The 72,089-nt window shown below is 35.8% G+C and overlaps 1 protein-coding gene and 1 long non-coding RNA gene across 2 annotated transcripts in view; both read left to right on the plus strand.

Annotated features, from left to right (window-relative positions):
- Positions 1–28,682: 28,682 nt before the first annotated feature.
- Positions 28,683–47,012, plus strand: LOC138711593 (uncharacterized). The gene is made up of 3 exons (XR_011335404.1): positions 28,683–29,260; positions 43,550–43,738; positions 46,931–47,012. It is a non-coding gene; the product is annotated as an uncharacterized lncRNA (long non-coding RNA).
- A 23,512-nt stretch (positions 47,013–70,524) lies between these two features.
- The window catches only part of Tsp26A (Tetraspanin 26A), a 279,049-nt gene continuing 277,484 nt past the window's right edge, over positions 70,525–72,089 (plus strand). The window contains exon 1 of the mRNA XM_069842782.1: positions 70,525–70,668. Coding sequence (XP_069698883.1) covers positions 70,525–70,668 — 144 coding nt within the window. The remainder of the gene's footprint in view (positions 70,669–72,089) is intronic.

A 72,089-nucleotide genomic window follows, 5' to 3' on the forward strand; every position in this document is an offset into this window, starting at 1 on the left:
CCATCTCCACCAAATCATAAACTGCTAGAAATTGTCCTTGTCGTGTTGTCTAACTTAGGTACGTCACATATTATATGTAGGACGTAAGATATAAATTATAATTTATTGTTTTACTTAGCCTACTTTCACGTAAGGTAAGATTATTGCTAAACCTAGTATTATAGACATATTCAGCCTTGCATGAATTTGTCTAAATCGACTAAATGTGGTGCACACGACTAGGGAAAGTACGTTCATTTTCCACCTAATTTACCTTTGTTGTAGATTAGTTATGACACTTGACCTATAAACAGACGGAAAAGAAACAAACAAATCAAAGAAAAACATAGTGGAGTCGTACTTAAGAAATTCAATCACGTGTAAACCTAAGCTGGCACGAAATAAGCCGAATTCTTCGTAAGGGCCTTTGCTTATGACAGCCGGTCATTGCTAGTTTACAAACCCTCTATAAGATACATTTCTTCGGTTGAATTCTGAAGCGCTCTATATAAATAGCGTATGCGAGCGATTACGGATCGATAATAGAACAGTCTGTGTCTGCCATGCATGCATGTCTGGTGCGCGTTTTCCGATCGAGAACCGAACTGAGCGCTCTATAGTTAAGTAAGTAACTAACACTTTACGTACCTCACATATTGAATAAAATCCAAACCATACTGCATATACAAAGTGTTTTTGTTCTTCAGGGATTTTCGGCGCTTAATTTGTTTCAGACGGATTCATTATATTGAACTCTAGTAGAGCCAAAACGTTATACCTAACCAATTCTCTGTTGATTTCACTTACGTGCTTCTTATGTAACATAGCTTAATCAATTCCATTTCAGTTCAACCCAATGTTTTGCTTCTCTCCTATGGTTTTATTTCGCCTGTGTATGCAAGTGACAAACACAGCTAAAGGCTTTGTCGTACCACTCAAGAACAATTGTTTTTCATTGCATTGAATGAAGTTTATTTATTTTTCCAACTGTGTTCCTTGTTACAGCCCTTAACGCCAAAGTCCATGAATATTTTGTACTGGAGCAGCAGTTTTGGACACAACGATTTGAAAGAAGAATTCCGCTCGTACAAAAACTCGCACTGAATACAGTTCTGTACACAAAGGAATGCCTTTAAATGGAATTGCGTCCACATCAACAGAAGTCATTCATTTAACCGTACAGCCAGATAAATGAATCAATGCGATCAATCCATTGCTTGCTGAGTTTGATTGGGTAGGATTCGCCGTTAGTTCAAAGCTGTGCTTCCAACGACAGACGCATTAGTATTGCTGATTGCTTTTGCATGGATAGATGGAAAGGAAGTTCCTGTTGTCATCTTGTGGCTCTGTTCTCCTTTATCATCCTCTGACAGTTTCATGGTCAAGACATTGCGTTATAAATCTGTGCTCCTGCTTTGTGAAATGGAATTCGATCTTACTCAGAATAGCCTAAGGAAATAGACGAGGCGTCTCAAAATTGTCTTCAAATTAATTTTGTTGTTCTGGTAAGTCTTTTTAATGCTTTTAATAGCTATTTGTATTTTCAGTCAGTGAATTATTTACAATGGAACAAATATTATAGAATATAGGCTAATAATTTGTCAGTGTATTTTATTGTTGTTGAAAGCTAACGTTTTCGCTTTGTGGCATCATCAGGCTTGAATTTACAATTGAGGCGGTTAGAAGCAAAGAGGTGTAAGTGACATTTAAAAAAAAATTATGTAAGTGCATCAAGGATAAATTAAAGCTTTTAAAATTTCAGTGTTAAAGGAAATGTATCTTTCAACCGCATCACGTCCACCGTTGTGGCTGAGGGTTTAGCGAGTCTAACTCCGAACCCAACGGTCTCGGGTTCGATTCGCGGCTAGGACGAGTTGCCTGGGTGAGGTTTTTTCGGGATTTTCCCTTACTCCTATGGATGAATATCAGGTAACTTTATCAGGCAATTAGAATCCCACTCATCTTCACCACTTCCTTTCCTCCCCCATCATCCTTTCCTCATCATCCCGTTTCTGGTTTCTCACATTACTCTACCGGCGGCCTCCCGAAGCTGCTGACTCTCTCGACCGGCCTCCGTGGAATGTAGTTCAGCGATAATGGATGGCTTCTGCAATGACACCCGAGGCGGACCTACTCGGGGAAGGAGTTTCGCCTCAGGCCGACAGGGGGCCTTGGGGGAATTTTCCGAAGCAGGAATGGTACATGGATTCTGTTGGCTGTAGAGACCGCTCGTTAAGGGAGTCAAGTAGTTAGGGCGGTGCGCGTAGGGGATCTGTGGCACGCAACTCATTCCATATTGATGGTTAGCGCAATAGATCTACCTTATATTCTACCTTACGTATTCCTTATTAACCATTTGTACTGAGTTGCTTTTACTATATTACAATGCATTTTACTTTCTTTTTTCTATTATTATATTATTTTCATGTTGTTTAGTGTCGATTTTATTATGCTATTTTTTTTGTAATATGTTAGTATTCTGTTCTTCAACTTTTTGTTAAATTTTAACTGCTTGTATACTTTGTGACCTGGTAGAGTGTAAGAGAAGGCCCTATGGCCTTAACTCTGCCAGTATAAATAAAGAATTATTATTATTATTATTATTATTATTATTATTATTATATCTCAATAGGCCATCCGTGTCCCCCTGAGTTAAATTCCATTCAATTCATCATAACCACATCACACATTAACATTTGAAATTAAAACTTTTAACCACGTTTTATGGAAAATAACGTTAGTTTCAATTCTGAACTCTGTTGGATCTTTACCAAGACAATTTACAGGACTGAGTTCTGTTGGATCCGTTACCAAAACGCACTTTCTGGCACTGAACTCTTTTGGATCCGTTACCAAGAGAGATTTCACAGGACTGAACACTGTTGCATCCGCTACCTAGACGTATATTCCATGACTGAATTTTTTTTTTTTTTTTTTGTAGATTTTCCCAAGGACTAACGCGTACAACAAGCTTGGCTGGATAAAAAGGCGTTAGTCCAAAATAAAGAACTGTTGACGCACAGATTTATGAAGATATTAATTTTGTATGCAGGTATATGTGACCATATGCGTCTGTTGGAGGACACACAATCCTTTAATGGGATCTCGAGCCAGGTTTTCGCGCTTCTAAACCGATACATGTTACGAGGTACTGTTTTTGGGGTTTCTGTTTGCACATCGCCTAAAACTGCATTATTAATTATACGGTACTTTGACCGGACTGTTGAGTGCGACAATACAGCCAAGGCTGGAATTTGTTATCGCTTTAACCATGGACTGAGGTCGGTGCGCGTAGTTTGAAAAGCCCCTGTGTTTACCCGTATTACTCATCGCTGGATAATTCCGGTTCTTTGATTCCTTTCAGCGCATGGGTCACTGGCTCGTAATGTGCTTTCATATGCAGTCAGTGTCGCGGCATTGTATCGGAAACTGGCAAACAGGCAGATGCGCAATTTGCATCCGTCAGCCTAAAGCATGCGAACGGCATAAAAATAGAAAGAAATCCGCGTCAGTAGCGGAATTTTTAGGGGTGCATTGTGGTGAGGTATGAAACCAATTGGCCATATGTTGTCAGTTGTATCTATAAAGAGGGGATGTGCCCGTACTTTCAAAATCAAAATACTGCGTCCTAAGCAAATGAATATTGACCTTCGACCCAATCGTCAGTTTTTGTATTCGGACTGTGTTGAATTTTTTTTACAACTCTCAATGCTCCGTGTGTATTGGAAAATGTCCTACAGATGTGAAATCGATTCCGGGATATGAAATGCGCATATTTTAACGTGATTTACATTTTATGTGGCATCAAATCGTTAAAGTTACATTTCTGAACCTTGTTTTCGTCATTGCTCACAAGAGAAGATCAACTAGGTCATTTCGAAACAGTCTCCACAAACAATAGACTATGAATAGGCTACTATTTTCAGTTGTTTTAGTATTGTATTTTTAGTGGTATGTAGTAGTAGTAGTGGTGGTGGTGGTGGTGGTGGTGGTAGTAGTGGATTGGTGGTAGTAGTAGTAGTAGTAGTAGTAGTAGTAGTAGTAGTAGTAGTAGTAGTAGTGGATTGGTAGTAGTAGTAGTAGTGGATTGGTAGTAGTAGTAGTAGTGGATTGGTAGTAGTAGTAGTAGTGGATTGGTAGTAGTAGTAGTAGTGGTAGTAGTAGTAGTAGTAGTAGTAGTGGATTGGTAGTAGTGCTTGTAGTTGGAGTATTATCAATTATCATAATAATAATAATAATTCTTTATTTATACTGGCAGAGTTAGGGCCATAGGGCCTTCTCTTACACTCTACCAGGTCACAAAGTATACAAGCAGTTAAAATTTAACATAAAGTTAAAGAACAGAATACTAACATATTACAAAAAAAAAGAAAATAGTAATAACAATCATAATAATAATAGCATAATAAAATCGACACTGAACAACATGAAAATAATACCATAATAGAAAAAAAAAGTAAAATACATTGGAATATAGTGAAAGCAAATCATTTAGTACAAATGGTTAATATGGAAAAACGTAAGGAAGAATATATAAAAATGGAATGTAATAAAATAATAATAAAAAAAGAAAAGAAATACGAAAATTAAATAAAATTCACGGTAAAAAGGCTGTGATAATAAATTCATCGGCTGATAAAGAGAACAAAAAGGGAAAGGAAAGAAAAAGGAATATATAGCCTATATTTTTACAAAACTATGGCAGAGAAAAGGGCTTATAACTGAAAGAAATCTAATTCAAAAAGTGCACTTTTAATTTATTTTTGAAGCTAGACAATGTCCGACAGTCTCTGACATGTTGTGGTAGAGAGTTCCAGAGATGAGCTGCAGAGACGGTGAAAGATGAAGAGTAGAAGGATGTTCTGTGTTTAGGAATGGAGGTTGTGATATGGTGTTGTGAGCGAGTATCTATTTCGTGATATGAGGACAAATGTTGAAAACGAGAAGCTAGGTAGCTAGGGTTACAGGTTTGAAGAATATTGAAGAGTAAAGTCAGAGAGTGAATAGTTCTTCGCTCTTTGAGACATCATAGATATCATAGTTGTGGTATTAATATTCGTAGCAGTTGTAGTGGTAGATCGGTTCTTATCAAATGAGTACACATTTTGCTCGTTCGCAATAGTCAATGCCGCTATGTGATGCTGTTTTTCTACTACTACATAAATGAGAAACGACTCGTTTACTTCTGTGTTCACGATTTAATTTCTTATCTCTTTCCGCGAACAAGTAAAAATGGAAATCAGAATGTCACTGTCTTGTACAGGGACATCATTTTATTTTTACTTCAATTTTTATTGCACCTGAGCTTTTGAATGTACTTCACTCCCACCCCTTCTACTAATGAAGTTTCAACTCCACACAGAGCCAAGACAGCAGATAGTAAGCAGTACTGAGTTACTGAGTATAGTACGTTCCAGAAGTATGTTCGCGTTTTCCAGTGACGAAAGAACTTTCAATATTGAATCATTTTTCTCACAGGTACTGTCCGTTTGCCTACGTCGCATCACGATTTCCCCCATCTGCTTCTGCTCGCCCCTCTGTAAAAGCTGGGCTGTCTTAGCTCTTTTCTGAAAACATTAATTTCTTTTAGGAATTGGACGTTTACGTAATATTATACAGCTGTTTAATCTTAAATAAAAGGGCCTCGTTAAGTAATGAACTGTCACGTGATTTCCTCCCTTTCCACAATCATGCGGCATAACCACTTGGACGACAGTAGATAGCATGTCTTAGTAATTTTATATTTTCGGGTCGGGCAGAAGTGAAGATTGAATTAACAGTACGTAGAGTAGGTATAGAATTATTTCAACATGAGTTACTAGTACGAAGGACGAAACTGCAATTGGAATTAGATGCAATAGTCTATAGTGCGATAATATGCACAAAAGAACTGAAGCCTGTATCGAAATGAACGGCCACCATTTTCAAAATTGTGTTTAAATATTCATATTATGATTATTTTTCAATTTAACTTCTTTCTCTATATTGTACGCTAATGTGCTGTAGACAGTATAATATACACCGCATAATGAATACGTTCGCATGGATAACTCACTTCGTGAGTAAAAACGCTTATTCTTAATACAGTACTATAGTTTGATTAAAGAAAAACCTAATGAAAATGATCAAACTCAAAATCGCGATATTTCATAGTTTACGTAAATGGATGAACTACTTTTCTTCCTTCCTATACCTAGTAGAGTGATTTGTGTTTTACGCCAGTATCATCGAACTCCAGTCTTGGAGGGGGGAGCAAGCGGTGTTTCCGGTTCTCTAAAGGTATAGACAGGTTAATATTAAAAATGTTAGTAAAAATAAAATGATGTCCCTGTATAAAAGTGTTAACCTGAAACTCTATGTCACAAAATATACATGTCCGAAGCACATCCTTTTTGCTGTGTAGTTGTGTGCAGCATGGAAGACTGAAACATGCAGGATATATATCTCACCGCATTCCTTGACACGTAATTCACGTTTAGATTAATTCTTCTCACCTCAATGACAGACAGTCTTCAATATATAATTTATCATGCAATTATTTAGGGATTGAATAATGGATGAGGCTGTAATGTATAATACCTACACGAAAATGAATGCGGCGGTAAACAATTAACGCAATGCAATACGCAGTGACATATTCCCGTCAATAAAAATCCATCAGTCGATGACGTATGTCTTTAGTGACAGCATCAAATTGAAATCGAAGCAGCTTCAAATTTGATTTGCTTCGTTTAAACTCATAACTGCTGCTTCACACGTCTAAATAGGCTACAAAAATTATTAAAACTCGTCAAAATGAAAATACTGTAATAATTCATAGATATAAAATATGGTTGGTGGGGGAGAAACTCCTATAGTTCATTTTTGGGGAAGTTCCGAGTGGACAAAACTAGTTCAAGGTGGGAAACCTCCCATTCTTGTCCCCATACCATTGAAATTATAAGAATACTTGTAGATTTGTATTGGACAAGATAAATTTCCCTAACGAAAAATAATTCGTGATTCAAATTTATACTAAGACTTTCATACGATAATGAAGTAAGTATTAATGATATAATAACTTAGTGCATATAATTTAAGAAACTCTCAAAGTTTTTTAACCCCTTCTTACATGACATAGCCTACGTCAATACCATAGTAAAAATCTTGCCGTACTCCAACATATCTCTGTTTATGAATCCAATAGCAGTAATGATCCGATGTCTTATTTTTTCATGGTGGCGCGCAAACTTCCCCCTTCACATACGTTGAAACAATGAAGTTACATTATTCTAAGTCTGGTGACCGGGGAGGCTAAGGACGATAGGCCAGGTTGGGGGTGGTAGGATGACCACTCCAATGATGTGGTATATAATCAATTCTGAAAGTCTACAAAACAACCCTGTACCATTGTTACTAAATTTGATTTCGGAAGCTACAGAATGGAAAACTATTTATGTTGTGGAGTTGCGATTTTTTTTAGCAATGTCTCTTATAACATCAAAAATAGGGGAGAGTCGGGTAATATCGGACAGTGAATTTCTTTCATCCTCCACACGATGATAGTACCTGATTGACATGGTTACGTTTCTGTGATGTCGCATAGAGAAACGTAACCATGTCATTCAGGTACTACCATATGGTGGTCGCGTAGATGAAATAAACGCACTGTCCGATACTACCCGATGTCCGATACTGTCCGATTCTCCCCTAATGTTTTCCGACTTAGAAAGTTTGACTATTAAATAGCGTGTACCATATTAATTTTTATTAATACATACTATGCACAAGTGTAACAACACTTTCAGTCTATGTTTGTTTTTTACTTATACAACTGTAAAATGATGCCTGTTTTAAAACACTTAGGAAACGGGCGCAAATAACAGTCTGTTGATGCTGGCGCGCCCTTTTAAACATAACTATCACTATTGTTCATATTTACAAAGCCTACGGTACTTCGCAATATTCATATGAAAGTATTACCATTATTTCGAAAAATGCTGTATAAGCACTGATTCAAGTGACCACGCGATGATATGCTTACTGACAGAATAATTTTATCGTTGAAGGATAGTGTTAGAATCGAAGTTTCAAAACCATATAGAACAACCGATAACATAACTGTTTTATAAATTCTAAATTTCAGTTTTTTTATGACAAAATCTTCTCCATCGCATAATAGCAGGCATTTTCGAATTTATCCTGCGTTTAATGGTTTCTGCCTCCAATACGTAATTGAATAGAGGCGATCTGTCGATCTGTCAAGGTATTCACGGGTTCATCTTCTCCCACTTTCTTGTATTCGCTGCTGATTTTCCGTTTTATTTTGTTTTATTGCTGTCGTCACTTCACTTCTCAATATCGAGAGGAACTGCTCAGGTTTGTTCTATTACTTATCTGCGAACTTAATCCAATGTTTAAGTTTAGTAGTGTACTTCCATAAGAAATTTCCCAGGATATTATACAGTTGCTACGATGTCTTTCCTGGAAGTAACCTATCATTTTTCTCTCCGTTGGTTTCTGCTTTATCCAACTCTTGCCTTAATTTAGTTCTTGCTTTATTTTCTACAGAGATTTTGTTTTATTTCCTGTTCTACGACGTCCTCGTAAGTCTCGTCTTATTGCTCGTTCAGCAATCTTGTCGAGTTCCATGTAATTCATCTAAGGAGTTACATTTCCGTTCCTTGTTCCGTAGGATTCTGCTCTTCCCTTCTTTAGTTGTAATGTTTCTTCATTGAGTTCCGTGGTCCATTTATTTTATTTTACCCTTCACAGTAACATGAGTGACGGCGTCTTTTATGCTTCGTTCATTGACCGAGTAGATTTCCTGAATGCCTTTAGACGTACTTGGAGCTACCTTCTTTAGGACATGCTTTAATTCCTCTTTAAACTTACTGGATCTTATTGCTTCCGCTTTCTGTGAGTGGCGTTGGTACAGCTTGCTCCCGATTGCTTTCTTCATGGCATTCACTCTAGCCCGCATCGTCCCTTGATTGGTATCGAACTATTCCTTTTACCAGCTCTATATTACTTAAGAGATGCATGTTTCTTATCAATATAAAATCTATTTCATTTCACTATTTAGCCCTTTTCTGATTTAATTGTTCTTTGGTTTAGACGTAAGACTATATCAATGAACTCGGGTCAGTATAATGGCTACACTTCTGGCTATGCAGTAAAAGCAAAAAATGGTACAGCGAAAACCTTTATAATTCTTAAAGTACAGTACGATTAATTAGTCCTGACAGTCGCCGACAATGTGCGCCTGGGTCAGGCAAGTCTATTAAGTTACGCCAAGGGGTGTTCCGGTTAGTCAGTCGCTTGCATTCAGAGCGATCGGATGTCACGCATGCGGTAGAGCGATGTTTCCAGTACAGTTAAGCTGTACTGCATTTCTTTACTGACGGCACGCTCTTATCTCTACTTCGGAATTCTCACCACTACTCCTATTACTTGCCCTCATTCGCGTCGCTGAGCTGTCGGGACTAAATAATCGGTCTATTAAACGATAATATTATAGAGCAAGGAGTCCCATAGCGGTAATGCGCAACAAAATCTCGCGCACCTCCCCTCTCTTCTGGGCAGTGCCCGAAGTTGATGTCATTTTTCGGCCGCGCGGCAGCATTGTGCTCAATTTGTCTCGACATCCGGCTGACCTAACATATTCATGCTTGGTGCCTAAAGCGTTCAAATGGATCTACCTAATAAGACGTGAATTCACTTTTCTCAACGCGAAATTAATTGTACAGGATGAATCGTAAGTAATGTCTTTTATGCTCGACCATGCCGAAATGAAGTAATTATACGCCTGGTAGCAGTCCCTTAATGCATGTCATTAAAGTACACCTATTCATTAAAGTTCAGGTTTTCGATTATTCTCGGATATGCAATCGAAAGACAACGAGGGAAACGTCACGGAGGCTGGAAATCCAATACTGTCGCAGAAGGTTATGTTCTGTTCTATAATAATTAGCGTTAATTGTAAATAATATTCAATTAAATTCAATTTGTCATCTCGTTTTTCAATCCTAAATCAATTTCCAGGTTATATCAAAATTAGTTCATGTTATTCTCTAAATTATATCAAGGTCAATGACATTATTGTTCCTCGGAAAAAATCAATACTTTCGCGTCTGCGCACATCTTACAATTAACGAGCTATGCACAAGGTCACTTCCGATCTTCTGTCAGATGCGAATAAAATGAATACTTCTGAATAATTTCAAGGTAGAAATATGGTCGAGCGTAAAAAATCGTATGAAACTTGCCTATAATGGTAATTAAGACGCTCGTATGAAAATTATGAAACTCTTGCGCTAGTTTCATAAACAAACATACTCGCGTCTTAATTACTATCATTATAGGCTCGTTGCATAATGTGCTATTATTATGGTGGATGATTCCTCTAGCAAAAAGCAACAAAAGGTAAAATACCATTTTGCTGTTTTTTTATAATTTTCCAGAAAAACGTGCATTTTAAAAAACACGGATTGTGCGATCGTGCAACGGTGTAATCAGGAGTGACATTAAGTTGTATTGCTCTGAACAACCACTTCACCATGCTTGTTTTGAATAGGGAGTGGGAGGTCATTACCTTGCACATAATTTTTTAAATCTTAAGAAAGAATACAATCATACTCAGTTTAATTGTGTTTAAACTGTATTAGGAAACGGAGAATGAACAATGCTCATTTCACGTTGAATAAAATGACTTGGAAAATTTAAAATAAACTCTACCGCTCAATTTTAATTAAATGTTTAGAGAACACGGACAATAACATAAGCTTATTTAAAACTAAATTTAGAAGATTAAGAAATATTTCTACCTTCCATTTCAATTGAATATTAAAGAGAAGTAAACAATAATCATACTTATTTCGCGTTATGAAAACAAAATTTTAAAACATTTAAAATTCCATAGGAAAGAAATAGAAAATACGATTTGCTTATTTTTAGGGCTAGGATTTTGATGAAATTGCATCTTTTTTTTTTCTAGTAAGCCAGAAATATAGCTGCTTTAGTATTTATATGTTATGTGATAAACTGAGAGTTTTAAGACACATTTGTTAGGGCATTTTTTTTTGCATTTTTTGCCTGTTTCAACTCATCAGAGAATCTATTGTTTTATTCGGTTATTTTTTAGGCATTTTCATTTAATTTTGGTCATAAATCCCCATTATTAATGTATAATAATGTTTATTTCCTTTGATATTTTCTTTACATATTTTGTCTATTAATACCCATTATAATATTTTAATCGATTTTCTACACAAATATTGCCATATTAACGTAGTACACCCCATGTAATGGATCAGTCCAACCATCCCTTCAATATAGACTCCTCAATACCTGCTAATTCCGGATAAGACTGGTCTTTTGGTAGACTACATGGAAACTAAAAGTAAAGTAAATCCATGGCGCTACAGCCCATGAAGGGCCAAGACCGACCAGCTGACTGCTGACCTCACATCCACATGCCAACGCAGAGGTGAACGATCATACATGGAAACTACATCAGGTAAAATAATTAAAGTGTACTACTTATAAAAAATAATGCAAAATTTACTTTAATTACTACTCTAAATATTATTTATTTATTTATTTATTTATTTATTTATTTATTCTGGTGTAGTTAAGGCCATCAGGCCTTCTTTTCCACAACACGAGGAATACAAATACAATAACAGAAATAAAAAGGAAAAAAAAAAGTAAGTACCTAGTACAAAACTCTTTTCCTACTAAGCCAATTATGTGAGATCAATTTTTAGGACATTTTTAAGGGAATTTTTTTAAAGATTTTGAGGTCATAAATGCATTGTTTTAGGACATTTTTTCATGATTTATAGGTCATTAAAATCCTAGCCCTACTTACTTTACGTTAAAATTCTTCGATTTAATTATAATTAGATATTTGATGAACACAGCCAATAAGCAAAGCTCATTTTACGTTATACAAATCTACTTCATGATTGAAAGAAACTCCGTTTGTCGTACTGCAAGAACTTCCTTCAGCCAGTTACGAATATTTCCCTCTCACTTTAATTTTTAAAGTAGTAACATGCAAGAAATCAAATCTTCAAAGCTGTCTTTAAACTTAATTGTTTGTGTTATGTTTAGTCTATATTTCTCGCTGTCTCCTCTATCCCCCTCACAAACGCACACGCGAGCTGTTCAGGGTACCTACGCCTACGTATCTGCCACCCTCCAGGCAGTAACATTTACAGCGTTGTCAGAGTGGATTGCGTTTTAAAATTACTTTGCAGGATGAAAAGTTACATTTGTTCAGATAAAATTTCTGCATTTTTCATGCATAAAACTAAAATTATTTCACTCTTTTATTACTATAATACACTGCTCTCTTAAATTGAATGAGCATATTGGGTAATTTATTCAGTAGCTTTCCCTATGAAATGTTTCATATAAAACTTATTTTTCTCGAAAAGGAAGCAAAATCGAGCTAAACTGTTTCAAACTTTATTGTTTGTAATAAGTCAAAGCATGTTCTCCTGAAGTTAATGGCAATAATTACAATTCACTCATATATATATATATATATATATATATATATATATATATATATATATATATATAATTTATTTACTTATTTACTCATTTATTTATTTATTCATTCATTTATTTTCATTAATAATTATACATTTTGAAAATGCCATGCAATATTGCTTATGAACGTAAAAATAAGTAGTGAAGATCTCAACAAAAGACAAGAGTAGGTCAAAAGCAATCAAACAAATCCAAATCCCCAGCACCGAGCAAGTGAAACGGCTTAAACATTGCTGGAAAGAAGCCGCTGCTTGAGCCACCGAGCAATCTCCGGACTCAGCTATCGAATTTGTACCTGCGGCGTTCGGAATCTCAATTCACTTTTTTCAAAACAATTTTCTTAATTATAATCCAACATATGATACATCCCTACGCAAAACCCTGCGCCTGATTCAGACTTGAGCCTATCCGACGGGGATGACTGGGATAACGGGGATAGAACCCCGTAAAAAGTGCTGGAAACTGTATGTATACTACTCAGAAGTAGACCCAGCTGTAACTGGCCATTAGGCGGTTTCTCACCAAAGCAATGTATGCTCGCAAAATTCTAAAAAACCTCATTCATTTATCCACCACGACTTTTAAACATGCTGAATATTTCACAAATGCGATCGAGAATTTAGTCCGCTGGACTTCAATTTGTAATCGAGATTCCGAACATGACAGCAATGGCTATCGAATATTGCCCTCAAATTACTACATCCCTTCAAAATATGCAAATTATGATGAATTCGCAGAATAACTCACGAAAGGATTTCAAGACCACCGGCGTAGCCTGCCGATTCGGAATTGCGCTCGGGCGCGGGTTCGATTCCCGCTTGGGCTGATTAACTGATCGAGTTTTTCCGAGAATATTCCCAACCATAAGGCGAATTTCAGGTATTTTACGGCGAATCCTCGGCCTCATCTCGCCAAATAGCATTTCGATATCACCAATCCTATCGACGCTAAATAACCTAGTAGTTCATACAGTGTCGTGAAATAACTACTAAAAATGACTTGAAATCGACGAACCAGCTTGTAGAATAGTCGTAAAAGTGACCTCTGCTCATTGTATTTGTGATATAAACTAATGGCCTAAGGCCAAGTCCACAGCTACATACAAATGTCCGCAAACAAACACACAAAAGTTTTCAAACTGTTGCCCAGAACTGCTCTCTACACTATTTCGAGCTAACAAATGCACTGTTTGTTTCTATAAAGTTTGTGGTGCCTCACAAACATTTGCACAAATCTTGAAAGCGTATCCATACCTACAAAAATTCATTTACAAACATGTCCGTGAGTGAAATAATAGCGTGCATCAGGACGTTTTATACCGGTGTAGTTTTGAAGTTCACGAAAAGTAAAGTACGTTGAAGGACACTTGAATTTCTACGAACTGTTACAGATTAGCCTATGCCGAAAATATTCTAAAATATTATTAATTTTTATTAAAACAATTATACATTATATGCATTTTTTTCGGTTAAACTCGTACATATTGAGCGTGAGCAAAACACGTCCAGTAGTTTAGGAGAAACGGTTGTACAAAAACAGTCAATCAGATCAATATTCCTCGTAGAGAAACTAAAAATGACGAAAGAGATTTCTTCTAACATACAAGATGACTCTCAATTAATGGTGCCCTGGCGCTGAGATTTCAGTAGTACCGATAGTAGTAAGTTGTCTTCGTCGTCGTCATCGTCGTCCTCATCATCATCATCATTATTTCTGCAGGAATACTTATGGAATGTCAGACGAAAATACGTGAATTCGAATTTAGATATTAAGTTCTTAGGTCTGAGGTGTAGACCTCATTATGAAATTGTTGAAATATGAATAAAATATGACTTATAAATGCAAAACTTGACTATAGTAATGCAATTTGAGTACCAATTAATAGGCTTAATAATCATAATGTTGAGATTATCCTGTAGTATCTAATAATTTTAACAATACATTTCCGACTATTATATTGACTGTGTTAGTACACAAAAAAATATATGCTAGGTACCTGTAACTCGTGTACAAAGTTCCATAAAAATTTGTTAAGTAGGGGAGAAGTTAATTTTGTGTAAATGCGCCCCTATAAAGGGTTTAGGTTGTTCAGAAATATTTTAAATGCAAAAAATTAGTTTTTTTAGGTATAATTTTTATTTATTATTATTATTATTATTATTATTTTACACAGTCATAACTTTATTTTTCCATTAACACTTATATCTAGTTAAGTGTCATTGTCTCAATGTAACACGTGCTGTGCTGATCATACTAATTCTACTATCCTTTAGTTGTGAGATTATATTCATATGTATTAATTCTTTTTTTAAGTTAATACTGTATACTAGAATGTATTTTTCTGTTTGTGATTATGTATTCAGTCTCTTTTTTATTATTGTTATTTTAAAGTTAATACTGATTGTGTATATGTATTCAATCTCTCTTTTTTACTTAATTATGTTTATTATTATTTTTAAGTTAATATTTGTATACCGGTATGTATGAAACCATTTATTTTGGCCCAGAAGTACAACTAAAAGAACCAAGTAAACTTGAAGTTTTTAACGTAATTAAGAAAATGAAGAATAACAGAGCTCCTGGTGAGGATCTGATAACAGCAGAGCTGATACAGAAAGGTGGAAAGCGTCTCTGGACCTACATATATGAATTAATATTAGCGATTTGGAACAAAGAAGAAATTCCTGATGAATGGAGAACAGCCCTGATATGCCCCATACACAAAAAGGGCAGCAAGCTGGACTGTAACAATTTCCGAGGAGTCTCGCTGCTGAATGTTACATATAAGATTTTTACAAATATAGTATCTAATTATATTAAAGCATATGCAGATGAATTCCTGGGTGAATATCAGTGTGGTTTTAGGCAAGGACGAAGTACAACCGATCACATATTCACAATCAAACAGTGTTTAGAGAAGACAAGTGAATATAATATCCCCATACATATGCTTTTTATAGACTTTAAGCAGGCATTTGATAACATGAATCGATTTAAAATTCTGGAGGCTATGAGAGAATTTGGTATCCTTACCAAATTGGTAAATTTAACAAAAATAACCCTCTCCAAAACATATAATAAGGTAAAGATACAAACAAAACTATCTGATAAATTCTTAACAGTAAATGGGGTGAGGCAAGGAGACTCCTTATCTACAATTCTGTTTAATATTGGCCTTGAAAAAGTCATTAGAAACATTGATATAAATTTTAATGGTACCATATTTAATAGGACCAGACAGTGCATGGCCTATGCGGATGATATTGTGGTCATGAGTAGATCTCTTGGAGTGCTAAATGAAATAGTAACCCAAATTCAAACAGAAGCAGAGCACATGGGGTTAAAAATTAATAAAGAGAAAACTAAATATATGAGAAACATAAGACCAAGTGGCATTTGTAATAAAGATATTATAATAAATGGACAGAAATATGAGGAAGTAGATTCTTTTAAATATCTAGGAGTTCTAATTACCCAAGAAAACACTGCAGATGCGGATATGAGGCAAAAAATTGCTGGGGGAAATAGATGCCTGAGAGCCCTTAACAAAACTTTGAGAGCAAGATGCATAAGTAAAAAAGCAAAACTTACATTATATAAAACAGTCGTAAGACCAATTGTGCTTTATGGCAGTGAAACTTGGACTCTGTTGAAGAAAATGGAACAACAACTGATGACATGGGAAAGGAAAATTCTAAGGAAAATCTATGGTCCTAAATATGAGAATGGGCACTGGAGGATTAGATATAATACAGAACTGAAAACTCAATATAAATCTCCAGATATTGTTGCTGAAATCAAAGCCCGTAGGTTGGAATGGTTAGGACATGTAATTAGGATGAATGATCAGAGAATACCAAAAAAAGATTCTAAACACAAAACCAGAAGGCAGGCGCAATATTGGCAGACAGAAACTAAGATGGTTGGATGGAGTGGAGGAAGATTTAAGGACTCTAGGCATGAGAAGATGGAGGCAGAAGGCTCTGGTTGGACAGGAATGGACCAAGATCCTAAGGGAGGCCAAGGCTAGACTACAAGGGCCGTAGTGCCAAAGAAGAAGAAGAAGAAGATGTATTTTTCTGTATGTGATTTGATCCTGATTGAGTGGAAGAGAAGGCCTGCTGGCCTTAACTCTGCCAGGGAAAATAAAACTATTATTATTATTATTATTATTATTATTATTATTATTATTATTATTATTATTATTATTATTATTATTATTATTATTATTAAAGGATAGTTAGTCTTATGGAACCGTAAATATAGTTTGTACACAAAAAAATATGCTACCTGTAATTTCCGTACGTTTCATGAAAATCTGTTAGATAAGAGAGAAGTTATTAATTTTGTCTAAAATCACCCTCTATAAAGGGGTAGTTCCTCTTAATAAAGCGTAATCAGAGATTGTACATAAAAAACATGTGCTACCTATAAGATGTGTACAGTGTTAAATAAGAACACGTTGAAATCCTTGCAAGTTATTAATTTTGTACATCTAGATTTGCGTTTTTGTACACTGTGCGATGGCGGACTTGTATGTAAGGACGGCAGTGAAACTCTGGGTTCCTTAAAAGCCTCGAAAACTAGTACCCTGGCGCTGCCAGGCCCGCCAGGCCTGAAATAAATCCCTGCTCTCAATAAGCTGATGTAGAAACCTCTCCTCTACCTCCACGTAATGTTAGATTTAACAAAAGGAGTTGGCTCAGATAGTAACGTTTGAGACTCGCATTCGGGAGGTTCCGGGTTCAATCGCAGTAGCCGACAAATCCAAATGGGGGTTTTCATGGTTTCTCTTAGTCACACAGGCAAATGCCGGATTGGAAATTTACATACCGCGATTCATCATCGCCATAGTTATCATATTATAAACTTTAATTCAAAATTTAAATCAGGTACATGGACACAAGTCATCTATTATTATTATTATTATTATTATTATTATTATTATTATTATTATTATTATTAACTTCAATTTTCATCAGTTCAGCTTAATATAATAATGACTTCTTATAATTTGAAAATGTCAACTGAAAAATCAAAAGTCATGGCATTTCTGGAAAATGTCATAAGATGTCAAAAATACTAATTAATAATAGTGTAATAGAACAGGTTAGGCATTTTAATTATCTGAGATGCGATGTATCTTATGAATATGATAACGACTCGAAACATAAAGTCTATGAATTCCAGAATATTTGTGGTACCATAAAACGTAGCCTACATTGATAAACAAAACAACAAAAGACATGATTTTAAAATTTTGTGAGACAGTGGCGGTTTCAACTTATGGGCCGTATTCATAGACATTTTTAGCGCGGGCTTTCGGTGGATGATCAGCGTTTTTCGTATTCATAAACCAGTGTTAGCGATAGGATATGATTTCAATTCTGTACTAGTAACCAGTGGATAGCCGGGGCTAGCTTAGTACGCTCGTAGCGCGTGCTGCGAAATGTCTATGAATAGCACCCTAAGGAGTTAAGTACAGCTGAGTACTGTAAAAAAAATATTTTTGCGATTTAAAAAAATATTTGCATCCCCCCCTCCAAATGTCAGTTCACTGTGCAATAATGAAGCTTTTCCCACTTAACTAAAAAACTATCCAACATTTTGTGATGAAATTTTTTGTGCATATTAATGCATGTCATATCTATAATATGATGCGAGATCATTTCTCTACCTTTGATAGATTGTCTGATAAAGAATAAATTAATTTTAAAAATGGCCAGATATCATTATTTTCTTCTAACATAAAATAAAAAAAATATATGTTTTTTTTTTATTAAGGAATGTAGTTGAAAGAGCATGATATTGTAAACATGAGTTTCAGCAATAAAATAAAAGACAGAGAACATAAAAAAGTTAGCAAGTTTATGAGTTATGAGTAAAACGCTTCATAACTGCACAGTGAACTGTCATCATTTTGAATTTTGAAAAAAAAAAAATATGTATATATATATATATATATAATTTTTTCTAAATAGTAAAAATATATTTTTCATACAGCAGAAGGACAGTGTTTTACATATACCAATTTTCATTATTGTACAAGATACAGTAATGAAGGAAAAAAACGTTTACTACTGTAAGCTATATCTAGTCCCTTAATGTACGGATCAGAAAATTGGGCAGTGAACAGGAGTGACAAAAGAATAATTGAAACAGTTGAAATGCAATGCAGCTGGTTGTACACTAATTAAAGATTACATTAGAAGTGGGACTATAAGATAAAAACTCAGTATTTTTAATTTAAACAATATAAATATAACAAAATAAACAAACTTGGATGGATCATATTATATCAAGGATGTCCGATGAAATACTAGTAAAACAGGCCTTTGAGTATCGCCCGAAAGGTAGACGAGATACAGGAAGACCTATGCTTTGTTCGGTTAACTACTTCTGAGGCGAAACAGATCAATATAGTCTACCCTGACGGATTATTATTATTATTATTATTATTATTATTATTATTATTATTATTATTATTATTATTATTATTATTATTATTATCATTATCATTATTATTATTATCATCATCATCATCACCATCATCATCATCATCCATCTGACCTGCTATGGACTACGTTATTTCAACTGATTTGTTTTAGCCCAACATGATAAAGGCTTCTTTGAATAGCCACTATTGTTGAATTCCATTTTACTTAGAACGGAGTATGCTTGAACACTGTGTTTCATTTGCACGAACTACTTCGTGGCTTGGAAATGTGTATATTAATTATGAAATATTAAATGCACAGTAGTATCCCGTTAGAGCGCAGAGGTCCGTTGCTCTCATCTGTCTTAACGATCGATAACACCGTAGTTTACCAACAAAAAGAAAATTACTGGTGGAACATTTTATCTGCTAGGTCAGCTTGTAAAACTGCTGCCCTCGTGTTCCAGCCAGGATTTTTCTCTCGGCCACTGAGTCCAGAGTCCACCACGCAACCTATAAAATGGGTCTCTTGGGCCCCTCTCCCATGTAAATTGCGTCCGGAGTGCGAAGTCTGTCTATTCCATTATCCGTTGCTGGGGTTGGAAAGGGACATAGATTTTTGCATCACCTCCAGCGCGCAGTGAAGCTTTAACCCCATCAACTCAATTTTGCAAATGTTGAAATAACTTTCTCTTCGATATTTCACTTTATTATGTATATGCACACACACAAGCACTAACTCACCAGTGTGAGAGGAGTTGATCGTAACAAAATGTTATAGGTATCTTATTTTATGGGCAATATCGCCATTGTTTAAAACTTCAATAGTATACTGCACCGTAGCAGGGCAGTCTAAAGGCCCACATACATGTTCATACCTGTATCGATACAAATAGCAAAACGTGTATCCGAGATCTGTATCGATTTCAAGGCCCCCTTTCAGGTTGAGATCTGTATCGATTTTAATATATGCACCCGAGGTCTGTATTTAGTATCAAGGTCCCCATTCAAGTTGAGGTCTGTATCGACACTAATACATGCATCCGAGATGTATATTTAATATCAAGTACCTTATTCACGTTGAGATCTGAATCGATACAAACGTACATGCATCCGAGATCTGTATATAGTTTTAAGGTCCCCATTCAACTAAAGGTCTGTATCGATACGAATACATGCATCCAAGGTCTGTATTTAGTATCAAGCTCCCATTCAAGTTGATATCTGTACCGATACAAATACTTGCATCCTAGATCTGTATTTAGTATCAAGGTCCTATTCAAGTTGATATCTGTATCGATACAAATATTTGCATCCAAGATCTCTATTTAGTATCAAGGTCCCATTCAAGTTGATATCTGAATCGATACAAATATTTGCATCCTAGATCTGTATTTAGTATCAAGGCCCCATTCAAGTTGATATCTGAATCGATACAAATATTTGCATCCTAGATCTGTATTTAGTATCAAGGCCCCATTCAAGTTGATATCTGTATCGATACAAATACTTGCATCCTAGATCTGTGTTTAGTATCAAGGTCCCATTCAAGTTGATATCTGTATCGATACAAATACTTGCATCCTAGATCTGTATTTAGTATCAAGGTCCCATTCAAGTTGATATCTGTATCGATACAAATACTTGCATCCTAGATCAGTATTTTTTTTTTAAACCGGCCAGAGGCCGTTTACCAAAGTTATCTCTGTTTTCTGTTTTCGTTTTCATTTGATTCCTTTTTTTGTTTTACTTACACTATTACAAACACAACACCCATGCCCGAGGCGGGACTCTAACACAGTACCCTTCGGACCTAGCGATAGAGACATGCCGTGCCCCTACCGCTTGAGCCATCCGGGCCGGCAATATTTAGTATCAAGGTCCCATTCAAGTTGGTATCTGTATCGATACAAATACTTGCATCCTAGATCTTATTTAGTATCAAGATCCCATTCAAGTTGGTATCTGTATCGATACAAATACTTGCATCTTAGATCCGTATTTAGTATTAAGGCCTCATTCAAGTTGGTATCTGTGTCGATACAAATACTTGCATCCGAGATCTGTATTTAGTATCAAGTCCCCATTCAAGTTGGTATCTGTAGCGACACAAATATTTGCATCCTAGATCTTATTTAGTATCAAGGTCCTATTCAAGTTGGTATCTGTATCGATACAAATATTTGCATCCTAGATCTTATTTAGTATCAAGGTCCTATTCAAGTTGGTATCTGTGTCGATACAAATACTTGCATCCGAGATCCGTATTTAGTATCAACTCCCCATTCAAGTTGGTATCTGTATCGATACAAATATTTGCATCCTAGATCTGTATTTAGTATCAAGGTCCCATTCAAGTTGATATCTGAATCGATACAAATATTTGCATCCTAGATCTGTATTTAGTATCAAGGTCCCATTCAAGTTGATATCTGTATCGATAGAAATACTTGCATCCTGGATCAGTATTTTTTTTTAAACCGGCCAGAGGCCGTTTACCAAAGTTATCTCTGTTTTCTGTTTTCGTTTTCATTTGATTCCTTTTTTTGTTTTACTTACACTATTACAAACACAACACCCATGCCCGAGGCGGGACTCGAACCCAGTACCCTTCGGACCAAGCAATAGAGACATGCCGTGCCCCTACCGCTTGAGCCATCCGGGCCGGCAATATTTAGTATCAAGGTCCCATTCAAGTTGGTATCTGTATCGATACAAATACTTGCATCCTAGATCTGTATTTAGTATCAAGGTCCCATTCAAGTTGGTATCTGTATCGATACAAATACTTGCATCCTAGATCTGTATTTAGTATCAAGTCCCCATTCAAGTTGGTATCTGTAGCGATACAAATATTTGCATCCTAGATCTTATTTAGTATCAAGGTCCTATTCAAGTTGGTATCCGTATCGATACAAATATTTGCATCCTAGATCTTATTTAGTATCAAGGTCCTATTCAAGTTGGTATCTGTATCGATACAAATACTTGCATCCTAGATCTGTATTTAATATCAAGGTCCAATTCAAGTTGGTATCTGTATCGATACAAATACTTGCATCCTAGGTCTTATTTAGTATCAAGGTCCTATTCAAGTTGGTATCTGTATCGATACAAATATTTGCATCCTAGATCTGTATTTAGTATCAAGGTCCTATTCAAGTTGGTATCTGTATCGATACAAATACTTGCATCCGAGATCTGTATTTAGTATCAAGTCCCCATTCATGTTGGTATCTGTATCGATACAAATACTTGCATGCTAGATCTGTAGTTAGTATCAAGCCCCATTCAAGTTGGTATCTGTATGGATACAAGATAATACTTGCATCCGTATCGAGTATCTAGGTCCCTATTTACGTTGAAGTCTGTATCGATTCAATTTGATTTAACGAAAACAATCTCTAAATAAATTGCCTTTATGGCCTTTAAGTTATTTATTCAAATTTTTAAATATTATTCATATAACAAGAGCACATAATTTCAATTATTATTTATACTTTTGTTACGTTGTTTAGTCAACTGTCCGAAGACAGATCAGGACTCCACAATTGATACATACCAACTTGACATAACTCATGAGAGAATTAGGCCAGGAGATAATGGAGTAGTGTGGCCAGTTCCTTTCCACCTTCATTGCATAAGTCGCTGAATAGATACATATTACACTAATGAGACTTCAGATGTATACAAACAATTTGTCTTCCTCTCGCACATATCGTCAAGAGATGTACTGTCTGATAATAGCTGTATATATCAGCCAGAACCTCCAGAGATAACTTTTGTTATTTTACTTTAAATTCATCTTTATATACTTATTTTACTATTTAAAATTATTATATTTTATTAGGTATACTTTGTCGTTTTAAAGATATTGTTCTGCTGCGTCTAACGTGATAATACCATGGTTAATACTACGGACACTTCTTCTGATATTACATGTTCAGCATAATTTAGTCAGTAACACTATGTAACTATCATGTAATATTCCCAATTGTGACATTTTAATTTATTGTTCAAATTATATATAATTGTCTTGAGTCATATTTTAAGCTATGTACATTTCTCAAACAGTTAAATTTTGTGATATAAGACACAACTTCACGTGTTAAGTGTACAAAAATACATTTTAATGTTCTTAGTCTTTAATTATGTAGCATGTGTTTAATATTTCAACATATAATCATGTTTTAAGAAACCTTTATATGAATACCACATTACACAAACTAAACCTACGACATATGGTGTAATTTTCGTGTCGTGTGTATAGTCCAATTTCATGTCGTTTGTCAGCATGTTCACGCAGATATAGGACTGATGATGCGAGCGAAAACGTTTGTAGGCTACAACAAAACTTTTATGATTGATAAGTTAATTAATTATTAACGGATTTTTCATTCTAAATAGTTTGTCATTTTAGGCAAGCCATTCTGGTGGTAAGTTTTGTAAATTAAATTAAATAGAATATTGCCTTATTATTATTATTATTATTATTATTATTATTATTATTATTATTATTATTATTATTATTATTATTATTATTATTGTCATCATCATTTTCACCCACAAATGTACTTTGTTTATGTATTACAGATTCACTCCAGTCTGTATTACTGTTCCTAAATTCCGGAATTCTTGCTTGCTTGTTCTCTAAGTTTTGAGGAAGACGATAGGATCCAATACTTGAAGGATGATTATGAATGTAGTAACATGTTAAAGAAAATGAAAAGGACAGTGGAAATTCTCAGGACAAAATAATATAGATCTACCTTGTAATTTTTTTTTTTTTTTTTTTTTGTATATATCTCTCTGTTCTTTTCCCAGGCAGAAAGATTGGCTGATTGAGCTTTAAAATTGTTATTAAAATTGAATTGAGCGCACTGCTTTGTGCCGTCTCGCCGTCTGTATTTCTGCTCACAGTCCCAAAACTTCCTGCTCGAATAAAACCAGTTGTACAACCTGTCATTGTCTCCGGTGTGATCATCCATCACGCTTGGAATTCCGAACAGGACATGGCACTCACTGCAAAGAATTAAAAATTCCGAAGCTCCGGTGAGACATAAAAGCTGGCTAATCACTTAAAATATCTTATAGAGCCCTTAGTTTTTAATTACACGACCTGCAGAATGTTACATGTCTTCATGCATAATTTGTCTGACACGTTCAGTACCGTTGAATAAAAAACTGTTGTACTCCTTCTACTCCACCAACAGCATTCTCATATATCTAACTTCTATATATATTCCAACATTTTACTACTACTGTGTTCAACCATTAGCCACTTCATATTTTAACCCCTAGTCCACTAATCTCTACTCCTCCCCTGTAACATGTATTGATACTTAATCCAGCGTCTATTTTTTCAGCCTCTGTTCCTCCAGCTATAGTCTGGGTCAGCTTACTTCATACCCTAAGAATGAAACCTAACCATTTTCCCCCCATTACTACATATTTTCTAGTTTGCAGGTTGAATTTTCTTTTGCCAACTTCGTTTCGAATTTCAATGCTGAAAAATACTACAAATGGTAGCGATTTTGTAACTAGTATGTTGGCAGGTGAGACAAATGTTGTCGGTACTGGAGTTCCATGAAATTAAAATTGTACTAGATTTCTGAGCCGGTTATTTGAAGCTAGTGAAATTTGAACATACTAATAATTAATTAATACCAGTATTAATATTAATACATAATAGTTATTTTTTGTGTTGCGTTGTGGTTATAATTCAAGACTATAGTCAGGTAAGTTTTCGGAGCTAGTACTAATAATATCATGTGGTCAAACAAAATACATTTTTAGGTTAGGTCTCGTGAATCAATTGTTTAGTCAAACCAATGAATTTCATATTCCCAGACAAAATACCTGACATGTTGATCCCTTTCTCGTATAGTTTGCCTACGAAAATATGTTACTGATTATTGAATTATTTAGAATAACCTTCCAACATAAAGGTAAAGTACGGTAAGTAAATGTCATTCAGTACGTAGGATCGTGTGATATCTGGTAACAGTTGGCAACACTGACAACACGGCAATATTTCCTGTTCAGGAACTGTTCTTACCTGATCCTCACTATACCACTGAAACTCTAGTATTCTACTTCTCAAATCTATAATCCTACTTCTTCAACCCCTGTTCTCCTTGTAACTCCTATTCCGACTGCATAAAGTGATTTGCAGCATGATAATACCATTCCGCATATTGCTAACCAAGAGTTCCATTGGGAAATTATTTCACATCCATCATATCTCCTGGTCTTGCCGCATCAGATTTTCATCTTCTTCACTCTCTGGCCAACAATATGAGGGAAATCTCTTTTAATAACGAAGCTGCTCCTCAAAATTGGCTTGATTATTTCTTCAGCTCCAAACCATCTGATTTCTTCAGACGTGTAATCGAAAAATTGCTAGAACGTTGGGAGTCTGTCATAAACAATGAAGGAGAATATATTATATAAAATACATAATTTTGGATTTAATAAAATCACTACGAATTATCCATCAACCTAATAAACGTGTAATTTGAAACTAATACTATGATGTGATTTCTATTACGATACCGTATTTAAACAAAAAAGTTAGCCTACTTATATTTTCTGTTTCAAATAGCCATTTTTGCACCACTTAACATTAAAAAGAAACATTTGAATCATCTCGTACATTATTAATATGTTTACATATATTATCTACTGCATTTTTTCGCTTATTGGACCTCCTCGCATATAAGACCCTCTTCTACTTTAAGAGTAAAATACACAGGGTGGAAGTGAAATAACCCTACAGATTGAAAGAGACTATAAGGTACACTTAAATGAATAGAAGATCTATATTACGTTTTGTGATTAAATTTACAGTTAATTAGAAAATTGAGTTGATAATTTCAGCAGCGTGGCAACATTGACGTCTCTTTTCTCAATACAGATAAGAGATTAACGAACTTAAGTCTGTCTGCCTTTGCGAACTACCTCTCATCTCCCTTTTTGGCTACAATGTTGCAAGCGGGTCGCATCGGTCAGTGAATTCAAATTAGTGATTTTTAAATTAAATAAACACAAAAACTGCCCACACTGTTGAAATACGTCAGAGTGATAAATTATTATTTATTAGATCTTCGATCTATATGAACAAGAATCATGACCCTACTCGCAGTAGTTACTAAATAATAATGTGTTAAACATTTGAAAAAAAAAAACTTTTTTGTTTCTGAGAAAACTATGGACTTTCCACCAATATGGTATTACACTTTTTTGTTACATACAACATGAGCTATTCACTATGAAAATCTGCAGGGTTGTTTCACTTCCAGCCTGTATATCTGCATATTAGAGCCCTTCGACATACTGTATATAGTGTGAATTATCAATCACAAATACTCATGGAAAGTTTGCAAATTAAAACCCGCTTCTGAAACCATCCTCTGTCCCGTTGTCACGTTACTTCACCTATTGTCTCTATTGACAAAGAGGAATAACATTTCTCTTTGTCTGATTATCCTCAAACTACCTACCGTGCTCTATTCCGTTAGATCTCCCATTGTCACAGCACATAGACAACTTTCCCTTCTTCTTATACTGATGGTATCGGTTACCGCAAATTGTAGCTACTTCCGAAGTCAGTCTTTGAGAGAAAGAGATCAGTGTCAGGTATGAATGTAAAAATGGGTAACAAACTAGCAAGTTATTCTGTGTTATTTATATTGAATGTGATTGACTTCGTGTAGAAAATTGAGTCAAAGTTGCTGGTCGTAAATTTTCAGCGCAACCCAATATGATTTTTTATTGTCTATTTTAGGACGCTTTATAAAATGTTATGGTTATCTTGTGTCTGAATGAGATAAAGGTAATAATGCCGCGAAATGAGTCCAGGGACCAACGCCGAAAGTCATCCAGCATTAATTCTTAATGACTTAAGGAAAACCCCTGGAAAAAAACCTCAACCAGGCAACTTGTCCTATCCAGGATTTTAACCCGGGACCGTTTGTTTCACAGTTAGATATGCTAGACGTTACTCCACAGCGGTGAACCTATTTGATTCGGTACTGGAGAAATCAAAAAGAAAAAACTTCCCGCTACAACTTCATGAAAAAAATCTGAAATATTTCGTAGTGCAAAATCAGGAAAGTAAGGAAGTTGAAAGAGAAGTGTTTCAATGGTTGATATAAACTAGAAACAATGGAAACGTCCTGTTGTTAAATATACTGTAGCTCTATTTGACATTTTAAATTAATTTCTATATTTAGACCTACTGTTATCGAACTTTAAAAATTGTATTTTCTGTTGCCCTTTTGTATATGTGTCATTCTATGTCAGCTGCTCTTGTATCGGAAAAAAAAAATATTTTTCATAAAAAGTCTATTGCTGTATGTTAAAATACGCAACAATGTCCAGGAGATATGGATATATAGCATTCTAAAATGAAAATCTACGTGTTATAAACACCACAGTTGAACTTCGTTAATTTATTGATAATTTCAATCGTGGTTTTGTTTCATATGTTGGCTATAGTGGGAGTTCATGGATCTTGCCAAAGAAGGGGAAAACTTCTGCGTAGTTAAAAAAAAGGGTAAAACATCCAAGAATTATAAATGAGCGTGAATATTTTTTTTAAGTGATTCATTTTCACAGTAAAATGAAACTGTAAAACTTTGTGAGTCCACACCTGTGGAGTAACGGTCAGCGCGTCTGGCCGCGAAACCAGGTGGCCCGGGTTCGAATCCCGGTCGGAACAAGTTAACCTGGTTGAGGTTTTTCCGGGGTTTTCCCTCAACCCAATACGAACAAATGCTGGGTAAGTTTCGGTGCTGGACCCTGGACTCATTTCACCGGCATTATCACCTTCATCTCATTCAGACGCTAAGTAACCTGAGATGTTGATACAGCGTCGTAAAATAACCCAATAAAATAAAAATAAATAAAAAAACTTTGTGATTGCACGCGTTGTATTCTTCACCTGACATAAGTAGGAACATTAAATCCGGACGTTTGAGATGGGCAGGGCTTGTAGCATGTATGGGCGAATCCAGAAATGCATATAGAGTGTTAGTTGGGAGGCCGGAGGGAAAAATACCTTTGGGAAAGCCGAGACGTAGATGGGAAGATAATATTAAAATGGATTTGAGGGAAGTGGGATATGATGGTAGAGACTGGATTAATCTTGCTCAGGATAGGGACCGATGGCGGGCTTATATGAGGGCGGCATTGAGCCTCCGGGTTCTTTAAAAGCCAGTAAGTAAGTAAAACTTTGTGATTGCATTTGTTTCCCTTTATATTTTTAATTAGTTGTATTTTCAGATGTTTGGAGAAAATAATAATAATAATAATAATAATAATACATTGAAATTTCATATTTTAGCTATTTTGTCACACCTGTAACATGTTATAAATATTCCGTATGTCCTTGATCAAACGTAAATCCAAGTTTAAAAAGGGTAATCTTGTTCTAAAAATCTTACAGATACAGAAAAAAAGTCCTACTTTTTCAAAACTTACCTATTAGCAGAGTTACTGAATGAACTACATGAATGCGAAATGCCAATGGAAAATTTTATTATTATTTATTTATTTAATCTGGCAGAGCTAAGGCCAGTAGGCCTTCTCTTCCGCCCAGCCAGACTCTAATTCTAATTAAATACATTTGCTTACATAGTTATTACATTAATATCTAGATCATAAAACAACATGAAAGAAATAATGAAAATTGGATAAGTAATGATAGTGTGACAATGATAAACATTGGTAAGAAATAGTTATAATAATAATTATAATAATAATAATAGTAATAATAGTAATAATAATAATGATAATAGTAATAATAATAATGAGATAATTTAGATATTTATATGTGATATATATAACAATTAAACATTGAGAAACTTGAAACAGCTATTATTGTTAATAAGAATTGTTAGAAAAATATTTCGTTAGCCTATTCTTAAATTGGTTTGATGTCTGACAGTCCCTGACATTACTCGGTAGGGAATTCCAAAGTCGAGGAACAGCCACAGTGAAAGAAGATGAATATGAGGATGTTCGGTGGGAGGGAATGGATAATATTGAGGAGTGTTGTGATCGTGTGTCTAGGTTATGATGGTTGGATAAATTTTGAAAACGAGACGCAAGATAGACAGGAGTGGAGAAATGCAATATGTGAAAGAGAAGGGAAAGACAGTGGATTTTCCTACGATCTTCTAGACGGAGCCAGGACAACATTTCGAGGGATGGTGTTACGTGATCAGCCCGGCGAATATTGCAGACGAAACGGACGCACATATTATGAACACGTTGTAGTCTCTGCGCCGAAGTAACGCTTAGGTCAGTAAGCAGAATATCACAGTAATCGAAGTGGGGCATCACGAGTGTTTGCACTAACATTTTTTTCATGGAAAAGGGTAGAAAATTCTTCAATCGTCTAAACGAGTGGATTAATGAGAATACTTTTTTGCAGGTTTCTGCAACTTGAATGTTCCAATTTAAATTTTTATCCATATAAATACCTAGATTCTTTACTGATTCACTGAACGGAATTTCGGTGCCGTGTATTTTAATCGGGGACAAATTTGGTATGGTAATAGTGCTTAACAAACGTGAATGACCCACAATGATTGACTGTGATTTTTCTGGATTTAGTTTAAGTCGGAATTTCTGTGTCCATGTCCAGATTGAGTCCAGATCGTCATTAATTTTAGTTATTACATTATTTATTTCGTCAGTGTGGAATTTTATGTATATTTGAAGGTCGTCTGCATAGAGATGGTGTCGGCAGTACTTTAGAGATTCTGATATGTCGTTGATATAAATTGTAAATAGTAAAGGGCCAAGAACTGATCCCTGTGGGATCCCTGACGTCACGGCCTGCCAAGAGGAAGAACGATTTCCAGCTATCACACTTTGTTGGAGGCCATTAAGGTAAGAGGCAAACCACAGGACAACGTGCTCTTCTAGGTGTAGTCTTCTGAGTTTACATATTAACAAGTCAATGTCTACAGAATCGAAGGCTTTGCTGAAGTCAAGTAAAGTCATTATTGTCAATTTACGTTTGTCCCAGGCCTCGCGTAGATCTTCCGTGATTTTAAGTAATGCTGTACTTGTGTTATGTCCGACCCTGAAACCTGATTGATAAAAGTCGAGAAGTTTGTATTTGTTTAAGTATTCTGTCAGTTGCTTATCACACCCGTGACATTTAGTCTTCCCTCTCCCTCTTTTCTTAGACAAAAGATATGGATTTCATAATTATGGATCAACAATTAGGTAACTAGAGGGTTATGTCTTAGATTGTTCAACTGCCTATAATCTTAAGTATTTTAGTCACAACTAAATATTTGTCACAATTGAATGACCCTTACCTACGTGAACATAGAAACTAGAGGTGAACAAAACTAACTGCCGCTCTCGCTCGCTGTGTTCGTTGCACTTGTCTTTCGAGTCTCGTCTCGCAACTCTTGTGCGCTTCCGAGTCTCGCTCATCATTCTCGAAATAGCATTTGGTCGACGTGGAAAGATTCCGTAACTTTGAATAACATACATAATTGAAATAAATAACATTAGAGATGTTTAATGGATACAAAAAGACAAAACAGGATCACAGTTATCAAAATGTTCTGGTTGTACTATCAGATATTATATGGTTATATAAATAAAAAAATCTCAAATAAATTTGAATTTCTAAAAAACATAAAACACAGCGTTAAATAAAGCGGTTTTTTTTACTTGAAATTGTATACTTGATCTCAAGCATACGAAAGAAATTTGCTAGCCTTTTAATAACAGCCTAGTAATTAAATAAAGATTGAGGAACGGTTTACTACACTGAAAGGTAGAGATGGTGTTTCAAATAGGCTACTTGATTGTTTATACATATTTAACAGTTGCCAAAACAGATAAAAGTTCAGTCTGGTATAAACAACTGTGACGATTCAAGGCTGCTTGATGTTCGAGAGTTGATCACTCCCGAAGTCCCGATGTTTTGAACGTTTTCGTACAAGCAGTCAACGACAGGCAATACTGTCGTGCGGGTTTTCGCCTTTGCGGGCGCTATTAGTCTTGCACTCTCGCTCGTTGTTCATCTCTAATAGGAACTCCATACTTTTTTGCATTAAAAAAGCAGGGTCTAATATAGAAGAAGTAAATACGGCATGTAAAAGAAATAATATTGGATTTAATAAAAAAAAAGGCATGAGTTATGCATCAATCTAATAATTAGGGGTGGTATTCATAGACATTTCGCAGCACGCGCTACGAGCGTGCTAAACTAGCCCCGGCTATCCACTGGTTACTAGTACAGAACTCAAATCATATCATATCGCTAACACTGGTTTATGAATACGAAAAACGTTAGTTCGCTGATCATCCACCGGAAGCCCGCGCTAAGAATGTCTGTGAATACGGCCCTAGATGATTATATCCTTTTACAAAAAGGCACTTCAGACATTTGAAAACAAACAGGAATGCACTCTTAAGTAGCTGCATACGAGGGTTCGCAGCTATATGTCTACTCTCCTTGCGCATGAATCTTTTTCTGTAGAAGTAGGCTACTCTGTGTATGAATTTCCTTGAGGCGAGCTCCTGAAATATTTAGTGAATGCCAAGTGCGCCGAGGACTACAAATCTGGAGTTAGGAAGGTTCTGAACGGCGGGCGACAGGAAACAACAGTTCCTCTCCCATAGGAAGGTTTTAAAACGCTCTGGCGTAGCCTAGTGTACGCGGCGGAGATAAATCTTTCGAGAACCATCCCACCAGGAGCTTTTCCTCCTTTTATACACATGATTATAAATAACACGTTTCACTAGCGTAAACTTTTCGCCGGTTTATTTATCAGAACTAGGTTAAAGTTTGGACCAACTCCAAGTTCAGTAGGCTTTACTAAACTTGTTTATTAGCACAAGAATTTTATTTACGTGTCGTAACTAGTCCCTGTTTCTATCTCTGAACTTATTGCCCGTAAAGAGAGGAAATTATTTCGAATATCAGAGACAGTTATTGCAGTGCGTGGAATTCTGTGTTATCGTGTCTTGTAATATCTCATGGTAGTCATTTTCTTGTCACTAGGGTGCGATTATGATTATAATATTTTTCCTCACTGTACGTATCACGAATTATGCGTTCTTTTTTCTTCCCGTTACAACTAGTTTCTTACTTTTTACATTAGGGTCAAATAGGGCTATTATGATACAAAAAAATCAATCTTTGGCTGTAATTTTTCTATGAAAGCATAAACAAATTTATTATCATGTACTGAAGTAAGTATGATATTTTTGTGCAGGAATTCTGCATTGCCATATGATGAAGGATGGATGGAGCGGAGAAAATCATCACAATACACCGTGTCCACACTAAGAGTATACAGAAATAATAGCTTATAATTTCACAACCGTATATTATAATTCCTTAAGGGATTAGGTACAGCTTACAGCAGTAAAATGTTTGGTAATATTCAAAAATTTTTTTCCTCCTTTACTGTATCTTGTACAATAATGAAAATTGGTATATTTAAAACACTGCCCTTGTGCTATATGAAAAAAATATTTTTACAATTTAAAAAAATTATATATATATATATATATATATATATATATACAAATTCAAAATGGTGGCAGTTCACTGTGATGAAGCGTTTCTCTCATAACTCATAAACTTGTTAATTTTTTTCATGTTCTCTCTCTTTTATTTTATTACTGCAACTCATGTTTACAATATCAATTCTTTCAGCTACATTCATTAATAAATAATATTTGTTTCATTTTGTGTTAGAAGAAAGTACTGATACCTGACCATTTTTTAAATTAATTTATTTTTTATCAGACAATCTATCAAATGTAGAGAAGTGATCTTGCATCATATTGTAGATGTAACATGCATAAATACACACAAATATTTCATCACAGAACGTTGGATAATTTTTGAGTTATGTGGGAAATGCTTAATCACTGCACAGTGAAATGAATTAACAAAAAATGCAAATAATTTTTTAAAAATCGTAAACATTTTTTTCATACAGCAGAAGGACAGTGTTTTATACATAACAATTTTCATTATTGTACAAGATATAGTAATGGAAGAAAAAAATGTTGAATATTTCCAAAATTTTACTGCTGTAAGCTGTACCTAATTTAAGTAGCTATGTTCACTAGTTACCTCAGATAATAATGTGAGTGCAGAAATCCAACATAGACTCCTCACAGCAAATAGATGCTATCATGGACTCCAGAAACAGTTAAGATCACATGATATCAGCCTCAAGACTAAGTGCAAATTATATAAAACATTAATAAGACCCGTCTTGCTTTATGGATCTGAAATCTGAGCAGTTGGCAGTGTCGACAATAATTGAAGGCTGAGTATATTTGAGAGAAAGGTTCTGAGGACGATATACGGACCAGTAAATGATGAGGGCAGTTGAAGGAAAAGATATAACTATGAATTATACCAAATGTTTAAAGAACCAGAAGTTTGCAGAGAAATTAAAGCTAGGAGAGTCAGGTGGCTGGGCCATATCTGTAGGAAGGATGAAAATGATCCTTGCAAGAAATTGACTCTCGCTATACCTTTTGGCACCAGAAAAGTAGGGAGACCTCAGCTAAGATGGCTGGATGAAGTGGAGAAGGATATAATGGCAGCAGGTGTTGGAGGATGGAAAACAAAGGTGTTAGGTCGAAGGACATGGAAAAGCATCGTTGGGGCGGTCAGGCTTTAACCCGGCTGTAGAACCAAAGAAGAAGAAGAAGAAGAAGAAGAAGAAGAAGCTGTACCTAATCCCTTAATATAAAACTCAATGAATAGAAAAACTCTCCAAGATTTCGTTTCATACCTTTTCCATGGTCGTTGTGCGTAAGCGAAGAAAAATGGAACGGATGCAGGGACCAGTGATGAAGGGAAAAAGGTGAATAATAAAAAGAAACATTATGATTTAAGGAATCGGTGTAATGGGGAAGTAGTGGGAGAAAATAAAAAGAAGAGTAGATAGTAGTGGGGGACAAGGATATCAATAGCAAGTGAAGTGAAGTGAGGGGTGGTGTTATAAGTGCGGGGGACAGTAGTGGAGAAGTGGGGAAATAATAGCTAGGTTGGTGAACGAGAGTTGACAAAGATACATTTAAAGAGAACATGAGTGGGAGAGAGAATGAAGTAGGCCTAAGTTATGACTTGCATAAAATTTGTATGTGATAAGGTGGGATGGCACTGTATACAAAATTTGTGAAATACCATCTCACTGGAAGTAAATGCTTAACGATAAATACAGTGAAACCTCTCCTTACGGACACCCCCAAGATACGGACACTCCTCATATACGGACAGATTTTTATGTCCCAACTGAAATAATATAGAAATAATGATGAATTTAACTCTCGTTTACGGACACTCTCAAACACGGACACGGACAGGTGTTTCACAGTCCTAAAGCTTGCTTTACCTCCTGACTACGGACAGAACTTGGATTTCAAGACGCGTTACTAAAATGGACAATTTAGTTTTGAGAACTGTACAGAAATTCTTTAACATGGAAGAAGACAATAAGGGTCTTGTAGGCTAGCACTAGCATAACCAGCTACCCCTTGTTAGCTGGAAGCGGGTGGATAAACAAAGTCATAAAATTTTACCTGTCTGATGGGTCCAGGTTTCCGCGATCGTGAAATTGTATTCGACACTTGATAGGGTTAATAGGATTATTCTCTTCACTTCAATCAGTTGTTCCGTTTCGAGAGACATGGCACCTGAACGTAAAGGTTAAGTTGAAAACAGTAAATTAGAGTACTGCATAACTGTAGACCTAGAATAAAATTGCCTTGCACAATATTGCATTTTCCTTTTTCGGTCTTATCTACTGTAGTTTAAAGTTGCAAAGAATTTACTGTAGTACAGTAGACTATATTTAGAACTAAACTACAGTAATACATTTCATTCAAAGCGAGAAGGGGTACATAATGCATATTATAAATTTACTCTTAGATTGGGGAGCCTCCCTCCCAATTAAGGACACCTCCCAGATGCGAACAGATTGTTACGTCCCTACGATATCCGTAAATGAGAGGTTTCACTGTATATATCGTCATGATAAGTACGTTTTACAGGTAACACTGAATTGCTGTGTGTACCGCTGCTCCAAGTTGGAAGTGGGCAGACAATGCTCCAGCCGAGGGCCATCGAGCTGCATACTGTTTACATATATGAATGCGGTATTATATTTCAGTTATTATGGGAATCCTCTGGCGAGAGAAACAGTGGATCTAATTGATGGGCACAGTCCAAGTGCACCGCTCGCCTATCAATTGATGTGGGCTTAATTGAAGCCAACAGCCCCCAGGCTTTGTAATTGAATGCGCTCCGACTACCGGCCAATTGTTCCCCAATACATCACGGAGATTTCCTGTTATTTGATTGACTCACAGCGTTGCATACAAAGATACGTGGTCTTCATTGTCACACCTCGTTCTGCTCAGTGTTGCCGATGTGTCGGTAAGTACATTTGCCACATAGTGCAATTTGTTCTTCGCGAGAATCAATCTGTCCAAAGAATAGTCCTCAGTGGTTTCGCGGTTGCAATGATAATCGGTGGATCCGAAGTGCGCCGTTTCAAATCCAGCCGATGGCAAAGGATTTTAAATGACCTCCAACAGCAGAAAAGTATAGCTGGAAGGCCGTGTCATAGATTTACAGCAAATAAAAAAAATCCTGTACACTCACAGACGGTTCCAGATACAATTTTTGGACCAGTTATCGTCCACGCAGAATTTGCAGGTAGAACAACGGACACATTTTATTTCCTAAATCCACGGGCCTTATTCCACAGGCCCACCGAATAATTCATTTCTCCTATCCAAAAACTTCCAACGACGGCTGTAAAGGAAGCGGATCAGTAGAATTCTTGTATTTATAGCTATGAGCTCGAAACGAAAGCAAACGTGTTATTTATTATTACTGACCCAGGGCGTACGGAAATAAGGTTAGCTGTTCATAGACTTTTAGACGTGACGTGATATTTGGCGCGTGTGTCACAGCTACTGTCAGGGAATACTTGCATTTTGTTTGTGTTGCAGTTGAAGGGTTCAGAATCATAGTGGGCCAAGCGCTATTTACTAAAACCGTAGAAAACAAGGGTTAAAATGAAGTTATCAACAGTAATCTCACTAGAGGTTTTGATTTATCTAGAGAAAATCTAAACTCGAGTGGGATTTAATTGACTATTAGAAGAAAGTATATAAAGATTAGAAGTAACGAAATACTCCAATACAATAAAATATTAATTGACTTACGAAAATACAGCTGTCTTCAAATGTATTATCGTAACATCTCAACATTACAAGTGTTACGCTACATGACAGTAGTGTGTTATAATTAGCTGTTTTCTTATTATCATTTGTGCCAGCTATGGAATCTTAATTGAACTTTGTGGACTGTTACTAGTCAAGAAGGCTTTGTTGATTGAGTTTCATTTTTATTAAAACAGTTGCATTCCACTTCAATTATCCGGATCCCAGTAATCAACGTCACTTGACAGATGATTTTCAATAAATCTTAGTATTAAACAATCTCTGATACGCGACTATCCATAATATCATATAGCAGAAGCTATAACATAACCTAAATAATATATACAAGTACTCGTATTAGAAAAGTTTTAATTAGGGATGATGAAATAAACAAGAAAACTTTTAATTAAGGATGATGAAAATTTTCAAATTTGAATGTTTTAGTGGTTGGTGGTGGTTCAGTTGATGTTATATTGGACGTGTGCGTAAAAGAAGTGGAACTCGTTGATGTACATGGTGTATTCCTCAACTTATTCAGGATTTCCGAATGGTGCTCATTATTTATTTGTAAATAGGATTTCAGGGAAGAGGCATAGCTATGACCAGTGATCTTTATTAATTCTTGTTCTAGAATGCCAATGAGAGTCATATTTGAAACTGCTGTGAATCGACTGGAGTGGTTTGTAATTTTCTGTTTTTTGATGTTCAGACCAGTGCAGTTTGAAATGTTGGCAGACAGAGAAACAAATACTAGGATAGTGATAAAAACAAACAAATGCTAGGGAAGCGATAAAATTAAACTGTAAAATTAATGCTAGGGACGTGATAAAATTGTACGATAAGGAGCCATGATTGGTTCAAAGACGTCCTTTCGAACCGTTTTTTTGGTGAAAAGTAGTATGATGTAGTAAAAATCACCGTAATTCAATGGAAACACATAGCAAGTAATATAAATTATACACATTCAAACTAAATGATATGTCACTCTTCATTAAACTACGGTATTCACTTAACTTTAACTCTTTCTTTCTCCGTTTTCAATAAATGGCGTTTGACCCACTATGACTCTGAACCTTCAATTGAAGTGTTATCCATGATTCAAAACTAGACCTCATAGGTTGTTTACAATACATTATAGTGATAGAGACTGATACTACGATGCTTTTCCCTACGATTTAAATTATTGTTCATTTACTTAATTAATTTATTTTTACTGGCAGAGTTAAGGCCATGCCGTATTTTTCGTAATACGGGCTCTCAAGTGTTGTCGTAATAATTCACCATTAAAATGGGACACACTCACGGACCAGAGAACGCGAATTCGATTATGCGCAATGTTCAAAACCTACAGAGGTGAGCCTGCCTGTAGGGAAATAAAAGATAGGTTGCAGCCGTCAAATTAATCTTCAAGGAACGACCACTCATATAAATTGAGGGAAAGAAGACAGAGAACGGACATGGAAAGTTTTCTTTTCCCAATCGTACTATCGGGGACTGGAATGCTTTACCTGCAGACTTACTAAAGGCTTTACCAATAACCAAAAATGTATTTAAAAATAGGCTTAAGGACTTTACTAATAGACGGTAGTATATTATACACACTACTTAAATGGTGTAATTGATATCTTGTTATTTGAAGTGTACTATCAGTGAGGAAGTGTGTTGAGTCAGTGAAGTCTATTGTGTAAGTGAAGTGTGTTGGTGTCAGTGAAGTGGCTGTGCAATGTATTTGAACACTGAAATGTTTAGAAGTGTTAGTGAAATCAGGTAGAATAAGTGCAGTGAGTGAGTTGACAGCGAAATAAGTGTAGTGCCGAAAGATACCTATGCAGATATGAACCTGTTACACTCGTGGGTCTTAGTTCGAATTTAGGGTTAAGATACAAATTAGATTTACTTTCAGTGTTTTTTTTAGTGACCATGCTTCATTTAATTTAGGATGCTACTTATTATTATTATTATTATTATTATTATTATTATTATTATTATTATTATTATTACTATTATTGTTTTTTATTAGTTACGTTTATTATTAATTGTCATTATTGAGTGTAATTAGTTACCACTGCCACCGGGTATATAGCCTATCCATTTTCAGTGTGAATAAATACATACAAATTCTCTCGCATTGGGAATTCTATATTTTATTGTGTTCAGTGCTTTTATAATCTCATTTATCCGTGTATAGCAATTGCTATCTCATAGTTGGAATTTTATGCATTTTACTATCACTGGAATTTATTCAACCAACTTCACAGCTCCATTTGTAGTTCGGAAGACATTTTACGGGGGCACAGTAAAGACTTGGAGCCACTCTCTTATAGGATCGATTAACGGTCTTGCCGGTGTTATCCGCCCAAGGAAACAATGGTGAAAGGTCAAAGGCATGAGACCACGATACGTAAACCCATAAGCCCGGGTTTAAAGAGCCGTAAAGTGGCTTTAAACAGAGGAAGAAATATCTTGGCATTTGAAATTACTTAACACTTTAATATATTACCGAAGCTTACGCTCACAAAAGAAATCAACAGACGTAATAAAAATTCTTTAATTCCGTTCTGCCTAGCTGACAGTTGATATTACGGTAGCACACTTCTTAGAGGCCTGGTAGCTCCCAGATAATTCTGAAAGAACAGGTCCCTCATAAGTATGAATATTGCTCAAGGACAAAAACATTAATTAAGCTGGATGTACAGTATGTAGAGAGGTAGTCCACACAAATAACGGGGATTCAGAATTTATAGTGCGTCCTTTTACGGGGAGGCTACCTCACTGCTACGCAGCGGTCTGTGTCGTAAAGTGGTGCGCCGTTGTCCTACAAATTGCTGGTCTGTTGACAGGATATCGCGTCTTAAAATGCCTTGACTTAAGGTCAGTTTACATTAGAGCAGCGGTGGCGAAAATGTAATCGTGTGCCAAGCCACTGTGTAACCTGCAACGTGCATAGCACCTATGGAGGGAGGCGGACACCCGAAGGGGAAGTGAAGCGACTGACAGACTTATTAACGGATTTTCATTTTTCTTACGTCAATCACTTAAATATAATTTTATACAGTACAAGGCTACAAACTAATGTTTAGTACGTGTAACGAAGAAAGATATGAACAATATCACAACCTAAAATTAACTGTCTTAAGAATGTCTCTGCGACAAAGTTTCAAAATCAGGAATTATGTCACTTACTGCCAGTCGTAATTGATCACGAAGGTATTTGTCTGTCAGTCGTTATCTAAATTTGGTTTTTACTATTTTAACTGTTGAAAATAATTTTTCACAAACTTAAGTTGTAGCGAACATGGCTTCAACAGAGCAAGCGAAAGAACGAAGCTTCGGATATTTATTTTTTGACAAAGATTTGAAAGTTCAACATTTTTCAAGTCCTTACATCTAGCTTTCATTTGACATCACATAGTAAATAAGTGAGTTCAAATTGAAGAGCTAACCGCATTATTTGTACATCTGCTGAAAAAGAGTCGACATACATGATGATGATGATGATGATGATGATGATGATGATGATGATGATAACAGCAGTAACACTTAACCCTTTAATGTTTTATCAGTAACATGTAGTATAATGCCGTTTTATGTTATACAACGGTTTTCCTCTTAATACTTAATGAACAAATCATGCATTTAATATTCTCATCATATTGACAGCAAAAAAATGCGTCCTCCCATCCTAGTTGGAACTTTCGTACATGGTTTCGAGAGAGACATATGCCACTCGCAGGTCAGAGACAAATACAAATGGAACGGAGTTTGACTACAGTGAGTGAGAGCTTGGGGGTTGGCGGAGGTTAGAAGCAAGCGAAATGCACAGCTATCACTGCGACCCACAATGTCTCGCGAGTCACGTTCTCGCCACGGCTGCATTAGAGTAATAAGCGGTAGAATTGACTACACTAGTCTCCTTTTTCCTCAGACTATTGTACTCTATAACTTTCCGTAATAATAATAATAATAATAATAATAATAATAATAATAATAATAATAATAATATATTTATTCTGGCGAAGTTAAGGCCATCAGGCCTTCTCTTCCACTTAGCCAGAAACAAAAGAAGCTGATACAATTTTACTAATATTTAAAGAACACTAATAAAAAATTATACAGTCATACAAGCACAAGTTGAGTAAATTAATGAAAACATACTAAATAATAATTACAAAATAATGTAAGGCTAGAAGTTACATTCAATGAATATGTAAGCGGTAAGTGAACCAATATTATAAATTGCAAGAATAACAAATTCGAAGTAAATTATAACTATACAACACTGAGGAAAATTACACATACATACATACAAACATACATACATCCATACATACATACATACACACAAAGGAGAATTAAACATGAATACTGGTCACGTGTTGGTAGAGTAACCGTTCACACAACCCCTGCGGTGGCTGACAGAAAAAAGTTATTTCTTTTTCTTCCACCATGTTAATAATGTCAACTAACCTCTCCGTAGTACAACTACAAAACTTGCTTTAAAATGTAACATACATGTTGTAGGTAAATGTTTTTTTTTTTGTTTTTTTTTTTTGTTTTTTTTTTTTTTTTTTTTTTTTCCCCCCCCCCACACAGGAATAATTTTGTTTTTGCCACATCTGATAGATGTTATTGGATGTATATGTAATTATTATAAACGGAGAACACTATCACGATAATGTAAGAACCGTATCAAGTTTTCCAGTAGTAATAATAATAATAATAATAATAATAATAATAATTAGTGTTTCAGTCTTTGCGTCTGTAGCACTTGTACAGCATGATTCTTCGTTTTATTATATTTTCTGTGTCGTTATTTCTGTCCTAATATTGTTATTAATCTACTGCTATATCAATAATATTTTGTAAAACGTTTCTACATTTTCGCAGTATATAGGCGGAACGCTATATTTGATTTTCTTCTGTATGAATTATTGTAATGGGAGAAATACTTATGTATCTTTTCAGTTTTCCCAAGCGAGCAGATGTGCCGTAAATTGTCAATAAATCATTAAAACATGTTTGTGGAAACTGACTTATGCCACATTTCCCAAGCACTGCAGATATATGGTCCTATCATATTATATTTGTGGTAAATCAGATATTGAATAATTATTAATTAACAATTATATCTTCACTTCCCCATCAGAATGAAGTCATGCTAAAGATATGTATCACTGTCAGTCGAGTTTGAACCCCGAACCCAGTTACAAGTACGATAACCACTAATCCATCGAAGGCTACGGCTTCATTCTAACTTGAAGCTTGCTATTTCCTATTATTGAAGTTGGACACCTGGAAATTCCTCAACCACCCAGGTTTTCAACTCTGTGGCTGTCTAATCCCTGTGACCACTTCTTAATAGCAGCGGGTGTGGAATGTTTATAATACTGCTGTAAATCTTTGTTTTTATATTAGAGATCTAACCCGGTACCGCAAGGTGTGTTTCCGACGCACTGTCGCTATTTCTACCGTTAACAGTAATTAAAGCTGCAGACTTCGCGCGCCGTGCGACGTGGGGACGCCCCGCATTATTTGAGAACTGCGTCGTCGTCTTCATAATTATGATCGTAGTTATAAAGTTTATCTTCTGTCTTTTGTGTAGTTCATCAAGCCGCAAGGTAACGGGGATTAAATTCGCACTCCCTCGTCTGAAACCTTGCACGAACTTGGTAACGAACTTGCCCGACCGGAAGCGATTTCTTCATCTAGGGCTTCAGGCTGACTCGGAGGTTGGGGCCATCTATACCTTGTCATCATTACATACAGTATATGTTATCACTTCGTTAGAGCTTTATTCTGACCATTTCGTAACCTTCATGTAGGCTATTTTCACTTATTTTCTTGTAACGTTAAATTTAATCCTTTTATCTACTTCGTCGTTGTTAAGTTCAGTTGTTTTGTTTCCCCGATTAGTTTTTTTTTGTCAACTAACTCTCAAATTGAAGGGTGCTCTGCAATAACAAGGTATGTGTAAGAAGTGGATGTTTGGCAGTAAGTAAAAGTAACATTGTTTTTATTAACAAAGAATGACATTTGCAAATCTGCGTTTTTTAATTAGTATTATTGATAGTATATTTGTATAAGTTTCATGTATTATTCCTAAAAAATTCGTTACTGAATTTGTTATTTTGATACATTAATTCTGGCGACTATACCGAGGTATGTGTACATACCTTGTTATTGCAGAGCACCCCTCAATTTTCAAAATAAAAACCATATACAGAATTCTGACGAAAGATTTTACTATCTTCAGAATTGTATTGGTATAATAGATTAATATTTATCCCCCATTAACTGTCTAAGAAGGAGTGAACAATCAATCAATCACTGACTCTAATGATACTTATTGTATTATTTGAACGAGTACTTAGCCCCATTCGGGCATCACCAGGTCCCATTGTTGTTGTTTAGTCAACTGTCCGAAGACAGGTCTGAACTTCACAAATGATACCAACAAGGCACCACTTATGAGACAACTAGGACAGAGATAATGGAGAATGGTGGCCAGTTCTTTTCCCCCTCCATTGCATAAATCACCGACTAGCTACATATATTACACTAGTCAGACTTCAGATGCGTACGAACAATTGTTCTTCCTCTGACACATATCAAGTGAGATGTACTGTCTGATAATAGCTGTACATATCAGTCAGAACCTCAGTCAGAGGTAGTCCCTTAGTTTACTTTACATTATTATGTTATTTATTTATTCTTTTGTACGTGACATTGATACATCAATATTATCAGTTACACCAGCGTTTTTCAACCTTCTTCAACATGTGGCACACTAAAGTTGTAATTTAAAATTCTCCGGCACACTCTTATGGGGCAAACTCGGCTAATTTCGTGACACGGCTAATTTCGTGATATTTTAATTTAAATTTATCGCGAAATTATTCCAGCAACAAATGTAATTTTGATGATATAGTATAAATGATAGAAGCTGTATTACAACACAAATCTTGTTCACTGTGCACTTGCAGTAATGTGAGCAGATTTTTTGTAAAATACTTGAAGAATTGCGAGATCCATAGGTTTGAATTTGTGAGTGAATGCACCATCCGATTTCCTTTGCTAAAAAAGAAGAGTTTTTTGCTATGTTTTGTGGTCCAAATTGTTTTCAGTGGTAAGTACTGACATTGTATACTTCTTGGTGAAAAATATGAACTTATCAATGCACTGATTATGCAACACAGCCTTATATTGTGAGGTTATTTTCTTAGCCATTTTTTTCTCTTTAAATTTGTTATATGATATAACAACATTCTCTGGTGGAAAAAAATATTAAATGCATGAAATATTTGTGTGTGTATTCATGGCATCTCTGATATATTGTGCATGTTGTACATGTTGCAGGTACCAGACAATCGCATGGTCAAATGTGAAAAGAAATACACTATAAGTGATATGAAAGAGGCAGTTGTTTCTGTCTAAAACAAAGGAAAACTTGCGCAGAAAAACCTAATCTTTTCCTTGACAAGTTCGATGAGGACCAGAAAGGGACCAAAGCAGCAGTCATTGAGAATGACATTTCCAGCCTCTCAAGTGAGTTAAAAGAGGTAGACAACGAAGCAGTATCTTCTTCAGAGCCAAACAAAGAAGATCTGTGCTTAAAGAAAAGTGAATGATAAGCCTAATGATTTTTGTGCAGATCTTGATTAGGAAATTTTGAGGACGACAAGCGTGGCGAAAGATGGATTCAGTGCTGCATCGGATTGTAGATACCTTCCAGCACATGAAGAATGACCCACCAGGATTGCTCGAGCGCATTCGCGGGTCTTTGCGCTAAAAACTGGACAGATGCATTCAAGTGAATGGTCAGCATTTTGAACATCTGCTGTAAAAACATTTAATTAATTTGTTCATACTGTATTGTAGCTTGTTTATCCACAAACTTTACTGTTGTTCAAACAAAAAGTTTCTTTTGTTTATGGCCATTTCTGTAGTTTTGAAGACAAAACTGAAGGGTTCAGAGCCATAGTGGGCCAAGCGCCATTTATTAAAAACGGAGAAAACAAGGTTTAAAGCTAACTGAATACCATAGTTTAATGAAGATTGACATATCATTTAGTTTTAATGTATATACTTTATATTACTTGCTATATGTTTCATTAAATTATGGTAATCACTTAATTTTAGCCCTTTTTTTCTTCGTTTTTAATATATGGCGCTTGGCCCACTATGGCTCTGAACCTCTCAATTATGAATTTTACAGTCTCCTGATTGATAAATTAAATAAAATGGTCACTGCTTTTCTTGGAATTAGTACTTAGTATTCAGCGGACCCCAACCCGCACAAAATAACATTTCCTCGTAAACGGTTAATTTGCGGCCCCATGTTTACTGGAACGTTTTTGCTTCTCATTCATGAATTTTTAACATGACTTTTGAAACATCATGTACATGGGGAATGGAGCCCACTGTCGTAGCTCTACTTTGAACTATGCTTTAACCGTTACTTCTAATACGGTCAACCACAGTGACTTGGGTAGATAGGTATGTAGGTAGATAGATACATTGGTGGATGGATGAATGAATTGATTAAATTATATGTATTAATCAGATTCGATCGCCTGTAATTAGATTGGATTTCACTTATTAATTAAATTCGATTGGCTGTATTAATTACATTAGACAGGACATACTATATTCCATTGGCTATATTAATTGCATTGGATTGGATACACGACCTCCACTATGGCTCAGTGGATAGCGTTTATGTTTCCCAACCGACCGGTTCATGTTCGATTCCCGGCGCAGGTTTATCTCCATTCCACTGCATTGGATGTTGTCCTTTGTCCTATGACGTCTCCTCGGTGGCCCTTCATCGTGCTGACCTTACAGCCAGAGAGGCCCGCCGTGCTTGTCTAGTGTTGGTTCAAAGAAAGTCCAAAACATCTAGGTGATGTAGCGCACAGGAAGAAAGATTCATATATTAATTAGATTGGTTTTGATAGAGACAGGACGATTCAAAAGGATGTGCCTAGATTGAAGAAGCTTACAAAGGGCTTGGAATATAACAATTCTACAATAAAAATCATGTTCTAGAAAGTAATACTGAGTCAATATGAGTTTGTGAATGTCAGGAACTAAGAGATACGTATTAATAACTTATTTGTGCAAAAATTTAAATAATAAAGGTTACCGTACATGAACTTAACAATTATTGTTATATTACACCTGAAGTTACACGAACTGGCGACCACCAGATTCAGTGCAAGCATTACATCGTCAACAGGAAACTCTGGCGTACTCTTTCCTTACCCAAGACATCTCCCGAACCAACATCAGATGCTGCAAATACCCTGGCTAGGCGTCAAGTCAGGGGAGCGGGCTGGACATTGGACCTCCTCTTCCAAACCAACGTTCAGATTATCTGGCATTTAGAAAGTCTCGTACAATTTCTCATGCTCTTGAATCTACATCGAGATGGCTGCTAGAAGTACTGGAAAACTTTTTGCAAAATATCGTAACTTTTCCATTCAAATGTGGTTGTAGGAGATAATATCCGGTCACGTGATCGCTGGTAATATCTGGTGATAGAGGAACAAAGTGACACTCAAGTATTAGTGTACAAAATAGTGAAAGTCTCCGTACATAACTTAATGCCTCCTTGCAAAGTATGATAACATTCACAGTATAGTTCCTCTTGTACTGACAGTACTGTACTTGTACTGACTGATGTTTAACTTTGACGATTACGAGTTGCTATTCGAAATATGTTATAGGCCTATTTCAACCCCACGACTATACTCCTTCAGTTTCAATGTAACATTCTGAATCACCCTGTATATAATATTAGATTACATACAGGGTAATCGAGAAGAAATAGTAAATATTTTAGGGGATGTTATTATGAACAGTTCTGAGTAAAAAAAAAAAATACACATAAACATTTGTCTAGTTTTCAATGGGCGTGGAGATCCTGCTGTTTGAATGTTACACATGAAGTTTTGCAAATGATATGACTATACGACAAATAACTACGTAGGCCTACTATTAGCTGTGTACAAAGAAATAATATGTATTACTCTTCTGAAATCGTCTGAGGTTAGGACTGTTCGTAGTGGATGTAAGAAACAGCTGTTTATAGTTCCCTTGGCTACAAGGATGAACATGTTCTTTAAGTATAACGGAATCTATACATTTTAACCGTCAGGTGATATCATCTAAATACCACATTTCTGTAACGATGGATCGGCTGTGGTGGTGACGTGCATTGGCCGCCAAGGTCCCCAGACCTGGCTTCTATCGATTTTTTGAGTGTTGGGTGAATGAAATGTAAAATGTACAAAAATTAAGTAAAAATAAGAGACTGGTCGCTGGCATTATGAATATTGCCGCCCTCTTATATAACAAGATGACCTTAGAAAAGCAACCCGTATTGTTAACAGAGCGAAAAAGTGCATTCATCTGTGGAAATGTATCGATACCTATGCAATGTAATCATTAGGTCGTTTGTATTTTCTTTCTGCCGCTTGTAACGCTTGTTATGCAAAATATTCAAACTTCTTTCTACTACTTATTAAAGATTGTACACATGTTCAGGCCTATATGATCTTTTTTACTAGAATAGTCCTTATTGCTAACCCATAAATATTTAGTATTCCTCTTGAACCACTGTAGATGAGCGTATGATTAGATTATTGTTTTAATAAGTTTTCATTCATAGAATCTGGTTCATTATATTGGTAGATAGATCGTTAAACGCGTTAATTTCCTTTTCTTTTGTTACAGGTAAGTGATATCTCGTCTTAAGAATGGAAAGCGGATGCCGTGCGTGTTTCTACTTCCCACGTCTGTCACTGTAGTCTATAAGGTAAGATCTGCTGGGGTTGATCTTGATTAATAAACAGAGAGTGAGATACCGGCGTGTGGTGTAAAGTTTCTCGTGACAGTGGTATCAGGCATTCAAATGAATCAAATCAGAGGGTACATAAATGCGGAGGAGATCTTTCTTTGGTGTCATACTAGAAATATGGCCAATGACACCTCATTGTATGTGTTATATTGCTCAGTTGTACGGGCCGGGATAAATACTGCCAACATCACCGTCCCAAACATATGAAGAGCAGGGGAAAAACTTTATTAGTCCAAAATTATCGATTTTTTATGTCATGTAATAGCTCAGGTAGTATAAATTTATGTAGTTTAACTGTACAAAACAACAACCTCATTAGTCCAAAGAAATTTGAAGAATGATAACCTAAAGGCAATGCGATCCAGTTGGTCTTTGAAACTTTGAACTTGCTCTCCTATAAAACAGTGGAAAGGGACTTAACAGCTCAGGTAGTGTAGATTTTTGTAGTTTAACTATACAGAATAACAACCTCATTAGTCCAAAGAAATTTGAAGAATGATAACCTAAAGGCAATACGATCCAGTTGGTCTTTGAAACTTTGAACTTGCTCTCCTGTAAAAACAGTGAAAAGGGACTTAACAGCTCAGGTAGTGTAGATTTGTGTAGTTTAACTGTACAGAATAACAACCTCATTAGTCCAAAGAAATTTGAAGAATGATAACCTAAAGGCAATACGATCCAGTTGGTCTTTGAAACTTTGAACTTGCTTTCCTGTAAAAACAGTGAAAAGGGACTTAACAGCTCAGGTAGTGTAGATTTGTGTAGTTTAGCTGTACAGAATAACAACGTCATTAGTCCAAAGAAATTTGAAGAATGATAACCTAAAGGCAATACGATCCAGTTGGTCTTTTAAACTTTGAACTTGCTCTCCTGTAAAAACAGTGAAAAGGGACTTAACAGCTCAGGTAATGTAGATTTGTGTACTTTAACTGTACAGAATAACACCTCGTTAGTTCAAAGAAATTTGAAGAATAATAACTAAAGGTAGAAATTTATACCACAACATGAGGATATTAGGTTAGTTGTGCTTAGACTATCGTTACGTCATGAATGACGCGAAGCCTGAGGTATGGCCAGATTACAACTGAAATGTGTTTTGTATCTCAGCAATTGAATGGGGATATGTTTCTCGTGCGTTCAACAAACACTCTATGCATACTTAACGTTGTAGTCTCTGTGGGTAAATTCCTATCTTTAATGATAACCCAAAGACAATACGATACAATGGGTCTTGAAACTTTTAACTTGCGCTCCTGTAAAAACAGTCTGCTACTTCCATATTTATTTGTTTTCCTCCATTTTTTCGATTGTTTGAATATTGGTACAAAGCCACCGGCGCACGTTGGTTGGCTGAGGCACTTGCCTGCCGATCGAAAGTTCCTCTCGGGCGTGGGTTCGATTCCAGCTTGGGTTGTTTACCTGGTTGGGATTTTTCGAGGTTTCCCCCCAACTGTACGGCGAATGTCGAGTAATCTATGGGGAATCCTCGACCTCATCTCGTCAAATACTATAACCAATTCCATTGACGCTAAATAACTTAGTACTTGATACAGCGTCGTTAAGTAACCAATTAAAAATATATTAGTATGAGTATATAAAATGTGGATGTTTACGTAATAGGCTACATAAATTATAAAAAAAAATGTTACTGGAAAAAATGTTTTACTAATATCCTGAAAAATAAATTGTAATTGTTACTCTCAGTGTTAGAGAATTGAGTCATACCTGTGGGCCAGTTTCGTATTTCATGCCTTGAAGTTTGTGTACCGACACGACACACGAGACGAGGGATACTTTGCTGCCAATGCAGTCAGTTTGAGAAAAAGGAGGAAGACTCTAAAGTAAAGGACACATAGTTAGTCCCTGGAGATGTTTCTCTACATCCTTGATTGGAAAACTAAACCAGCAGCGTCGTGCATTATTACCACTAGGCATTGCCGGGCTTAATTGCCTTTTGCTGCCTTCTCTTGTTCCTTCGCTTACTTTTTTCCTCCTTTTCTTTTCAGTTTTTTTGTTTATCTTCTGTGTATTCCATTCTTTGTATCTCGGTTGGCAAAGCGCTGCCTTACGACGATTGCGGATTCGAGTTCAAATCCCGACAATGGCAGAGTTGTAATTGTCGTGGGCACAGCTAAGTTTGTTAAGATTTCGGTGTTCTCCCGTTTTTCCCTTCATCATTTCAGCAACACTCTCCGTCATTCCCCTTTCACTATAATATCCGTTTCGAAAAATCTGGATCTGGGTGTGTCGAGGACACGCCCGGGGTTTTACGTGAATACGTCTGGTTTAAATCGACAGATCTAGACGAGATCTTTCGTTTGGCATCAAAATCAACGGGCTAGCGCATCGAAGTCGCGATATATACTGCCCGAAAATTTTCTCCCATGCCCAAAATGGCTGCCAGTCGCCGCGGACCCCCACCTATGCCTCGCGCATACGTGGCATCAACTTAATGCCGTGCTCGCATCGTAGTCGCATACCCGATCTAAAGAAAACGTGCAAGTGGTCACGAAGTTATAGTATCGGAATAGATAACCCTGCAAATGTTACATCGCCTTTCCATCCTGGTACCCCATGTGTCGGTGTGATTTAAATGGAGATTACCTCTAGTAATCTCAGGTACTACAAAAGCTAATTGAAGAAAACTTTTCATGCCTAATATATATATATATATATATATATATATATATATATATATATATATATACAGTACATTACACTTTATAAAACACTATTCAGAATATTAAAATAGCTAATAATTTACCTGTAAAATAATATCAACCGTAAAGCATTTACATAATAAAGTATACAATTAATTAAATATTTGTATGATTCTTTTACTGGAATGTTTTAAAGACCTACATCAACAACATAGTCTAGGATGTTTTATCTATTTCTTTAATAAAAATATTTTTTTGTTACCTTCAACATTAAATTTTATGAAAATTTTGATTAAGAAAAATATATTTCCTGACTGAATAGGTGTAAAAGATCCTAGACTATGTTCTTGATATAGATCTTTAGAATATTTCTGTAAAAGAATCATGCAGATATTTAATTAATTGTCGATTTTATTATGTAAGTGCTTTACCGTTGTAAAAATTATGCAAATTTGATATTATTTTAAGGTAATTATTAGCCATTTTGATATTCTTATGAAGTGTAATGTATGTATAATGTATATCAAGCATGAAAAGTTTTGTTCATTTAGGTTTTATAGTATATCACCTACTATAAAACCTAAATGAACAAAACTTATAATATTTTAACCCAATTTTTGCAGGCCAATGGTGTATCCCTCATCTTAACGGAAGAGGATATTGAAATTTGACTAAAATTTACATTAAAAAGAAGCTTAAAATAATCTTTTGACTGTAGAAAATATGTTACAAATAAAATTTAACCCCTAACTCAATGCTATGAGATTGAAATGATGCCATTTTTAAAACTCTTTTAGCCGGGTATTTAAAAAGCTACGCTCACTTCATTTTCCAATCTCATTTGTTTCAAATATACCGCATTCTCAATCTGATTTCGGTTCTCTATTTTATAAAATTTCATTCTTAAATAGTGTGACAGCCCTATCTCCAATAGTTTTTAGTTTTATTCCCTGGATAGCAGGAAATGGTATTATTCCTTCAGTTGTTTTTGTCAAATATGATTGAAAATTGTTTTGATAAATAAAGTATAGAAATGTAGTTGTTACATGTTGACAGAAATAGTTATTGTAGTGTCTGAAAGACTTACTATTGGTATGTAAATAGTGTGTATTATATAGGTTGCAGTTATAGTGTAGTTTTGTGTTTTATAGTACATTTGTATATATAGTTAGTTACATATCATGGGCAGGATTAGCAAATAGAAGGCTAGACTCGTAAATAATATGAAAACTCTGAAGAACTGCCCAAAAATAAGGCAGAAAATGTAAAAAAAAAAAAAGTAATAAATATAGTAAGCCCACAACAATAATTGTCTGGTTCTTCAAGTGAAAGTTTATATTAAGTGACTCTTTAGATGTGTTTTTTTCATAAATTGCTTTTTTGGTCACAGTGCTCAATATAAAACTGATGGAACTCAAAAACTATCAATGAGAGGAAACTCAAATTTTGTGCAAATCTTAAACAGACTATTTAAAAAATGTCGCTTCAGTAAAAATTTGATATTCAATTTAAATATGAAAATTATTAATAATATGCTAAGAAGTGGACTCAAAAACTGAAACCCATGAATGATATTCTAAAACCAGTTATAATATTTCTGTGAAGAATATTAAAAATCAAGTGAAGCCATTTTGAAGTAAATCTTCACGTGAATCTAATGGTAAAGACACTTCTCAAATATCTAAAAAATGACAAAGTTATATCTATTTTTATAAATAGTTACAAATAGAGTCTAATTGCCAAATTTGGGCTCCCTTTTGCGTTTTTTAAACCTAATACTCAATTTAGATTTTATACAGAGTGATTCACGAGGAAAGATAAACAATTTGGTATGTGAATTCTGAAGTCATTCTGAGTCAAAAAGTTCATAGGTCCGTTTTCGAACGGTTACGCAGATATGGCTCTTTGATTTCACAAAAACTTATGGGATTCCATTGTACTAACTCGCATTTAGAGACAGGTAAGGGACAAATTTAAAGTTTATATTCACGTATGTATACATACATAATATTCTACATGTCGGGGTCAGTGTTTTCGCACATTTTCAAAGGTACCTCCATTTGCTTCAATGCACTGTTGCGCTCCGACGTGAATTGTGCTCATCGCTCGGGAGAGTTGCACGTGGCTGTTCTTTATGCGGCGTGCAGCATCCAAAATACGGTCGATTAGCGCCTCTCTCGTTTTCACCTTCTTTTGGTATACCAAGTCTTTCATTCATCCCCATAGACAGTAAATACTCTTCGATATGGTATCCTTCTGTTCGGAAAGCGTCGTTCATATTCAGCGACGGCACGCAAGGAACTTCCATCGCACAAACCATAAACATACACAATATCGGCGTATTCTGAAGTCGAAAATTTATAAGGCATCTTGAAAAACACAATTTAACACTTCCGATAACTGTACCTGTATAACTACTGTACTGTAGGTAGCTGACTGGACTGTTGTGAACTGATAAGCGATAGCATATTTGTGTTATGCGCGAGATCTGTGTCATTACATCAGATAAGGGCAGACGATTGGACATTTGTAATGCCCCATCACCCGGTTTGTGAGGTGAATGAACTTATCCACGTCGCTGACAATGCAGATTCCAATGTTACGTCATTCATTGCGATCCGTGACCTTGTCTCACATCTCACGTCAGCAGCATATGGTAACGTGTGATTCACATTAGGGCGAGACGTTTTACCGAAAAAAAAAAATGAATCTAGCTTCGCCATCGTTCGAAAACGGACCTCTGTTCATATGAACGTTTTCACTCAAAATGGTCTAAGATATCGTATACTAATTTTTTTACTTTTCCTTGTGAATCACCCTGTATGTATGGTTGCTCAGCACACAAAAATTATAAGTTTCATGAAGAAAACAAGGAATTTCAAATTTTCAGTAACCTCTTCCCTTAAAACCGTATTCACGTCAAAACAAGGCACTATTAATATGATACTTCATGGCTCGTCGCCTGGACTTTTTTTTTTTGGAATGAAAATATAATAGCTAACGTACAGTACAGTGGCCTTGTGTTCTCCAAGCTATTGAGAATCTGGTCGTACTGTATAAAGCAGCACATTAAAAGTTTTCACTATTGATTACCTACTATTTAACGCCAATAAGACTTGAAAAACTTCCAAGTGACATGACTCGTTCAATTACGTCATGCACTTAAGTGCAGTGGTGCGGCAGCTGCATTATCATTGTTCGGAGAACTCGGCACAACGTGGCGTGTTTTGGTTGCGGTTATGATTGTCAAATTACGTCTGTTGAACGCCATATCGATTTTAGCAGTTAAATTATCCAGCACTATCGACTGTGAGGTCACCGTTATGCATGGCCTCTTTTCACATTGGATAATTGACGTGCTCTCCAGGGGGAGGAGTGCTGTTGTGGAGACTTAAACTTCAATGAGCGTGGGCAAATGTAATTTCCAAATTTTTATACACATTCGAATTCAGAAATAATTTCCTGCAACAGACAAAGCTCAAAGGTAAAGTGGTGTGTCGTCGCATTTTTTCCATTGCTGGTGAACTGTGTAATATGCAGGGCAGGGATTTGGAGCACTATAAGGTAATGTTGAAACGTAGTATATACGAGTGCAGCCCAAGGTTTAGTGGACTGGAACCGATCTACTGCTTTGACAAAGCAGAAGTACAGTTATACTACTGCTACAGTATAATATATTATACATTTCAGCCAGAACCTCAATCAATATATAAATATACAGAGTGAACCGTAAGTAATGACACTAATTTAAGGGGAGTAACTATTCTTTTTGATATTTCAAACTAAAAGTTTAATACAATTTTGCTCGATTTTGCTCCATTTTCGAGATAAAAATTGTTTTATGTGAAATATTTTTATAGCGCGTTTTGGAAAGCTATTGATTTAATTGGGAAGACCACGGCTCAGATGGTCTGACATGTTTACCAGAGAGGTGGGGAAACAATGGTGGAGGACAGCAAAGAACAGAGTTTTGTGGAAAGAGCTAGGGAAGGTCATTGTAAATAGATAACGTAATCGGTGTTAAGATATTGTAAATGGTAAAGTCAGTATCAGTGAAAGTGTAAGATACGTTTTGTAAATAGTAAAGTCAATGTTGAGAAAGTGTCGGGTAAATAGTGTAAATAGCAATCAGTGTTTGTCAAAGTGCCGGTGTCAGTATAATGTGTGTAGTGCAAGAAAAAAAATGAACAGAGAACAGAACTAGTTAAAGTTGAACTGGGTTATTAACCATGTCACAAAAGTAGTATACACGACAAGCTCGCCTGGATTGGCTCACCAAGCGAGTACACTTGAGCCATCCCTGTCGAGGGGATTCTAACCTCATCACAGGAGGTCTGTGCCCAACATGGGACATTATGGCTAACATTCATTCATTCATTCATTCATTCATTCATTCATTCATTCATTCATTCATTAATTCATTCATTGATTTAATTCCTAATATACTCAGTCAATTTAAGGGAGCAGTGTATTTTGATAATATAATATTTTAGTTTCGTCCTTTAAATGAGCAGAAATTTGACCCGGACAAATACAGGGACATAATTCTATTTTTACTAACATTTCTAAAATTAACCCGGATACCTTTGGATTAACGGTTGAGAAAATTACTCAAACATGCTATCTACTGTCCGTCCAAGTTGTTTTGTCGCAGGGTCGTAGAAAGGGGGGGGTAAATCACGTGACAGTTATTACTTAACAAGGCCCTTTTATTTAAGTTATTTTAAACAGTTGTATAATATACGTAGACGTACAATTCCTAACAGAAATTAATGTTTTCAAAAAAGAGCTAAGACAGCCCAGCCACTAGCCTTTCCAGAGGGGCGAGCAGAAGCGGGTGGGGTAAACCGGGATGCGACGTAGGCAAACGGACGACAGTACCTGTGCGAAAATAAGATTCAATATTGAAAGGTCTTTCGTCACTGGAAAACGCGAACATATTTCTGGAACGTACTATATTCACTAACTCAGTACTGCTTACTATGACCGTAAGGCGACTTTGACTGCATACGTGCCCTCGGTTCTGTGTGGAGAACGGTTGGTAGTTTACTAGTAGAGGGGGTGGGAGTGAAGTACATTAAAAAATTTAGGTACAATAAAAATTGAAGTAAAAATAAAATGGTGTTCCTGTATAACATTTTAATATTCCTCCTCAGAACGAAGAGTTACGTTTGTTCGAATTAAATTTCTGCACATTTAAAGGACAAAACTAAAATTCTTAAAATCATTTATTACCATAATACACTGCTCTCTTAAATTGACTGAACATATTGGGGATTAAATCAATCGCTTTCCCAAAACACGGTATGAAATGTCTTATATAAAACAATTTTATCTAGAAAAGGAAACAAAAACAAGCAAAATTGTATTAAAGTTTTTTGTTTGAAATATCTCAAAGAATAACCCCCTGAAATTAATGACATTACGTACGGTTTAGCCTGTATATATTTGAAAATCTCTTCAATCATGAACACTTCTACATAAACGCTGAGTACATAATTATAGAAAGGCAGCGTTCAGAAGAAAAGGAAGAAACTTGATCGTGAATTCTGTCCCTGACGTCTCTCGTGTCATATATTGGGACTGTACCGCAGTAAATTTGGACGCCTCAGGTTCACGGCTCCACAGACAGAACATTGCTCTGTGCCGTAGTATACACAAACCTCGCGGTAAATGTCTGACTGTAGAAACAATTAGTGTCTGTCGCTGCATAACGGTGCAGTACTTGTGTGTGTACACGGAGGGGCAGATAGACCATTTATTGTTGAAATAGGGGTGAAATTAATGGGGAAACCTCACAGGTGGCTAGCTATAGGTACACATGCTACGATAGTTCCAACCCTACAAGTAGCCTGAGTCATATTCTGCAATCCAATGCTGATAGACTGGCTATTCTGTATCTTCTTCATCTTCTCCTTGTACTCACCCCTTAAGGGAAGGCACGGACTGGGATTGTCCTCCACGGAGGCCGATCGGATGGGCCCATTATACTACCCGGATGGAATGGTGTGCATGCCCTAAATGGTGAGAATAGAATCGGCTCAGATGAAATTTTTCCGAGCGGTATCAGAATGCACTCTTTTCGATCACAAACGTAATGGAGATGTATGGGAAGAACTAAATCTACAAAGTATAAACGGAATCGTAATAAAATACAGAAACAACTGGAAAGTTCATGTGATGAGCATGCCAACTGCGAGGACTGCAAAATCAGCTCTAAACTACAATCCAACAAATCGTAGAAATCTTGGAAGACCAAAGAAGATAGGACGAGAACATTTCTTGAAGTCGGAACAGACTAATAATAATCAAGTCTACACTTTGACGTCGATGATGATGTTGATGATGAAAAGTAACGCCACCATATTTCTATAAAAGTGCCTCTAAAATACATTCTTAAAATTTGTTTGTCTTAGGCCTACTTACTTACTTGCTGGCTTTTAAGGAACCCGGATGTTCATTGCCGCCCTCACGTAAGCTCGCCTTTGGTCCCTATCCTGAGCAAGAATAACCCAGTCTCTATCATCATATCCACCTCCCTCAAATCCATTTTAATATTATCTTCCCACCTACGTCTCGGCCTCCCCAAAGGTCTTTTTCCCTCCGGCCGCCCAACTAACAAGTACCAAATCTCAAAACCTCATTCCTTTGCTGTGGTCGTGCCAGAGAATCAGTCCCATTCCGAGGCTTATTTAAAGGTTTCGTAACAAGCTGTCGTCCTACCCCCAAGCTGGAGGACCACCCCTCATCGGCTGTCCGCGACTGCTTATTTAATAATATTCACAGTTACCATATCTGGAGGCCGTCTCCTCGATCCGCAACCTGAGGACCCGCCATGCCGTGGTGATAGGGACCCAGAATACATGTAATTTGTTTGTCTTAGCATGTTGAAAGCCAACATAAAAAAACATAAAAAATTGTCGTACAGACATTTTAAAGAACATGCTTTTAGGAGTAAAATTCCATAGAAATTTTGAATTTGTCTTTAGAAATGCTTGAGGTGAGTTACCGTATCCTGGTATCTAATTCTTCAAAATTTGGCCCTCCTCTTTTTTTTTTTTTTTTTTTCAGAAACTAATCTCGAATTTACGGTCTTGCATTAGTGATATTTATAGACACAAAAAAAAATAATAAAAATTGCGCATCGATTAGGGCAGGGCTGGGCAGCAAGAGCGGATTCTACTCTCTCACGGGGAGCCATATGACTTCTCTTCATCCCCTTTCTTCCCCGCCGAACACCGCGCAGCGTTGATTCAGAAACGGGTGAATATTAAGCGTCCCCGTTTAGAGTCTGGTTCCGCTCCCGATGCCCAGCCCTGGATTAGGGGAAGAAATTAAAATTGTAACTGTCCTCTTCCCTTAAATAGGCTCTTTCAAGAAAACGAAGAATATTTACAATTGCTGTATACCAACATAGCACATGCCAGGATGTGCGATTTTAAGTTCACTTCTCCACGGACTGAAGACCGCTCCTTGCCTGCCATGTTTTACGCAGACCTCGCGGTAAATAGTGACTTGTAGATTCAGTTACTGTTCTGGCTGTATTATACAGGGAAATCATTTTATTTTTACTTCAAGTTGTATTGTACCTGAGTTATTGAATGTATTTCACTCCCACCCCTTCTATTAATGAAGCTCAACCGTCCTTCACAGAGATCCAAGACCGCATATACAGTCATAGTAGTCTTACGGTCATAGTAAACAGTACGTTCCAAAAATATGTTCGCGTTTTCCACTGACGAAAGAGCTTTCAATATTAAATCATTTTCGCACAGGTAGGCGACTGTCGTCCATTTGCCTACGTCGCATCCCGGTTTCCCCCATCTGCTTCTATTCGCCTCTCTGTAAAGTCTAGTGGCTGGGCTGTCTTAGCTCTTTTCTGAGAACATAATTTCTGTTAGGAATTGGACGTCTACATAATATTATACCCATGCAATTATTTAAAATAACTTGAATAAAAGGGCCTCGCTAAGTAATTAACTGTCACATGATTTCCTTCCTTTCTACGACCCTGCGACATAACCACTTGGACGGACAGTAGATAGCATGTCTGAGTAATTTTATCTTTTCTGATTGGGCAGAAGTGAAGATTGAATTTACAGTACGCAAGGTACTCTTTTATAGAGTAGGTACAGAATTATTTCAACATGAGTTACTGATACGAAGTACGAACCTGGTAATTGGAATTACGTACAGTAGTCTATAGTGCGATAATATGCACATTAGAACTGAAGCCTGTATGGAAATGAACGGCCACCATCTTCAAAAATGTGTATAAATATCCATATTATGATTATTTTTCAATTTAACTTCATTCTCTATATTGTACGCTAATGTGCTGTAGACAGTATAATATACACTGCATAATGAATACGTCCGAATGGACAGCTCAGTTCGTGAGTAAAAACACTTATTGTTAATACAGTACTGTATTTTGATTAAACAAAAACCTAAATTATCTGTAGTAATGTCACGAGAGGTCTGAGATTTGTCTGGGAAATCTCAGACCTCGAGTGGCATTTATTAGGACTATTTCGTGAATAAAATAAGAATGTTAATAATTATTTATTAACGAATACTTAACCTATTCAGACATTGTGAAGTTAAAATACTCGTAGATGAATATCGATTACTGCAATAAAGAAATTCGACGTTATTATTTAGTAATGCCAATTGTGAAAAGCGAAATACAGGTTTAACAATGTTAATTACATGTACTGCACTTTTATCTCATTATTATAACATAAATACATTTTCATTATCTGCTGAAATCATAATTTAATTTAACAGTAACAGTGGGGACAGCTATATAACAATGCTTATGTATTCACAGCGAGACATGTTGCTACACAGTGAAGCCATCTCTGTATAGATACGCCTAATTGAAACACGAATTTTATTACGCCATACGGAAGGCAGTTTGATGAAAAGACCTTATTATTACTATACAAGGTCATTGGGTTTGATATGCGATGATGTTTACATAAATTTGAACATCTGACTTTGCATTAAATGTTTCATTCACAAGATACAATTTTATAGGCTACTTATAGGTTATATTACCTGTGGGAGCGGAGCCAATGTCAGCTGTGTCTTATTTCGACCGTTACAATCAGTGCTACACGAAACCATTTTTTATAGCTCGACAAACGCATTCTCGCTGTAGTGTGTAACGGAACTAAATCTGCATCTACACAGTTCAATATTCCAAACGCTTATGCATGCAATCTGGGAAGCATCTTGAAAGAATCAAGTTTAAAAGGTACGTTCAATTAAGATGCACGAAGATTTTGTGTCTACATGGTGCGACGTTTTGAAAGTCGTCTTCACTGCGTAAATATATTAATTATAAAATATTAAATATCAATCTTACATTCATTGCTTTAAAGTTGAAAGAAAAGTTTAACCGTGTTGTTGCATCTTAATGTATTCATGACCATCAATTTACGGGGAAACAGTTGGCGACAACGACTAAACAAAAGTACGACCATGCGAAAAATTGATAGCGATAAATCTAGCTGCAAAAATTATCGCAAAGTCTGACTATGATTGGTTGGAATTCAAAATTTCATTACACTTCATTGGTCGAAAATTGAATGACGTCATATAAACGAAATAGTCACACTCAAAATCGCGATAGTTCCTAGTTTAACCTACGTAAATGGACGAAATACTTTTCTTCCCTCCTATACATAGTAGAATTAATTGTTTGTAGTTTACGCCAGTATCATCGAACTCCAGTCGTGGAAGGGGGTAGCAAACGGTACCTCCGGTTCTCAAGTGTTAATCCAAAGGTACAGATGCCTCAAACTAGCAAGCTGTCTCGTTCGCGCAGGCGCATAGAGCGCTTCTCCCCTACCACTGTCCGCCTGCTGCTGTGCACTGTGGACTAGAACGGTACAGCTCAGTTCTAATAACAGTTGAGAAGGCTGCATAGGGAGGGTACATCTTGAATACATTGTCAAGCGGTCAACTTTTCAGATAATATGACTATACCTGGGTATCGGAGCCTAGGTTGGCCCCCTCCGTTAGCTCTACTACTTCCCCTCTCCAGGCAGCTTCCTAGTTTGAGGTATCTGTATAGCCAGGTTAATATTAGAAATGTTATTAAAAATAAAGTGATGTCCCTGTAGTTCAATAGTTGCTCTGTGAATGTTTGTTTTCGTTTCCTGGATGACTGCCCGACCTCCTCGGGAGTTCGAACTCGATGCGAGGACTTCTTCCTCCTCGTGTAGACTAGCCTAGAGCACACAGCATCCTCTTAATTAGATGTACATCTCCATGGGAAACTCCCGCGAGTGGAGAACACCTTCTCTAACAAATTGCTGTGTGTGCAACCGCGTAGATGCGGCCTTTAACTCGTTAAAACATTCCTATTGATGTTGTTTCATGTTATTTCCCCTTTTTGTGAGACAAAAGCCAGGGAAAATGCTTTGTGTAGAGTTTTAAGTATGTGTAAGTCTTAGTGAGAGATTTTAAAGTGAATGAGAAGGGAGATGTAGAAAGTTGCGAAAATTACCTGAGGAAATCCGTGGGCAGAAAACTGTCTCTCTCTCGCTCTCTCTCGTATAACAAATGAGGATGATTTGAGAGCAAGCGGAAAGTTTTGGAAGGTATAAGGGCTTTTAAAACTTTGGAGGCGAAGTATTTCTCTTTTCTCCCTCTCTTCCCTCAATTCCCCTCCTTCTCTTGGTTAAAATATCACACTGGGAATATATATTTTTAAGGGATTTTATATGAGATTTTGTTTTTAAGGAAGCGATATAGAAGGTAAACAGATTTTCCTCGCCGCAAGTGTATTTTCTCAAGTTATTTCAACGTTATTTCTGTCTTCTAGAACGTATTTGGATAGATATATCGTTATGGATTGAAAAGCCACCTTGATATGTATGTACTCGTATCTATGGTACGATGATCTTGCATTTAAAATCAAAACTAGACAATAGAGAAGAGACATCGGTAAATTTCATTCCCGAATAGAACTATAAAAACTGAAATGAATTGCCTGCAATGGATTTTGAATACGTTCTTCCCTGGGGAAATTTGAAAGTAATGTATCATGTAAATTAGCTAATTAAGTTGATATATAATTAATTAAGTTCGCACGCAAATAATGAAACTGCTATGTAATAGAATCCGTAATTAAGTTGATACGTAACTAAGATTACTCGTAATTAATTAACTTAATGTGTAGTTATTTAAGTTGATACGTAATTATGTTAACGTGTAGTTAATTAAGTTCATATTTAATTATTAAAATGTTATGTAAATAATTAAGTCAACATGTAGCCCACTTAAGCTTTTAATTATTTAGGTTCACTTTAGATAATGCTTCCTTTAACTTATCGTATGGTTACTATTCTCCTTGCTGTATTATTCTTGTATTGTTTTTATTGTTACTACTAGCCGTACCCGTGCGCTCCGCTGCACCTGTTAGAAATAAATATAAAGGAATTACATAATTAAAATAGGACGTTTGATCCAGGGAACATTCGTGTTTGATAGAAGGATAAATCGTTTAATATGTTACTTAATTTAAATTGTATTTAAATAATTAAAATGCGGTCATTTTGGTCCAGAGCGCAATCATTTGGTGCAATGACAATTCCTTTAACAGGTTTTTTAATTGTTATTACATGCAACCATAGTATAATGAAGATTGACATATTTAGTTTTAATGTGTATACTTTATATTTCTTGCTATGTGTTTCAGAAGTTACTGTAATAACATTGTGGAATTATGTCCATCTAGAGAAACTACACTTTCCAATGGTAAAATAATAAATAATTAAGCAATTACTTAGCTTCCGATATTACTTCATGCAAACACAGAAGCATTCTCTTAGGCTATGTTTAATAGCTTTCGATTGTTGTTGTCCAAGGCCCCTTATAGACGAAGTCATTTGTTTTTATTTCAGTACAGCGCTCTAGATGGAGTTTTTATTGTAATTTTAAAACTCATTTATCTCATTAAATATCTGTCCTATCAAAATTTTGTATAGAATAAAACTTATCGGAAATTATTTTTAAAGAAACTTTTGTTATGTAATAATTTTCATGAAAATCAATAATAAGCGAGATATTTCGATTTATTTAATTCAGGTCCCCTTATAAACCCCCCTTTTAAATAAAGTATTTTCAATGCCATATAGCCTAAAATCTAAGTTACAACGAACTTAATTTATATTCCAATTTTCATATAAATCGGTTCAGCCATTATCGCGTTAAAAGGTAACAAACATCCAGACAGATAGACATACAAACAAAAATTTCAAAAAAGCGATTTTCGGTTTCAGGATGGTTGATTATACATGTTAACACCAATTATTTTTGGAAAATCGAAAATTACCAGAAAAAGTTTGGCTACAGATTTATTATTGTTACTATTGTAACATTTATGTATTATGCAGCCAAGCTCGGAATAGGATCGTTGAGTTTCGAAACTACAACCCTTGTATACTTCCATTCCGGCCGTCAGCCCTCACGCTCGCTAGAGTAGCGCCACCAGTCCATCGTATTCCGAACTTGTTGAGTAATAAACAGGCTTCTGTCCTGGGCACAAAAACGCATTGCACTATGTATGTATGAAATGTTATGCTCCTGCAGTCTCAAATGGCAGTGGTCGGCAAAGATTGTCAAATAAAATGCGGCCCGCAATACACAGCAAAGGGGAAAATTAGGAGTTGGAGGATAACCTAACTGATTAACATTAAATGAACAAGTGATGGCTAAGAGAAGGAAGATCATGACTTACCTCTCCGCCCTGCTTCTGTATTAAGGGTTTGACTCGCGAGTCACGATATGCTGACCACTGTCCAATAGACTCTGTAGCCTACTTCAAAAGGAAGCAGTGATGTATAATCCGAAACAAAGACAAAATATTTTACAAAACACGTAAGCGATGAGGTGACTTCCGAGATTCAGAGATAAAAATGAATTTCCCAATTCTGCTTGTTTAAAGGACAAAACTAAAATTCTTTCAATCATTTGAACATATGCGAGAACAGCTATATTCTTTATCGCACGCAAACTAGCCGCATACTAGCCATACCAACACATAAGACATCGTCGTATTCATCATCATACACAATCTCGCTCTCGCGCTTGTGGAATACCCTACCCAGTGACATCAGAGACTGTCGGAATTTAGTGGCGTTCAAAAGCAAGCTTATTAAGCATTTTCTTACTGCGTAGAGAAGGTTTAATTTTTACTTAATTAATAAAAAAAAAGTTTCTCTCTTCTTAACTTTTACAATAAATTGTCTAGCTTTTATTAATCAGTTAATCTTTTAGTATCTTGATTTTTATTGTATTTGTAAATTTAATATTAATTGGAATTATAATTGTAATTGTATTCTTAATATTGTAGTTGTAATCCACTGGCCTGATGGCCTTATCTCTACTAGGTTAAATAAAATAAATAAAAAGTTAATTCAAATATCGGGGAAAAAAAAAAAACAGTATTTACCACTATATTCAATAGCAATATGGTCTCTGACGAAGCATGACTAATTATCAGTGCTGCTCATCGGAGTGACTACTACCACGGAGGAATCGGAGATTACGAATAAAGCTCTCCACCGGTGATCTCCGGTACTACCGTAGGTTGAACAGGGGGCATATGGAGGGATTCGCTGGTTCGGAGCGAAGCGACAGTTAGCTCAAGGACGACCGGCGCGTACTGACGTATACTATTATAACGTCTTTGGTACGGACTGACGGTAGTTGTGAGTGGAATAAAATGGCACCAAATCGGATATCCGTCGCATGGAAATTATTTAATTTAGTTGAAGGTAATAATAAAGTCGCACACTGTAAACTATGTGGGCGAATTTACTCTAAGGGTGATGGAACTTCGAATTTGGTAGACCATTTGAAGCGATCGCACAATCGCTAACTTGATGAAAACAATTACGCAAAACATTTGATACGATTTATTTTTAAATTGTTTTACTGCTATTGTTCCCAAAGGCTCACAGTCTAAAACTTAACTTTCGAGGCAATAAAAAAACATGTGAAATATTTACAAAACGACTTGAGTTATATTTTGTTGTTTAGACAACTTGAGTTATATTTTACTGTTTCGATTAAAATACTCCTGAATGAAATTAAAGAAACATGTGGTAATAATATAATTACAATCATTCTTAAGTTGATATCCGCTTATATTTTTATTACAGAGAAAGAGTGGCGCGTTTTAGAAGATGCAGTTCAAATACTGACACCCCTTAACACAATGATCACAATCCTGTCCGGTGACATAATTTTATCATTAACAATTTTAACACTCTAATACGGCCACATAGCCGCTTTGTATTTATAATGTAATTATTGCCATACAATCATCGATTTTACACAGAAGCATATTAATTAATATTAATTGAGTTTACTTGTACGGCAATATACTGTGTACTTATATCATACATGTGGGCTTACTTGTTTCTGATGATGGCTCCATAGAGCCGAAAACGTTCAATTGATATATTATGTAACAAAATATTGTATAATCAATATACTTGTTAAATAAGGATAAGCATAGACGGCACATGAAATAAATTTTAATTGTCACTAATAGTATATTAGCTTATCGGTCCCATCATGCCTTTTAAATTTGAATAAATTATGTTGGATAGTATACTTTAACCCACCGATAGCCTACGTTTCTTCTGTTCCATTCTGAAGCTCCCTTAATATATTTTACGTTAAACTAAACCGATTAGAATAATAATTGACAAACCCTGTTTGCGATTAAACGAGAGTTTCTAGGAGAATTAAAGTATAAATGTTTACATTACCTACTGAAAAGCTTTATTCTGCATTAGGTTTGCAGTTAGATTGAATGTTATTAATTTGATCAATGACATAAAACTAATACGTCTTTCCACATATACTATGCATTTCAAAACTAGAAAAAAAAAAAATCTGTCAGCTAACGTAGCACTTTAAGCAACACAAAAAAAAAGAGCCGAAGAAAGAGAGAGAGAGTAGCATAAAAGAGAGAATATACAACAACAAATTACAACTTATTTTAAAAGATACGCGGACGTCAGCGGACTCGAATCACTACCTGATCCGATTAAAGGAATGCTCAGCGGAAAGTGTATGTCTGCGCCACAGCACATATACAACCTGCGCGGCATCAATCGGAGGTAACCGGAGGTCCCCGATTGAAAGCGCGCAAACAACCGCTCCGGAGAAAACCTAATCATAAGCAGCACTACTAATTATATAACTGAATTTTCAACTTTTCGCCCTTTTAATCCCGAGATGTAGGCCTACATTCAGGACTGATTGAAATAACCGAGTCCGAATCAAAACTGAAAATACCGACAAAATAGATAGGCCTATTTGTTTAGTACTTAGTAACAATTCCTTTATAGTAAATTGCATGTATCCTTAATACCGATATGACTCTATAGAACTTTCTACCGTTATAGGTGTAATAGCCTGCTTGAATTAAATACTGCTATAAAAATCTTAGTGTATTACAGCATGAATATTTGAATTTAATTTAGGAACGTTTACTGAGCTGATACTTGTTCACTCGGCATTCTGTTATCTATTTTTTTTTTTTTTTAAGTTTAATATACGCTTTAACAACTGTGCTCATATCGCGTGTTGTTCAGGATCTGTGGGTATACCAGTAGGCCGTTTTTACTATTGTTGAATTATTTCTGTTTTTATTGTGTGATGTAGATGGCTTGTGTTCATGAAACTGATCTATTGTCTTGTTACGTGCGTACATCGAGTCAGACTGTCTTCCATTCATTAATGTTTGTATGTCCTTTTTGCTCCTCAATGAATACAGGTATTTAACCTATAAATACGGTTTTCGACGTATTTTACCGATAAAAATAAAGGTTTTAATAATATCAGTTATACAAATGTAACGGTATAGGTCTAAGTAGGCCTAATACCGGTATTATATCGAAATCTAAATAATTTCGGCATTCGATCACTGTGCTTCGTCTCATATTAACCTTGTATGCATAAACTAATAAATTCACACAGAAATGTAAATTATTTCCCTTGCGTTAGAAGTTTCAACCCCTTTTACCAATTTCCCCATAAAATAATCACCCACGCTGGTAATCACTCATGACTGTAATTGGGAAGCATAATATGTATTTTGTATGAGCACGTTAATGACATTGCGTTTCATTCGTCCGTAATTTTCTTTACCTAATCGAAAATCGAAATTTCTCGCAGACTCTGTTAACGTTACACAGTCTTGTCTTTAATATTTTCAAGATCGTGCTGCAATCATTTTCATTACTGCACCCACCGAGATATGGCCTTATTTTCTTGCAGAATTTGTATAGTTACGGAGTTCCTGAAAGCAGGATATTTGCAAAAACATCTAAGCAACATAACCTCTGATACTGCCTCGACATTTGGTTTCATGAAATACTCCTTTCGAACACCGAATATGTGCGATATAAAAAAACGGAAATCAAAAGTTGCACCTACTAGCTCAAGTCCTCGGAATATGCAGTAGTGGTTTAAATTAGACCAGGGCTTTCTTTTCTCATTGGATCGGGTTCGATTCCCGGGCTAGGCTCTCAGTGAATTTTTCTTGGAGGAGAAAAATTTCTGGGTGTCTAGAGTCTGGAAATTTGTGTGAATGTGAGTGTGATTATCAGAGCCATTTGTAAAATAGTATTAATGTTTCCTTAAGAGCTCTGTAAAACTATACCAGTAAGTTTGTTAGGAATTCTTTCAATCCTAAAAATATTACAAGTCATAAAAGAAAAAGAAAAGCTGTATATTTGATACGTGAAGATGTAATTTGTGTTTAGTATTAAAGCAAATCGATGGTGTTGAACAGTAACCTCTTATCTTCGTATCTTATATATAAAAGCCATTGTGGCTATGTATGTATGTATGTATGTATGTATGTATGTATGTATGTATGTATGTATGTATGTATGTATGTATGTACTCTATACAAATCTACACGCTTTGACTGATATTTATCAAAGTTTCCACATTTAACCTTCATAACCAGGAGAAGAACATAGGCTACATTAAAATCGGACAAATGGACGTTAAGTTAATTAAAAAGATAAAAAATAAAAATTAATACGATGAAACATTGATGTATAATATTAAAATGCAATCTTATACAGTCAATTGTTCTTTATTATTGTCTCTTGTATTCAACATCGACTTCCATGAGGCCATGGAAAAATAACACGACATGAAAGAAGATTGTTGATACATCATGAAGGCCAAAATCTAGACAATCTAGGTTGTGTGACTGTAGCCTGTATATATTTTCGTTTGGTTTTACTTTGTTTATAGTTTGATTTTCTATTATTTTATTCGTATTTCTGGCGGTGTGGAAGAAGGCCTAATGGCCTTAACTACATCAGAATATAAATAAATAAACAAATAAACAAACAAATAAATAAACTAAAACAAATGAACATATATTAAAAACAGTTGAACGTAAGGCACATGACGAAATGTTTTCTTTTCGATGCCTGATCTACAGATGATTAAATTGAATTAACCCTGGCAGGCATTTGGCTAAGAAGTTCATTAATTCAAGTACGTGAACGCTATAGAAAGATTCATTTTTTTTTTTAGGAATGAGGAAAGCTTAGTAAAGACAATTCGTTTTGGTTGACTGTAGTTGGATTTCCGGAAAGCCTAACAACCAGTTTAATTATAAATAGAAGCAGAAAGGAAAACACAGGCAACGACGGGTGATTTCAGCTAGTAAGTTATATAAAGAAATCAATTTTACAGGAGAGCGAAGAAACATTTTAATATCTTATACCGAACGAATGTCTGACATAATAAGGTATTTAAATCCCTTCTTGTGAAGTTTGTATCCATGCCTTGACTCAAGATGTATTTGCAGAAGTTTCGGGAAATTTTTTTTCTTGGGATTCAAGTGAAATTTTATTGTGTTCATTTTTTTTTAAATACGAGGTTGCTATTCAACACCATCGAAATGTTACATTATGCTGGGTGAACAGTATAGAGCAGAACAGAAGCATCGCGCGGCCTTGAGTCCCCCACCTCCGCGCGCATAGCCGGCCGGCCAGCCAGCCGTGAAACCTGTTCTGCTCTATACTGTTCACCCTGTATAGCACTGCGTTCTTATTTGTGGCACTATCGTGATTACGGGTCTTTTCCTAGTGCGTCTGCATCGCTGGAAGCTTGATCAACCGAAAGAGGTGGGCTCTTTCTGTGAAAGATTTCGTACAAAATTGGAATATTCCCAGTTATTTCCAATTTTCGCGAGTGTTAACAAAAATGTTAGTTAACCTCATAGCCATCTTGATGGCGGTGTTAACATCCATCAGGAAGTCGTTGGTAGAACCGAAATACACCAAAGAACTTTAACACAATTATTACAATTTGAGCATGTGCTAACAAACAACATATTAATTCATTTTTAACATTTGTTCATGAAAACGACCTTACTCCTATTTCTTTTCCTTCATGGATAAACAAAACAAACACCTAAACAAGTCTCGTAGCAGCATCTGTGAAAACTCCATGGGACCGGAAGAGGTCTCGGCTTGGGTAGCGCAGTCAGTATAGCGCTGGCCTTCTGGAGGTTCGATCTCGGCCCAAGTCGATGGCATTTAAGTGTGTTTACTGGTATGTAAAATAACTCCTGCGGGACACGCTGATATAACCTCGGCAGTTGCGAGCGTCGTTAAATAAACCATAATTAAAAAGAGCATTATATCTGATGAATGATGACGATAATGGGAACAAAAAGTTAAAATAATGACTATGAATCAGGTAGGCATAGATATCGAAATTATTTCAAATTTATACCTATCTGATGGAGACATATTATATTGAAAGATCAGAAGGAAGATGGTTTCAACAATTTTAACTGTCAAAAGCTGATACGTTCGGAATGAGCCATGAATACCTCATTTTTGTGACTGATGACAACGATGATCAACATTTAATATATTTCATGTTAAAATAATAGGCCTATACTCTCTGTCTGATTTCCAGTATTATATGTGGTTTTAAAATGCTGACACGTTACTACACACTTTGCGTGACAAAAGAACGTTAGGTCGGTATAAAGCTATTAATTTGATTTATAATAGGGCTATATTATACGCACAGATTGATAACTTAATTTCCACGTAATAAAATTAACTTCAGATCATCTAGAGCAAGGATTTCTCAGATTTTAGAACAACTAGAGTCACATCCATTTGAACTATCAAAACTTCATGAGATCGGAACAGATTTAAAAAAATATATATTTCGTCATGTGGTAATGATGTTGATTGATTCTGATGACTGAAGTAATACAGTGCAGTCCAAAATAATCAATATTATAATCTGCCTAAGCGCACTGATGACCTGGTGGTTGGCGTTACTGTCGCGGAAGGAATACAAATAAACAGCAAGCAATCGGTACACTCACCAGCTGGTAACAACTGCTACTTTGCGTGTTTTGCATATTGTTGTTTTACTAATGCCTAACATTCTGCCGGCCATTTTTGTTGGTTTTTCTAACGATATCGTGACACCATTCTTCTTGTCTGGACCACAAAATGTTTTATAACATTATGTATGATTCTTCGCGCTTGATGGCCACATTGTGATTCGACCAGGCTGTGATGTATTGTGACTGTACTTATTTTGTACTCATTTCCCGCTTGGCAGTGCTTTTGTGTTTTATCGCAACGTGGCAGGTCTACGATGCGCATAGCCAGATTTGATGATGACATTGTATCCCACATTTAATAAATTACGGATCTGTCGGAAGGAGGAATGTTAGAAGATGAACAAAGAGATGAATGTTAGAAGATCAATAAAGAGATGATTTGGAGAAATATAATTGTTAAAACATGTATAAAATGACTAATATTTTATAATAATTACGATGAAAATACTCTGAAAGAGAGCTGTACTCCGAAATTAATAATTAATTATAATACATTCTGTAATGATTAATACATGGTCGCTACAAAAGAAATGGGCACTTTCAGTGTTGTATAAATCCACTATTAATGTTATCAGGAGTCAGTTTGCGCTGTTTTATAAAGTAATTCTTCAAGTTTATTTTGGAACTCACAAATGTTCAATATTTTCTCCTTGTGTCATATGGCACACATCAAGTGTAACAAACCTGTATCAATGCTTGCACAGATCTCGGTAATGCGTTGTTTTAAGTCACCTAAATAATTAGGAAGTGGGTGACGTAAACCTTATCTTTCACAAATTCCCAAAGAAAAAAGTCACACTGTCAGATCGGGGCTCCTTGGTGGCCATAGCGTAAGCGAGCGGTTGTCGTCTGTTGCACGTCCAATCCAGCGCTTGGGATAAGTTCTAATTTTTAACAACCCAGTTTTAGTGGGACGGTGCTCCATCCTTTTGGAAGAAGAAGTTTCCCCCCGTCAACAGTTCCTCAACCTAAAAGCAAAATGCATTGATATCGACAGTCATCTTAGTTAGCTTTCGCCAACGCAACAATAGCGCATTATTACCAACAGTGTGTCTTATCGAAACTTCTACAGTTCCTCAACCTAACAGCGCAAAGTGCATGTTAATATCGATAGCAATGTTGGCTATTATGCTTTCGCCACTGCAACAATCAGGGTAGTAGTACCAACAGTGTATCTTATCGAAACTTCTACACTTCATCAATCTAACAGTATAAAATGAATGTGGATATAATAGATAGTTTTTATTCTATACAACATTGAAAGTGGCTGTTTCTTTTGTAGTAAACTTGTATATTTTAAATTCAAAGTAAAGATTGTTTTAACATTTTATTATCCAAACTTCATTGGATCGAAGCCAGCTTGAAATGTCTAATGCTTTTCATTGATGATGATGATGATGATGATGATGATGATGATGATGATGATGATGATGATGATGATAATGGTGATGACGATGACGACGACAAACTGGGCTCAGCTTCTTCGGGGAGTAGAGTTCATCCAAAACAAGGTGGTGTACCGACTACAAACTACACTTAGGATATTCCAATACGTGCAATGGGTTGGAAGATGAAAGGAATTCTTGCAACGGAGTCAGGGAGGTGGAGTTATGTAAGATAGACCCTGGGGGAACCAGGAAAGAGGCTTGTGAAATTGTGAGTTAACTCCCCAGTGGAAACTTTATCAAGAGACTGTAGTATCCAATCGCAGCCCTCTGCTGTAAACTTGACCGCGCGGAACAACAGAGCCTTTGCACGGATGAACCACTGCAGTCCTAGACGTATGGATGGCCATATTCGGCCGGGCAGGCGGGTGGGCTTCCCGTCTTAGTTACGGTGTCGCAAGGACGCCGGATACATATCGATTACTTAGAAAAACAAAAGGTTCGGTAAGACCAGTTTTATAGGGGTTGTGTCAAGACGTGACAGAAACTTCTCTTTTCAAACTGTTTGGGCCCAAGAAATAAATTACTAGACTTTAACAACAACAACAACAACAACAATAATAATAATAATAATAATAATAATAATTTATGTATTCCAGTGACAGGTACATTGATAACTTATCTTTGACCTAATCACAACCTGAATATTAAAACAATAAAACTGAATACAACTTAAAATTAAATGTGAAACGTAACTGAACAAAATCCTTAAAGAAATAAGAACTAAGCAGAGCCATGGGGCTTCTCGCTTTCCAGTATAATAATAATAATAATAATAATAATAATAATAATAATAATAATAATAATAATAATAATACAATAATGATAGTAATAATAATAATAATAATAATAATAATAATAATAATAATAATAATAATAATAATAATACTTACTTACAAATGGCTTTTAAGGAACCCGCAGGTTTATTGACGCCCTCAAATAAACCCGCCATCAGTCTCTATCCTGTGCAAGATAAATCCAGTCTCTATCATATCCCACCTCCCTCAAATCCATTTTAATATTATCCTCCCACCTGCGTCTAATAATAATAATAATAATAATAATAATAATAATAATAATACAATGAAGATAACGATAATACAATGAAGATAATGATAATACAATGACGATAATGATAATAATACAATGAGGATAATAATAATAATAATAATATTTACTAATATTTATTGTGCTGTACAGCAGCCTGGGGCCAATAAGAGTTCAGCACAAGATTTACAGTGAACAAGGAATTACAAAAAAAAATGCATTCAAATAATTATTAAAATTAGAGACAACTAAAAATAAACAATAATGGCAAAATGAATAAAGAACTGCAAAGTAAATGATACAGAAAAGCTCAAAAACAACACAAACGAATGAAATGAAATGAATGTGATTTTGAAGCGTTATAATAATACATTGATAATAACAATAACCCCGAGAAAACCCAACTGCAACGTTGTCTGCTTGCGAACCCGGGCCACCTGCTTGA

The sequence above is a fragment of the Periplaneta americana genome, chromosome 13, assembly GCF_040183065.1.
Source record: "Periplaneta americana isolate PAMFEO1 chromosome 13, P.americana_PAMFEO1_priV1, whole genome shotgun sequence".
Taxonomy (NCBI): Eukaryota; Metazoa; Arthropoda; class Insecta; order Blattodea; family Blattidae; genus Periplaneta; species Periplaneta americana.